The sequence below is a fragment of the Lactuca serriola genome, chromosome 1, assembly GCF_051521515.1.
Source record: "Lactuca serriola cultivar US96UC23 chromosome 1, Lser_US96UC23_V15, whole genome shotgun sequence".
NCBI classification, from domain to species: Eukaryota; Viridiplantae; Streptophyta; class Magnoliopsida; order Asterales; family Asteraceae; genus Lactuca; species Lactuca serriola.
Window position 1 is genome coordinate 25,991,943 of NC_136408.1, and position 72,089 is coordinate 26,064,031.

Below are 72,089 nucleotides of genomic sequence, written 5' to 3' on the forward strand. Positions count from 1 at the left end.
CATAAACTGTCAATTGTATGATAGTTGTACTTTGGGCTATAATCCCTTATGGATAAGGGGGGATGGTTTTGAGGCTTAGGATAGACCTTGAAATCGTCCAAGGCTTATCATTAGGGTATTGGATTGCTTAGGGCCTAAGTTATCCAATTAGGGTTTAAGGGTGAAACCCTATGAGCCTTACTAGTATAAATAGACCCTAGGGGTTAAGGGAAATCGGCACACTTGTCTCTAAAGAAACCCTGGCCGATTTCTTCCTCCTCTCTCCTTTCTCTATAATCATCTTCTTGCTAGTTGGTGTTTGTAAGCCATTAGAGGAGTGACAATTGTGACTCTAAAGCTCCAAGGACAAGAAGACTCAAGCAAGTGATTCAAGATAATCTTCTAAATCTGATTTCTTATGTTATTATACTAGAAATGTCATTAGAAGTCTTGGATTCAATGCATGTTCAATTAGAGAAACCTAGATCCAAGCATTATGGTTTGTATGTGCACATAGGAATGTTCATATGGCTAAAACCCATCAGTGGTATCAGAGCCTTGATTGGTTTCTATTGAATTGATGCATTGGTTGCTTGTTTGTTTCTTGCAAAATTCGGATTTTGACATTCTGCCTGATGAACTCGGCGAGTTCCATAGTGGACTCAGCGAGTAGGCTCAACTCGGCGAGTCCATTGTGGTACTCGGCGAGTTCGAGCGTCAGAAAGATCTAATTTCGGGATTTCTTGTTGTTTATCTTTTGGATACTTACCTTAACCTTAATGGGTCAATATAAATCCGATTTTATGATATATTTGAGTATATTCTTGACCTAATTGAAGATATTTATCAATTAATTGAATATTAATTTCCTTATGTGATAACTGATTAATTATTTTAATTAAATTGGTAAATTGTTTTGCAAGAAATAATTAAATAAATCAAATATGGATAATTATGTGATTAAATGTTAATTTGGATTATTTGTTATTTGATCCCCTATGTTTTGAAAAGTTTAAAACTTGCCCTCAAGTTTTGAAATTTATGTTTTGTGATTAAAAGTTGAATTTAGACAATTTAAATTTCAAACCCTAGAATTTTACAAGTTTAAAATTCAACCCCATACTAATATAATATTACAAGATTAATATGTATATATATGTATAATTAAAAATGCTAGTCTTACTGTTAGTAGGCCTCATTCACAAAGCCGGTCTATAAGGTGGGTATAAGGTTGCGGCCTATAAAATGGCGCTTAATGGGTGTACACTCACACCCACCGCTTTCTTGATCGGTGGAGGGTCGTTAGCCGAACGGGTAGGATAGGGCAACCTCATCTCCTCATTAAAAGTATAATATGAAATACAAAGTAAATACATGTTTTTCAAAATTCCCAATCCTAGTTACTTTAGGAAAAGTGAATTAATGCAATCCCATGAAATTACACTTTGCACCCTTGCTAAGAAGTTAGTGGAGCGTGTGTGGTTTACCGGCACACTAATTGGTTCTAAGCAAAGGTGGAAAAGGGTGATTCATTGTTTATCATAGTTCGATGGAGAGTGTGTGGTTTACCGGCACATTGAATAGGTGATTGTTACAATGAAGGCACCATGTGAATTTGCATGGTAATTCACACCCACTTTGTGATCCTCGGTATCCCAGTCACAAACGAGAGGGGCATATCGAGATTTAAACATGCCATTGAAAAGTTCAATGAATCTCATCAAAACCTAAGAATCCTCAATACATTTAGAACTTAAAGTTATGTTTTCATGGTGGAGAATTAGTGAATCGTCATTCACTTACCTTCAAATTGTTTGTATGTTAGATTACGGCATCCCTTTTCTAATATGTAAATATTGTTGTTGGATCCTAGCCCTAATTTTTCTTATTGGGTGATAATTAGGGATTCAAATTCTAATCTATCTTTGTCCTTTCTATTTGTAGATATCGAACGCGAACAACGCTGCTTCTAGCTCGTTCACATTGATGAGCCTTTGCCAAAAGGTGACTTTCGATGGGACAAACTTTAGCGAATGGATAAGATACATTCGCACAATTGCTCGCTACGAGGACAAGGAGTATGTCCTCGATGAGAAGCTCGAGAAGATCAACCCAGAAATCGCTACTCCGGCTGAAATGACTGCTTTTGAGACTCATGAACGTGATGCAACGAAGGTTCATTGCATCATGATAGCCACAATGAACGCTGAATTCCAAAAGTCCTACGAGGACATGTATCCGTACGAAATGCACCAAGACTTGTTGGAGAGATACCACCAAAACGCGAGGCAGGAACATTACGAGATCTTCACTAACATGATCTCCGCTAAAATGGGTCATGGAGAATCTCTAACCGTGCACCTGCAAAAGATGCAAAGGTATGTCGATCGTCTTCGCAAGTTGAATGTTGACTTTGGAGAGACTTGGCAATCGACATGGTACTTCACTCCTTGCCTCCGTGTTACAATCAATTTAGGATGACCTACCACATGAACAAGGAAGAGGTCACCCTAAGTAAGCTCCAAGGTCTCCTTAGGGTTGCTGAGAGCAACCTCAAGGACAAGTCTGTTGCACCCACTCCCAATCCACCCGCTGCTCCTATTTTGGCCATTGAGCAAGGAAGAGGCAAGAAGAGGAAGGCTCCGTCTAAGAGCCACCGCAAGGGAAAGTCCCGAGATGGTTCCTCTTCTAGTGGGACCAAAGTTGATCCCGCTAAGCCTAACCCTAACCCAAAGGAGGAAGAGTGCCACCACTGCCATAAAATAGGGCATTGGAAGAGAAGCTACCCAGACTACCTGCAAGCCATCAGGGAAGGAAAGATCAAGCCGTCTTTCGCAGGTACATACACAATTAAATCAAATGATTCATCTCATGCTATTTCTTGGGTACTAGATACCAAGTGTGGTTACCACATTTGTTCTGAATTGCAGGGACTAAGAAGAAATAGGGATGTGGAGCATGGAAGAATAAATCTAATCATGGGGAACAGAAGATCGTCGCCTGTGACCAAGATTGGAGTGTATTCTCTAGTGCTTAGGAATGGTTTATTTTTAGATTTGAATAATTGTTGCTATTCGTGAGAAATGGCAAGAAACATCATTTCATTTCATGGTTTGTTTAGACAAGGATTTAGATTTTCTATTAATAATGAGAATGGTTCTATTTATGCTTATCTAAATGGTGTCTTATATTTTAAAGCAATACCATGTAATTGAATATATGAAACTGTTATGATTGTAGATAACCTAGGAAATGATGTTTTATGCATGGATTCTTCCAATAGTATGGATAGAGCATCCTTGTGGCATTGTCGTCTTGGACATGTCAACAAGAAGCGCATAGCCCAACTCCAAAAGGATAGAGTGTTGGAGTCATTCGACCTTAGGGAAAATGACACATGCGAGTCTTGTTTACTTGGAAAGATAACCAAGTCACCCTTCACTAGCACATGTGAAAGGGGTGAGGATCTATTGGACCTCATACATACCGATGTATGTGGACCATTTAGATCAACCCGAGGAGGAAACTCCGGTTGAACCGATTGACGAGTCATTACCTCTTAGACGTTCCGAAAGAGTTAGAGTTCAACCCCAGTTTTATGGTTTTCATATTACTACCGAAGGGGACACGTATATTAGTGATGGTACACTAATAAATCTAGATGAACCTAATAGCTATAAGGAAGCCATGGCAGGCCCGGAGTCTGCTAACTGGAAAGAGGCAATGGACAGCGAAATCCAATCCATGTATGATAACCAAGTTTGGAATTTGGTTGATAATGTACCCGGACGTAAGACCGTTGGGTGCAAATGGATCTTCAAGAAGAAGACCGACGTGGATGGAAACGTACACACATATAAAGCGCGATTGGTTGCGAAGGGCTTTACTCAAACTCCCGGAGTTGACTATGATGAGACCTTCTCACCAGTTGCGAAGATAAAATCTATTAAAGTGATGCTAGCGATTGCCGCATTTCATGATTATGAGATTTGGCAATTGGATGTCAAGACCGCTTTCCTTAATGGGAAGTTGGCTGAGGATGTTTACATGGCTCAGCCAGAAGGTTTCGTGGATCCGAAGCATCCGAATAGAGTGTGTAAGCTTGAGAAGTCCATTTATGGACTTAAGCAAGCGTCTCGCAGATGGAATCTTTGCTTCGATGAGAAAGTCAAAGAGTTTGGATTTGTACGAAGCGAAGATGAATCATGTGTATATGTCAAAGCCAATGGGAGTATAGTAAGCTTCCTCGTTCTGTATGTCGACGACATACTGCTCATAGGAAACGACGTCCCGACACTGCAGGAGGTTAAGTCCTGGCTCGGGAAGTGCTTCGCTATGAAGGACCTCGGAGAGGCTTCCTATATTCTGGGAATAAGGATAGTGAGAGAACAAAGTAAGAGACTAATAGGACTTAGTCAGAACACTTACTTAGATAAAGTAATGAAACGTTTCAGTATGGAAAACTCGAAGAAGGGAGAATTACCGATACAAAGTAATGCCAAGTTGAGTAAGACTCAAAGCCCGAGTACGGAAGCTGAGATAGCAGAAATGAGCCGAGTTCCATACGCTTCCGCATTTGGCTCAATCATGTATGCTATGACTTGTACTCGCCCTGGTGTAGCCTTTGCTTTGAGCATGGTTAGTAGATATCAAGGGAACCTTGGCAGAGCCCATTGGATTGCGGTCAAGAATATCCTTAAGTACCTTCGGAGGACGAAGGAATGGTTTTTAGTCCTCGGAGGGAGTGATGAATTGAAGGTGCGAGGGTATTGTGACGCCAGCTTTCAGACCGACAGGGACAACTACCGTTCGCAGTCGGGCTGGGTCTTTACCCTGAATGGAGGAGCAATGACTTGGAAAAGTTCCAAGCAGGAAACCGTAGCTGATTCAACGTGCGAATCATAGTACATTGCAGCGAGCGAAGCGTCGAAGGAGGCAATATGGTTGAAGAACTTCATTGGTGATCTTGGAGTTGTGCCTGCCATAAAGGAGCCCATGGAGATTTTCTGTGATAATGAAGGAGCGGTTGCCTTGACCAAGGAACCGAGGGATCATGGTAGATCTAGACATATCGACAGAAAATATCACTTTATTAGACATCGTGTAGAAGAAGGACAACTCGTGGTTAAGAGGATATCATCAGAAGATAACCCAACAGATCTGCTTACGAAGGGACTGAGCAGGGTTAAGCACTTGCAACATGCTAGGAGTATTGGGCTGAAGGATGATATTAGTATAGATTAGATAGTATTAGACACATGTAATAGATAAATGTAATTAACGTTTGATGATTAAATAAAAGAGTATTATTTATGAGTAATGTTACTGTCTTATGTTAATTGTTTAACTATTGTTTCACTTTGCATGTTTTGACTTCCAGAATAATTAAGTTTATTAAGAATAATCGAATTATTCAAATTATCCACAATCATTCATATGTTGGAAGTATGTATGAATGAAGATTGTCATGAATTGGTGTGTAGATTGTCTAAATGGTATTAGACATAGCAAAATTTTGCTGCAACGTTCATGAGTGCTTATGAACTAGTTTTGAGCATTGGAACAAACCCGCGCTTGCTGGAATCACGTTATGGAATATGATAAAAAAAAGGGTGATCGCAAGACGATAATATCATATGGTCTTAAAACCTAGATATATGGTTTGTTATTTGTTAATTGGTTGTACATTGATAATGCGAAACCGCATCAGTAACTTGATGTTATAAAACGCATTGTTGTGTATAGTTGATTAATGAATTAGTAAATCCATATAAGTTGAAGTTTATCTGTTACTTTTATCCTGAGAGGGTAAAAGCGATATCTCGGCCGCTCAATGATTTGATTTGACTTATGTGTCGGGCCCGGTCAGAACTGAATTGATGTGTTCGATTAAGTTCTATGTCGAATAAATCTGAGATCGAGAAACCAATTGCTGGAGAAATTGGTTCCATAGAATTGTCAGCATGATATCTAAACAGAGGACTGTACGATCCCTTATCTAAAGAACAAGATTGATAAGATTAGAGTTTGACAGCGTCTTTGAGAGCTACGATTGCTAATCGGATTATACTTGTATATAGTTACTAGAATTATCCAAGTGGGAGATTGTTGGAATAGTGTCTAAGGCTGCAACTATATTAGGCAAGTATTTGACCTGGTTGTGCATGGTCCTTTTGGGTTGCCTTCACCATAGCAACTTGACAGGAAGATCTGTGATGAGAGAAGAAATATTATTAATATATTATGAGAATAATATAAGGAATAATAATATTATTATTTGATTAATATAAGTCATAAATTAATTAGGAATTAATTTGGTGACTTAAAGAGATTAATTGAATAAAGGGGCATAAACTGTCAATTGTGTGATAGTTGTACTTTGGGTTATAATCCCTTATGGATAGGGGGGGGGGGGGGGACGGTTTTGAGGCTTAGGATAGACCTTGAAATCGTCCAAGGCTTATCATTAGGGTATTGGATTGCTTAGGGCCTAAGTTATCCAATTAGGGTTTAAGGGTGAAACCCTACGAGCCTTACTAGTATAAATAGACCCTAGGGGTTAAGGGAAATCGGCACACTTGTCTCTAAAGAAACCCTGGCCGATTTCTTCCTCCTCTCTCCTCTCTCTATAATCATCTTCTTGCTAGTTGGTGTTTGTAAGCCATTAGAGGAGTGACAATTGTGACTCTAAAGCTCCAAGGACAAGAAGATTCAAGCAAGTGATTCAAGGTAATCTTCTAAATCTGATTTCTTATGTTATTATACTAGAATTGTCATTAGAAGTCTTGGATTCAATGCATGTTCAATCAGAGAACCCTAGATCCAAGCATTAGGGTTTGTATGTGCACATAGGAATGTTGATATGGCTAAAACCCATCAATTGGTGCCTTCGACCCGCTAAGCCCGATGAGGAAAATCACCTCGCACTGCCGAATCCCACAGAAAGAATCTCTGGCTATTGGCCCGCAAGAATCCTCACGCTATCAATCACAAGTTAACCATCCATCAATAATCGGATCCGAATCACACTAAGTATCCAAACTAGGGTAAAAGACGTTTTTAGCCTCTTCGTAACTTGACCCAAAACCAAGGCCCAAAATACCCCATGGTCAACCCTGGTCAAACTTCTGGTCAAAGTAAAAGTCATCAGTCTATGTTAACCAAACACACGTTGTTGACTTTCCAACACGCCATGCTTCGCCATCATCCAAATAGTTGGGAAAAATCCCAACCAACACGTCGTGTTGACTTTCAAACACACCATATTTTCCTGAATTCCAATAACTTAATACGTTAAGCTACTTTCTCCTCTCCCTTCACAAAGGCCAAAAAAGAGCACCAAGAACTTCTTACTAGCTCAAGAACACCACCATGAGACTTAGGGGTCGATTTTAGGATTTTAGTAGCAATGGAGGCTGGTAAGGAGGCCAACCATGAGGACTTAAGACCATTATATAGGGTCAACACCCAAAAGATTAGGGTTTCCTTCTTAGTCTCCAACACGTCGTGTTTAGACACCAACATGCCGTGTTGACCTCAATGAGAACCGTGTTTTTCCTTAACTAGACACGTCGTGTTCAAACCTCAAAATGGGATTTATTCCCAACAATTGATCCTCAAGATTTCGGGTGTTACAAATAAATTACTAAAGTCGCCCCTATGGGTTGTCAAAATTATGTATTTGGTCCCTGACTTTTGTTTTACACTCGGACAGTCCTTAGGTTTTGATTTTCTTGCGTTTTTCATCCCTCATAGACATAAAAAGACTATATTGCCCTTTATATTATCGTTTTCAGTTTTTTATTATTTTTTATTAGTTATAGAAAATAAATTAATTTTATAGACAAGTAGGATCTACTTTTACCCTCAATCCGACTCCCACTCCCATTGTAACGTCCTGTTTTGAATCGTTTCCCATTTTGGAGTAGTGATCAGGGATTGGGTATTAGCGGGCCTGGGACCCTTGAAGAATTGAGATTAGGACTCTTTGGCGGTGGATACTGTAATTTGGATGATTCGGACATTCAGTTTGTGTTTTGGAGTCAAAGGGTATATCGGTAATTAGTCAGCTCGGGCTTTTATAGAAATTAGAGGTTTGTTTGGGAAATGGTAAGGCATGTATGGGCTGATTAAAGTTTAGGGATTCTCGTTACCTTTTCATGGATATAAGGATCGTCGGAATCAGATTTATAACAAAGAAGTTATGGCCTTCAGAGTGCTTAAGGGTTTAAGAGGAAACCCTAGTACGCGGGGCGTACTTAGGGAGTACGCGGGGAATACTGATGCGAAGGGTATTACGTTGGGCATAATATTGTGTATTCTTAGCGTATTACAAGGGTCAAATTGGGGTTGTGGGACCTCGTACACTAGGCGTACGAGGAGTACGCGGGGTATACGAGGGGAAAGGAAAAACCCTGATATTGGAAGTTATAGCCTCTATAAACGCATTAAGTCTTTTTGGGTGGCCTCTTTACCAACCTCCAAGTCCCCAAATCCCAAGAAATCGTCTCTAATCCTCAATGGTTGTGATTTTAAGCTCATAGTGTGCATTTTTGTCTTTTTGGCTCATTTCCAAGAAAATTGAGTTTGCTGCAAGGTTATGGATCAAGGAAGAGCTTGTGGATCTTGATTATGTGCTTTATTTCCACCTTTTTTAAGGTAAAAAGCTTTGATCTTGTTCATTGTTGTCTTAGATCTATGTTGTATGAGTTTTGGTCCCTTTTTGGCCCCAAGAATGAGATCTTGTGCTTTGGTACCACTCCAGGAGCTATAAGTTGCCACTCTTGGTGTTTCTGAGGTTCTAGATGCATAAACTTGCCTTTTTAGGGTTTGGAATCCCCCATGCATGAGATGGTGTCCATTTGGTGAAATTTTAATGCTTTATCTTGAAGATTAGTTCTTTTGGGGCATGCAAAGTCACAAAGTTAGTGACTTTATGGTTTTAGACACTTATGTGGACTTAGATATGTGGTTTGGACTTCTGGACTTAAGTATTAAGAGCTTAATGTCGAAATTGGCTTAATGGAGGAGTATTTGGGCATACAAGTTTGTACGCGCAACGTACAAGCCAAATTGTTGTACGCTTAGCGTACAGCTGAGTACGCCCCACGTACTCAGTCAGGAGGGTTTTGGATTTTGGGCTTCGTGTTGGGCTTCCTTTTTGGGCTTGGGTGTTTGAGTTCTTAATGGGCCATCTGAGTACAAGTGTTTTGGACTAGGAAAAATTGGTTGGGCTTTAGGTTAAGGCCCGTGTAAGGGTTTTGGACCCAATTTGGAAAATTGGACCTTGGTTGATTATTTGGCTTTTAGGCCTTCAGAGTGTGAGTTTGGACCTTATTTTGGACCAAGCTAGGTTAGGGGTAAAATGGTCTTTTTACCCCAAGTATGGATTTATGGTTATGGTTTGGAACCCAATTGTTAATTAGGTGTTGTTTTGATGTTGACAGTTCGGGGATCTATCAGCCAACAGTTAGGGATCGTCTGTGCTATTCGGCAGTGCGAGGTGAGTCTCCTCACTGGGTTTAGCGGGTCGAAGGCACAAATGTCGGCCCATGGTTTTACGTTAGAATGCTAGATGTATGTGTAACTCTTGTGTGCGTTATGGGATGATATGCTTACCAGGCAAGGCCCGATGCCAGGCGGGGCCTGATGAGTATAGTGTATGTTGGTTATGAGTACCTGTTTTATGCTTACTGGGCGAGGCCTGATGCCGAGCGGGGCTTGATGACTGTATGGTATGTTGTAGTCTTTGTGATCATTACATGTGTTAGTAAGGTTATATGTTTATATGATTATAGAGTTATATGATTATGTGTCTATCGGGCGGAGCACAATGTTAGAAGGGGCTGGAAATTTACAAATCTGTAATCCGAGCGGGGATCGATGTCGGGCTAGACTCGAGGTCGGGCGGGGCCCAAGACAGAGTGAGAATCGAGACGGGGCGAGGCCCGATGGAGGGCGGGATCCCAGTATATGATTTATGTATGTATGATATGAGGTATGTTAGGGAACTCACTAAGCTTTATGCTTATAATTTTCAGTTTATGTTTTAGGTACTTTGGTTTTCAAATGGAAGATCCCGGGATGATTGTAGAGCACACACCACATGTTTCCGCATTCTGTGATTTACTCTGATTCGATGATGTTTTGCTAAGTCTTGATTACCTTGGTTTTATGGAAATGTTATGTATTAACGATTTATTAATCTGAAAATGAAAATTTTATGTCATTATTTTTGGGACGTTACACCCATCACTGGTCACCCCTCCAAATCTCACACCCACCACCAATTACCGGAAACCACCATCAGCCACCGTCAATCACTAGCCATCAGAAAAAAAATTAATTATGAAGCAAAATTGAAGAAAATCCAAACTAGAAACTAGAAACTACAATTCCTCCGTCAAAATCGTGATATCAGTTTTACCAAAAAAAAACACTTCATAAACTTCACACACACATACACACAGACTAAACATTTGTAAAAAACCAAACAAACTTTTAATAAAAAAAATCATTGCTCAAATTAAATGATTTAAGTCAAATCTATTTCTGAAACCGTATGCCGTTTACCAAACAAAAATAATACAAACTTGAAAAACCGATGTAAGTAAGGGCACAAATACAATCTACAGGAACGAATAACCTAGATCCATGCCTATCTTCTTTTATTTCTTGCTAGCATGCGATTTGCAGAAATCCATCCGAAATATTTAGCATACGATTTTGCATAAATAGGGAGAAAGAGAGGGAGCATATCCGTTGGGGAAGGAGAGGTGAAGAGGGGTCGCAGTTCCGGTGAGAGGGTTTCGGTTTGTTGGTTATGTTTAGGTTCTTCTTCAGGTAGACAAGAGAACGATGCAGTGATGATGTTAACAAGGGATGACATTGGATCTAAGTAGGACGTCATTGGAAAATGTTGAGTTCAAGAATGGAAGGAGGGAGAATGTGGGTTCGAGATCCATAAGTCGTCTACTCCGACGAGGTTACCGACTCCGATGGCACCTTCGATAGCAGATAACTAAGAAGATCGTGGATTTGCACAGTTGAGGGAGTGATTTCGCTGAAGACAACACCAAAAGGAAAAATGGCGATGAAGAAAGATTTGGATCTTTTTCAGAGTGACAGTTTGACGAGAAAGAGAGCAAATCTAGTGGTGGTGGCGGCTGAGGTCCATTTTAGGGTCTGGTGGTGGCTGACGTCCATCTTCTTTCTTTAATTGATATAATGATATTATCAATGATATGAGGGACAGGAAGATGTGTGTTTAGGTAGGTGTGGAAAAAAGGGTATATTCTTTATTTTAAATTAAATTATAATAAATAATAAATATATTGTAAAAAAAGATTAAGTAAGAGTAATATAGTCTTTTAATGTCTACGAGGGACCAAAAACGCAATAAAATCAAATAACAAGGACGATATTAGTGCAAAAAAAATAAAGACCAAACGTGTAATTTTAACTAACTACAAGGACGATTTCATTAATTTGTTCTTAATAAAAAATATATGTTATATATAAATTTTCAACAATAGCTTTTGAGTTCATATTATAATTTTTTTTCATATTACATAACTAGTTGTGTATGCTTCCTAAAAATAACAACTACTTGTTTGTAGTAAACTTAAAAGATAATGATTTGTAAGGATATAGTTTAGATTTTGTTCATATTTAGTCCTTTTAGTTATTTTTTGTTTTTATACTATCATTGAACTCGTTTGAACTATTTATATTACATCTTTATGATAAACCTGTTGAAAATAATCGATACCCTACCCGATCCAAACCATTTTGAATTAGGATAGATTGGATCGGGTAAATCGGGTATTGGATTTGGAAATTCGGGTAACTGGATAACCCGATATTTAAATGGGTCGGGTATTTGGTAGGTTTAAAAAAACCAGAGATACCCAAATACCCGATTTTTTTTAAAAAAAAAATTGATATACTAGCTATAATAATTATTGAAATGGTATTCATCAAGTAATTTACATAATTAGCAAATTCACGGTTAACCCATTGATATTTTTCATGAAAATTAAATAAACGTTTTATATTCTCCTACCGTTTCAATTATTTTAATAAACGTCCATAATAAAAAGCTTTTATAATAATAGTAACAATAATTTCAATTCGTATGTATTATAAAACTAGACGTAAAACTCATATATTATATGGGTTCATTTAAAAGAAAATTTAAAATATTTGAAAAGTTTGAATTTATAAGAAAAATAAGAAAAATATTAATTATAAAAATTAAAGTGTTTTTTTTTCTTCTTTCAATTTAAACAAATAATTTAGATAAATAAATAAAAGAAATTAATGAAACTTTAATTTAGTAATTTTTGAAATTAGAAGGAAAGTCCATTAATGAAATTGATATGTATTTATTATTAGATTTAAATAATATGTGGAATTTAATAAAATAGAAAAAACCATAAAATGACATGTGGAATAAAAATTAATTTAAAATAACCATAAAATTACATGTGACAAAATTAATGAGAATATGACATGTGGTAAAAAAATCTTTATTTATTAAGGTAGATTCCAGAATATATATATAATATTAAATTTTAAAAATTAGTTAAAAAGTAATTCATATTTCACCAAACCACGAAATATATTCTATACATAGATTCAAACTGATATTTGTTTAATCAAAATTAATAAAAATTTGATCTATATATTCAGTACATAACCTTACGCAAAGCAAAAGAACAGAATATTATAAGTACATGAACTTTGCCACATATTTACTTTATTAAATTTATTTTCGGGTAATATCCGAATTAATCAAACCCGACCTACTACCCGAATTACTTGAATTTAACTCGGGTCAGATAACAAATATTTTTTTACATGAAAATCCGAATTACCCGAAACCCGAAAAATTTACCTGATCAACACTCCTACTTTATGACTAGTTGGTGTAGGTTTTAGCCGGTCATAAGGATGTAATGTGAACAATCCAAATAAGTTTAATGGTAATATACAGACAAAAAAACATAAGGGATCAAAGGTGAACAAAACCTAAAGTATGTTACTCTTAAAAGTCATTAACTCTTTTATACAAAATAGTTTATTTACAACACTAGAGAAATGGTTTGGTCTTTTTGGGATCGATTTCACTGTCTAATGCGCATATGTAGTATTCGGTGGTTGGTCCGATAAATGTCGACCAAGCCAATGGTGCTTAACTGGAACTAGGGTGAGCAATCAGTTCGAACCGGACTGAACCCGATTTAGAATTGGAACCAATTTAGACCAATAGTGAAAACTGATAATCAAACTGGTTAGACTACAACAATTTTGATGTTTGTCCCAGTTTTTGGTTAAATACTCGGTTGGAATCAACATATGTTCTTATGCGTTTGGTATAACTAGTTAATGATTTGAACCAAAATGATTAGAATAATACAAAATCAACCAACAAAAGTTAATCCAATATATAAAGAAATAAAGTCTTTATATAATCTAAAAAGAAATACAAACAGTAAACTTAATGTTGAAATAACATAAATTCAGCTTTGATATCATATGTTCTGGACCTGTAACTCAATCAACATGTAATTAAATAAAATGTTAATTTTGTTTAAAATGAAGTACAAACAACAAACTACGTGTTGAAAATCACCATGACATTATGACTTCAAAAGTTAATTTTGTCTAAAAACCCTCGGTAATTAGAAATGATAGTCACCGTTCCAAATAATAATAATAATAATAATAATAGTAATAATAATAATAATAATAAAAATTAGAAATGATAGTCATCTTCTAGTGATTATAATAATTTACAGAAATAATCGATTGAACCATTCCATGTTCCATTATATGACAATATGTCAATATACAAAGTTGCTATTTAAATATATGACCGCAAGCTTTTGAAATTTTCTTGATCATTTATTAATCAATTATTTCTTTATATTTTAAAGACTGTAACAAACAGCTTATAGGGGTGTACGTAACCAAAATCAGAAACATCAATATAAATAATCTTACACCCAACTGTAATTTTGTTATTTTAATTCAAGTCGAAAGAGTACAAATCCTTCCATACCAATCATCCCAATTAGGAAATTAATAATTTATAAACTAATTTGATTTTTATTTTGGACACAGAACTTTATTTTATTGATTTATCTCAACAAGAAGGCCCCATAATTTGACATTCGCCCTATCAACATCTTTGATCATACGACTTTGATCAAAGGCTTTCTATAGGTTTTGAACACTTAAACAACTTTTTTTTTCTTATGGTTCTTCCCCAAAATAGTGTCTCCCTACATATTTTGGGTACAAAACCTTCTTCTATTACACCTTGGTCATTCATTTTTTTAAGGATAGTTAGCAACAATGTTGTGATTACAAGTTTAACCTTTTAGACAGGTGTAATGTGGTTTAATGATGACCACTTGATATTTAAATAAAAGAAAATGACAAAAATAACCATTTACACTAATTGCATTACAAAAATAGCCAAAAAAAATCAAAATTACAAAATTAGTCTACGATTTCGCAGATGGAGATGCCCCATCTACGAAATGAGCATCTCATCTGCGAAATTGAAGCCCATCTGCGAAATCCCCTTGTTTTTCACTATATAAACGTTTTTTTTCTTAGATTTTAACTCTTTTAATGTTTAAATTTTTTTTTATTTTATCATTTATTGTATTATTTAGTGTTAAAAAATGGTAATTTTGTTGTGTTTGATAGTTTTAATATTTCTTTAGTATACTTGAAGTTTAAATGCTATTTTGTTAGTGTTTGTTTGAATGTACAAGTAGAGACTGCGTAGATAATGTTTACAATTTGTTATTTTTGTTGTTTGTTTAGTTGTTGTATAACCTGAAAACTTGTATATTCTTATCGTATAATTATTTATATAAAGTGAAAAATAGTTAAATTATAGTATGTGCAAAATAGTCGTTTGTATATATATTTGTCGTATAAGTATAACATTTGTATAAGTTGAAAATTTGTCGTATATATATTGTTAGAAATTGTTTGTGTTTGTCGTATAAGTTGAAAATTTGTATAAAGTTGTCGTATAACTTGCAAAATTGTTAATTTGATTGTCGTTTTATTTTAAAAATTGTTTGTTTATATGGTTACAAAATGTTAGTTTTAATTAGAAAGATAAAAATTGTTTATATATTTGTCGTTTAAGTTGAAAATTTGTTTAAGTTGAAAATTTATTTTAAGTTGAAAATTTGTCGTTGATATATTTGTCGTTTAAGTTGAAAATTTGTTTAATAAAATGTTTATATAATTATGTATGATATTGTTTTTTTATCATAAATATATTTGTTGTATAACTTGGAAAATTGTTTATATATGTGTATGTTATTGTTTTTTATCGGAAATATATAAATTATTAATTAAGAAATTGTATTTGCATTACTAATTGTTTATGTACTTATTGCAGTTCGTAATCATATATTTTAAAAACAAAATATTTTTTAGTTCTCTAATTTGTTTTTGTGTTTTTTTGCAGCATGATTTTAGTTTTATCAATACGAAAGCCTTTGCGAACTTAAAAGGCTCGGGCGGTAACATATGGGAAGTATTTGAAGTTTTAGATGATGTCAGACGTGCCATTTTCAGAGATACCGTATTTGGTTATTTTATTGATGTCCCTCGTTTACAAGGGGACGCATTATTGTTTCATAAAATGTTCCTTCATCAGATCCGGCCGGACGCTGTTTTATCTCCAGATGGAATAAAACGATTATATTTTCGAGTAGGCAATACGAAAATGGTTTATGGGTCGGAAGAGTTTTGTTTGATTACCGGCTTCAATTTTGGGGAGTATCCAAAAAACATTGGGAGAAAAGGGTCGGAAAAATTATTAAGCAGTAAAAAAAGATGTTTATTGCGTGAACGACTATTTCCGGACCATACTAATAGTTCGGTGAAAATCGGCGACCTGAAACGTTTAATTTTAAATCGAACATTCCTAGCACTTGACGACGTTGATGCAGTTAGAGTATGTTTGATATACATTTTGTGTGAAGGTTTTTTGGGTAAAGAAGTTAATGATCGGGTGCCACAAGATTGGTTTTTTTTTGCTGAGAATTTGGATCTCTGGAACAGGTATATTTTGTTTACGTTAAAAGTTTTATTTTATTAAAGTTATAATTTATATAATAACCAATTTTGTTTTTTTGTTTTGTTAGCTTCGCTTGGGGTAGCTATCTCTGGGATTTTACTTATGTTTACCTTGAGGATAAATGGAACAAAATACATAATTATTTATCACTTTCTGAGCGTCGTCAAACTTTAAAGTACTCCGTCTCAGGATTTACGGCTCCAATAAGGGTATAAAAATTTTACGGCTCCAATAAGGGTATAAAAATTTTCTTATATTTAAATTGTTTTATTGTTATGTTTTTTATTTTAATTTTAACTTTTATTACTGTAATTGTAAAAAATTGTAGATATGGATTTATGAGATGATTCCGGCTGTTCGTGCATGTAGATTTGTATTGAGAAAAAATAAAGACTTGCCTCGGATGAAACGATGGAGTGGAACAAAAAAATTGAAATGGGTTGACGTGAACAAAATTTGGTCAAAGATACAGGTTTATAAATTTTTCGTTTATTATTAATAAACTTGATTATTATACTTTTATATGTATTTTTAATATGTTTAATTTTTTAGGAGGGGCAACCACTAAGACAAAACATGTTACCGGGTGATGGTGAGATGACATCTTGTTATTATATGTCATTTCAAGAGTATGTATATGGTAAAGGGAAAACAGTTCCATCCCCAGTACGGGACCATTTTAGGAGACAAGACGAATCTTCGTCTAGTATGTCGTCCAGTGGTCGCTCTCATGGTAGAGGTCGGGGCAGTGGGACAACCTAGACGAGGTGTTGAAACGGCTACATGCACTGGAGCAGCATGTGTTTATGAACCGACAACCTACAGAGGTTTTTGTTGAAGAAGTGAATACTGAACAATTTTGGAACGACATTACTTTTGATGATCCGATAGTGTCACAAAGAAAATATGATGAACAAGTTAGTTACACGCTACATTATTTTTTAAATTTTATTAACATATATGAATACCTGTGTTCATATTTTATATTTGAAAATATAGGTTGTGCAAGATGAAGTGATGAATAAAAACAATACAACTGAAAATGTTTTTGGTGATATTCAAGACGACAAGGTTGTTATAGATATTACCTTTACGATTTTAATAATTACTTTTTAATAATGTGTCTTTCGTTATTAAGTAAAAAGTTATATTTTTAATGTAGGTGTTGGAGGAGATGAATGACTATGCGGGGAACAAATTTGATGATGATGTGTTTGATGTAAATGATTATAGTGAAGTTAAAGAGGTTCTTATAGTTACATTAATTTATATTTTGTTTTTAGTAGATTAAATCATTTATTTAATTAGATATTATTGCTTATTAAATTACGTGTATTTCGTTATTAAGTATAAAGTTTTATTTTTAATGTAGGAGTCGGAGAAGAGGAATGACAATGCGGGGAACAAATTTGATGATGATGTGCCGAACGAAGACGAAATAATAATAACGGGAATTGTAGATTATTTTGATGAGTATGATGGCAAAGAAGTTACACCAAATAAACCGAGGACTCGAAAAGCATCACAATATTTGTGCCCTCCTTACACCGAGGTATTCGTTTTATTTATAAACTCATGATTTTATGTTTATGTGAATTATCTGAAAGATATAGATTTAAACATTTGAATATTGTTTTTAGTTGCACACGACACCGAAACAAAAAAGAAGAACAAAAAAGAAGGTTGATATCAAATCAACAAGCCCCGTTCCTCCTCCAGTTTTTGGTGTTGCTCATGACTTCTCCATGTTGCGCCTGCAACCTTACGTAGCAGGTGGTGAGGTTGTCATCCAAAATTATATATTTCATTCATATGATGTCCAGCATCGTTTGTTTAATTTCGTGTTAGATAGAGATTTTTGGAGCTCATTGTTTGGGCATACACACGACGGATGGTTGGAGTCAGCGGTAAATTAATTGTTAATTTATTATTTTAAAAGTTAATTGTTTTTTAGTCAATAACAAAACTATCATGTGTGCAGCATATAACCATTTGGTACCGACTATTGATGGAGAGACAGTTTGAGAGCGACCGAAATACAATAATGCCTCCAAATTTTTTTGTTTCTCATGCTTTGGAAGAAGGACAGGACTGGAGGGCGTTTATGGCTAGTATTGCTACGTACCCCAACTTCATGGTTGCTTGGTGGGATGTTGATACGGTAAACTTAATTGTTTATATTGAAAATAATATCGTTATTTTTGTTATGTTTTTGTATTGTGATGTAAAAAAACATAATTTTATTTTCTGATCCTTATACAGGTCCTATTGCCGATTCATTCATCCCCTAATCATTGGCTATTTGGGGAACTACGATTAGCGTCAATGGAAGTGCATATTTATGACAGTCTTGGTAGAGGGGCTTATGAAAAATTCAAATATGAAGGAATCTTTTCCAAATTTGAACGTCGGGTGGCAAATTATTTGGACAAGATTAAGTATTGGGCCCGGAGGAACATCCCAAGGATTCCATTGAATATGCAATTCATTTATGAAGAAAATGTTCCCCAACAAAGTAGTTATTTGGGAGATTGCGGTGTTTTTGTTTGTATGTTTATGGAGCAATTCGTTTCAGGTCAACCAATACGTGTTCTTATTGACCCAAAAAATGCAGCTTTAGAGTTCCGTCAACGGATGGCAAATTTTTTTTAGGGGTCTAGTCTTGGTCCTATGTAGTTGGATTATATAATTGTATATCTAAATTAATGTTGGATTTGATTATTAGTTTATTTTTATAGTTTACTCAACGGATGGCAAAAAATTTAACGTTACGACAATTACAACAAATTAATGACCTACTAATTACTTATCAATACATACAACATAAGAACGACTACAACATTTGTTTTAACGTTACAAATACAACAATTTATTGACCTAACAACTTCAAAACCATAAAAACAATATTGAAAAGCTTACAACTTGTAAACAAGAACTGCCAAGAACAACACCCAACTACAAACCAACGCTATCTTTAACTTCTTATTTTCTGATTGAAAGGGCTTACTAGAGTTAGCTACTTTAGCTATTACCATAGATGATTGGTCCTTCTCTTCATCAACCCAACAGATAAACCCGCATTTTGGTCCCTGTTAAATTTAACATTGACAGTAAGAAAATAAATTTTTGTCATGTAAACACGAGGGTTTAAATTTGAATGACGTTAACAACATGATACCAAATATGGGCAAGCGTAAAACAATCTTCCTGGGTTTTTAGCTATACCCGAAATCCTAACGATACGTTCTCCTCCGCAATTGCAGTATGCCATTAGCCTTCTTTTTCTTTTAAATCGGAGTTACTTTCTAAGTTAAATTTTTCATACTGAGTGACACCCATTTATAGAAGAAATCATATTACAGACAATTCTTTTTGACTATGAAATGAACTGGTTTGACTATGAATTCAAAAAGTTGAACTACGAAATGCAGACAAGTACATTCTTTAGTATTGTCATGTTGGTCAGTGAAATTTGACTATGAAATGAACTGGTTTGACTATGAATTCAAAAAGTTGAACTACGAAATGCAGACAAGTACATTATGTAGTATTGTCATGTCGGTCAGTGAAATTTGACTATGAAATGAACTGGTTTGGCTATGAATTCAAAAAGTTGAACTACGAAATGCAGACAAGTACATTCTATAGTATTGTCATGTTGGTCAGTGAAATTTGACTATGAAATGAACTGGCTTTAGGTTGTGTGGTATAACATACTTCTTTTATTGAGTTATATAATATTTCATGGTAATGTATCTCGTTTAGTTTTTACTTATCACTAATATGTGTTTGTTTTTATGTAGATTCGTACCTTCCTTAGGTGCATGATACTGCTGATATATGTGGGTTATTTACCCCTTCTTGGGAGCTATCTGACAACAATGTACTTCGCAGTGGCTTTAGATGGAAATCATGAACCACTACTTTTAGCAATTGGTTTGGGAACCTTAGAGTGTGAAGAATCATGGAGATGGTTCATGATGAGGTTAAAAGATTGTTTAGGTGAGGACATAGAGGTTGGTTTCATAAGCAACATGTGTGATAAAATAGACTTTGGTGTTCAGAGTGCCTACCCGGATTCCTGTCATGGATATTGTCCTAAAGATATAGCTCGAAAGATACGTGAGTCTATCGGACATAACAATACGGAATTCGAATCGTTGTTTTGGAAGTCATGCAATGCATATAGTGTTGATGATTTTTACTTGTGTTTGGAAAGGTTGCAAAGTACATGTAGGAAACCACCTTTCTGCACCTTGCTTATGAGTCTAATTTACTGGCTTGACGATATACCGATTTCAAAATGGACACGAGCATTTTTCCCAAAAATACGTTACAATGTTAAATCGATTGACGTCCCTGAAATTTTGCAAATTATATCCACACGTGAGTTTTCTATAACAACGATAATTGAGTTAATCACCACGTCGATACAATCAAAGTATGCTGAACGGGCTGAAGTGGCGGGTAAGGGAGATTGTTATATTTAGTTTTTTTTATTGTGCTACTATTTTTATTAAAATATCAAATTTTACAGGGAGGTTGTCTGGTGGGTTGACCCCTTACGTTGAGAGTAAGGTTCAAAAATGTATCAACAAGTCTTATAATTGTAATGCAAGACGTTTGTATGGGGATACATTTGAAGTCGATGACAATTTTGCCACCAACAACGTACAACTTGAACGAAGGGTATGTAGTTGTGGTAAATAGCAAAAAAGCGGTATATCATGTGGCCACGCTATAGCATGTCTAAGAACCCGTACATCTGAATCCATTCATGGAATGGTTGATTACAAGTTCACTAATTATGTGTATCGACTTGCATATGGATCTGAGTTGGTGAATACTATACCATCACATGTGCATTGGGAAATACCAAATGAAACGGTGGTCCTGTTACCTCCCTCAATGCAGTAGTTATTCATGTAGCACCTTTATGTTTTATGTAGTATTATGTATTAGTTTTTTATGTCCCCCGTTTTTATTTTAGTGTCGTGTTACGTATTAGTTATCCATGTACCCAGTTTATATTTTATGTCATATTATGTATTAATTATTTATGTACCCCATTTATATTTTATGGCGTTCTATGTATTGGTTATTTAGGAAACAACATACATTAAAAGAAATGGACGTTTATTAAATAGTAACGACTACACACATACAACAACAAGCAACTTAAATAACGAAAAACAATTAACTTAACCAACATGCATTTAAAAATAAGGGACATTCTTTAAAAGATTCCATGCATCTAAGTGGGTAAACTCGCTACCATCATATTCAAAATGGTATAGTTCCAAAGCCACCTGCCGTAGAATGTCTTCATCCGTATTTGCATGTTTGATATGTGCATAATTAGTTCACATTAAGTATACATTTTTATTCATTTATTAGCTAAATTATTGCATATTATGGACAAAAGGTACTTAAAAGTGTTAAATTATGTTTTTCAGTCCAAAGATGAAGCTCGGAAGCGAAAGGAAGCGGGAGAAACAGTTAGAAGATCAAGAATGAAATAAAGAAGAAAAACACTAAAAATGGCATCTACTCGACGAGTCAGATCGGTTACTCGGCGAGTTCAATCTAAGAATCGAGAAGATAATGACTCGGGATCCCAGAGAGTTATCACAATACGGGGAATCTGAGAGGGACTCGACGAGTCACCACTTGACTCGACGAGTCGATTCGGATATTTAAAGATAATTCCACAGATCGATAGAGGGAGTTCTGGGACGATTCAGAAGTATATTGCTACGATTGAGAAGCCAGAAAAACCCTAGAAGACGACGGAAGGAGCTAGAATTCAATTCCGAAGAGTAATTAAGGCAAAATTTCATCATTCCACTTATTCTTTTGTTTTGTCATCATGATTAAGCAACTTGACTTTGTTTGTTTGCTGTTATTTACTTTAATTATGAGCTAAAACCTTTAGACTTCTGTTTGGGGATACAAAGTTGACAATATGGTTTGATTGATTAGTAGGATTAATTCCAAGTTGGTGAATTTTTGTTATTTTAGCTTGCTAAAGAACCTTGTGTGTGAATGATAATTGATTTTTTGTTAATAGGAAGGTAATTAATTAGCATGAACATCTATTGATTATTGACCTCATATGCTATGTGATCACTATGCTATATGTCTAGGATTAATGAATATGAAACTAGAATTAATAAGAAAATTGAGTAAATTCATGTGCAAGCTTGTAAGATGACCATCAAACAAGGAGTTAATTAATAGAATAAATTAGTTAACTATTGCAAGTCTAACTTAATCTGAATAATTAATCTAGTGAATATAATTAAATTAGGCAATTAGCCACTGTTTAAGTTAGTTTATTTGCTAAGGATTAGGGTAGTGAACACGAATCTAATCACTTGAATCGGTAACCAACGAAAGAATTAATCCATTGCACAATTACCTTGAAATCAACCATAGAGTTAACCGAGTTGAACTAAACAGAAGTTCATTTCCAATTATTGAATCTAGTTAAGTCGTTATTTTCTGGTCTTAAATTAGTAATAGTTAGTAAGTTTCTAGTCTTGTAAAACTAGAGAAAACCCCTACTTCTTAATTAACTTAGATTAAATTAGTTTTTAGTTTAATTTGCCGTTCCCTGTGTTCGATACCCTGCTTATTTAGCTATACCATAATTGATAGGTTCACTGCCTTTTGTGTGTTATTTGATAATTAAAAGTAGGTTTAAAACTAAGCGAGTTTGCACACATCAAGTTTTTGGCGCCGTTGCCGGGGAACGGTTCTAAAATTTATATTAAATTCTAGTTTAATCGATCCTTTGTGTGGGATTTATCTTACACAAAGTTATTTACAAAGCAAATAAGTAAGTATATTTAGTTTTATTAAAATTCCGTTTTTAGAATAACTAGAAATTTTTTTTCAGTTTTTGCTTTGAACTCGCCGAGTGCATTCGTGACGACTCGGCGAGTACATCGCTGTTTCAGCATTATTTTTTATTCCGTTTTTATTCCTTTTACGCGTTTCGTTTGTTTTGTTTGTTTACAGTTGTTTCATGACCCGAGGATCTGATACACCTCTGGTCCCTCCTTTGGAAGACCCGGAATCCGCACTAAGAAAAAGCAAAGGAAAAACCGTTGGAGAAACCGCAACTTCAAAGAACTCACCACTCAAGAATTTAAAATCCGTTTTCAGCAAGAAGAAGAGCAGCAAATCAGGAGCATCCAGTGCCTCGTTAACAATTGAAGAACCAATTCAAGAAGATATCGAGTACGAGACCGAGGAAGAAGAAGAGCATACTTACGAGCACGAAACCGATTCCGAAGAAGAGTTAGCTATCACAATGGCTAACATTGACGAAGTCCCCATGGGGGAGTGGAAGAAAAGGATGCGTGATGACACCGGGTCGGGACTTGTGCAACCCGCAATTCCCGCGACCGCCACTTTCGAACTAAAAGGCCATATTCTCGCCCAACTCAAGGAGATTCCTTTTTACGGGAAGGATCACGAAGACGCTTACAAGCACTTGGACGAAGTGAATGATGTGGCCGACTACTTCAACGTGCCTAATGTTCCACGCGAGACCCAGCTTCTTCGCATGCTTCCTGTCACATTTAAAGGAGCTGCAAAAGATTGGTTAAAGTCACTTCCTCCCGGATCGGTCACCACATGGGCCAAGATGAAAGAAGAGTTCATAGACCATTTCTGCCCGCCCTCCAAGATAGCCAAGCTAAAGAAAGCCATTGCCAATTTCGAGCAACAACCCGGAGAATCTCTTTATGAAGCTTGGGAAAGATACAGGAGCCTACTTAGAAATTGCCCACACCATGACCTTAATAGCCAACAAGAGGTCTCCATCTTCTATGATGGAGTTAATGTCACCACAAGACAATTGCTTGATTCTCAAGGCCCGCTCACAAAGAAGGCACCCCCAGTAATTAAAGAATTAATTGAAGAATTCTCTAAACACTCTAGAGAATACCACAATCCGAGAAACGAAGTAAGTCGTGGGGTAGTGAACGCGGCAAATGATAGCATGGCGGCGATGATAGCTAAGCTTGATAGTCTAGATCGAAGAATGACAAAAATGGATCAAGCAATCCATGCTATTAGGGTAGGATGCGAAAATTGTAGAGGGCCCCATCTCATTAAATGGTGAAACAAATGACAGACACGAGATTGGTTGCGTACTCAACTTCGCTTTGACATCTCTTCTTCTTCGATATTGAGTACGGCTCATTAAATGGTGAAACAAATGACAGACATGAAACCAAAATGATCCAGCACGAACTTGTGGGGGACCCAGTGGAAAATCCTCCTCTACAGTTATAATCCAAGCTTGAACCAAAGCGACCTCCTCTGCGTTCCTCCATATATGTGGTGAGTCCATAATTTCAAGGAGGAAAGTAATACGATACAATTACAACGGATATTAAAATCTATTTATAACGACTCCTTACTTTCCTGGTGCAATGGCTTGTCAATTCAAGCAGCAATGTATTGTGTTGTCATTCGACCGGGGATGACTTGTCAACTCGAACAGTGATCTGTTGTGTTATAAGTATAGTACACTGCATTCGTCAGTTAATTCTGACTATGAATTGCAGACATATTAGAAGATTGGACTGCGATTTTCTGTAGAAACTACTATAAAATTGACCTTAAGTTACATAAATATTTTATTAAATAAACCAATACAGCTGTTCAAATATTGTTTTTTAGATTCTACTCTCTTTGTTTCGATCAAAATGAGTTCTATATCATGGAGCAATGAAGAGTTCTTGGTTCTTACACATGCTTATATTCATCTGTACGAGACAAGCAAGTTGAACGATCCAATGTTTTGGAGCCGTTTAACCAATATTTTCAATGTTGAAAACCGAATGGCTACAAGAAACGATCATGACGAACTAGACATCTTAGCAAGATGGTATGAAATGAAAACCGAAGTTCAATTATTCAACGATCTTTATACCAAAATCAACGACACCCGTTTAAGTGCTACTAAGGAGGTCATCTTGGAAGCTGCTAAGGAGGAATACAAGTCATTAAGTAACGGGTTGGAATTCCAGTTTGAAGCCCCTTGGAATATTTTGAAATATATCCCGTTTGTTTAAAATCTATTTTAGTTTATTATGTGAGTATTATGTTATTTTCATTTACTAGGTTATTTTCATGTATTTCGTATGTATTTCGTTTGTTTAAAATCTATTTTAGTTTATTATGTGAGTACTAGGTTATTTTCATGTACTAGGTTATTTTCACGTATTTCGTTTGTTTAAAATCTATTTTAGTTTATTATGTGAGCAACTCGTATGATTAATTTGAATAAATAAATGTCCATTGCATTAGTTTTCACAATACATTAGAATACATTAGTAACAAGAATTCCATGAACCATTAAAAACATTACAACAATTACATGAAAAACAACGACATAATACGAACAAAGCATTAACGTAAAACACAAGTCCATGGGTTATTCTTAACAGAAATTAGAGCGGTCTACATGAAATATTGTTTATCTTTAACAACCTTCCAAACTTCCTCATATTCGAAGTCTCTGCCGTCATGCTCACAGATGTAAAAATCTGTAACAACTTCCAAGAACTCTTCTTCGTCACGATAACGAACATTGTTACTTTTTGCATAATTACATGCTCGATTGAACCATGTCACTTCTTTCTTTACATCCATCCACTTAGTAAGAACATCTGATTTTTCTCTTTTTTGTTCGTCTCCCATCTCATGGTTAAAAAAAGATGTTATGCGAGTCCATTCATCACCAATTAGGCAATGCGGGGGAGCAAGTAACGATACACCATCCTTAACACTTAACCAGCATCGTGTTAGAACTAACACCTCATTTGTCGTCCATGGCCTTTCAGAATTGGAACCAGGTACTTCATTCGAAGAACTTGCTGCATTCGACGACATTTCTAATAATGGGAGTTCGTTTCGTTTAGGTGATTTGGGAGTTTGGTTTTTAGATCTTAAACATCTATTTATATAAATAAATAGACTATGAATTAATACTTTGACTACGAAATGGTTATATTTGGACTACGATTTTCAGCTTTATGCAGTGTTTTATCATGTCAAACTGTCATTTATCTCTTGTCACTTAAGGGTCCCACTACGATGTGCAGGTTACTATAGTGACTTGTCATTACTGTCTAGTCATTTCAAAGTTGCACTTCTCATTACTATCTAGTATGTATAAATACCACTTATAGCTCCAGTTTAATACAATATCGACTTTATTATGAGTTCCTCACACGAATTCGAAATTTGCTCATGCAACGAAGTAGATTGTTACTACTGTGATTCGGTAGACCCTTTTTTTACACCCTCTTCAATCGGGCCATATATGTCACATGAAAATTTTGAAGAATTAAAGAAGGCTGAAGCACAACAAGAAGAGGACAAAGAGTCATCCCGACTTCTCACTCAACTTGCTAATGATATTGAATCGGAATGCAAACAAGCACAAGAATGGATTGACCTCAATCAAAACAAAATCAAAGAGCATAAAGATTGGATAAAAAAGAGTAAGAAGGCAATCAAAACGACTGAAAAACAGCTTGCTGAGAAGGATGAGCAGTTGATACACATTATGGTAAAAAATGATCGTTTCGAAGACAAAATGAGAATTAGGGATGACTATATAACAATGGAGAAAGAGAAGTACCCATTGCAGTTCCCTGAGTTTAAAAATTAGTTACAAAGTTGTTGTGATATTATCATGAAACAGATTAGGTTGCAAAAGGATCGTTTGTTGTTTTTTTAAATAACATGTTGTAACTGTTAAAAAAAATCTGCAAACTATATTTTATAATATAAAGGCTTCATTCATTGTTATAATCAACAAACTTAACTAAAATATGAAAGCATAGCAATGTCTTGTAAGAGTTAATAAAAATATTACAATACATAATAAGTAAACAACTCATCATTACTCTTAATTTCAAGGTTGTTTTATATCAAAATCAGCGTTATAGGTTTGTGAGCAACCCACTGAACCACCAATATTATATGCCATTTCTGCAGTAGAAATTATGTGACCTGCTTTGCTACCGGACGCCCTTCTAGTACAATTATTTCTCGTGTGTCCTAGTTGACCACATGTAGAACACTCTTTTATAATTGGACCCTCGCCTTAGGATGGAATGCGGTCTGTGTTTCTTGGCCTGCCTGGCTGACGTTTATCCATTATAGGTGACTTAACAATCATCAAATCATCAGGGATCTCCCATTCGGATGGCTTTGGCAGAGGGTTTATTGATTCCTCATATGTTTTCCTCAGTTTTTCGGTAAGGTAAGCATTTAATGCAAACCTCGAGCAGTCTTGGTAATTGTTCACTGTTAAACATCTTATTACATGACCACAAGGTATCCCATCAAGTTGCCAATGCCTACATGTACTATGTTGAAAATCAACAATCACATTTTGTGCCCCCTTTTTGACCTCGCATTTCGTATTTGAGATCATGCGAACATCCCATTTGGTAAAAGTTTTCTTGTTTTCTTTTACAACTTCATCCGCCCAAGGGGTAAGTATTGTTGTTGCTTCCGCTAAAAAAACAGCCAAAATGAAGAAGTTAAGATCAATAACATCAAAACTAATAAAACATTAATATTACAAATTTACTTAATACCTGCAAAGTTACGTCTTTGAAACCACCATTGTTGCATTGTAGCACGAAAAAAATCGATCAACATAAGTATTGGCACCTTACGTGTGTGTCTAGATAATGCATTTATAGACTCTGCACTATTGGACGACATAAGATTGTATCGGTTCCCTTTAAAATGTGCCATTGACCAGGTTTCTGGATTTATACTTTTTAAGTACTCCCATACTGGTTCTTTTGTCTTTTTCATAACATCCATGGCAGCATCAAAAGCATCAACTGTGTACGCCCTACACGCCTTCCAAAAAATTCCTTTAACCGTCTTACTCTTGCCAAATCTAGATACTATGTTGAAATACAAATGGACACCACATATTCCATGATGAGCGTGAGGAAAAATGTTGGCAACGGATGTTGTTATAGATGGAGACCTATCAGATATAATTGTAAGCTCCTGCATATTTCCTATGCAATCATGTAGTTTTTGAAAAAACCATGTCCAATAATCGGTACACTCATTTTTGCATATACCATATGCAACCGGTAATATTTGGTTTTGTCCGTCCTTAGTAACTGCAAGTAACATGGTACCTTTGAACTCGCCCTTTAGGTGAGCTCCATCTACTACTAGGGTCGGCTTACAAAAATTGACAAAAGCGCGTACCTACAATACATTGTATATCTATTCAAATACACCAAAATAAATATTAAAAAATTAATATAATATGATAATACTAACCGAGCAACTGAGTGCGACGTACAAAAACTCAAAGCGATCATCAGCATCTGTTTTAATATGTGTGACAGTACCCGGATTATGTTTGGCCAAGTTGTGATAATACGCCGGAAGTTTGGAAAAAGAATCCTCTTTCGTACCCCTTAACGAAAACAATGCATATTGCTTCGCACGCCATGCCTGATGGTATGAGATATTGATATTCAATTGAGCATTCATATCATTAACAATTTCTTTTCCCCGATAAACTCTACTATAGTCTTCAGCCAAAACATCAGTAACATATTCACCCAAAACATATTTGTTTGTTTGTCGATGATTAGGTTGCAACAATGTTGAAGAACATGTGTGTACATCAACAAATTTATTCACTTGGAAAAGTCCATCAGAATTTTTAATTGCTTTTGCTCTTAGTAACCAAGAACAATTTTTCGAAACACACACAGCTTCATACCTTGATTTGGTGGATCTACTTGTCCTCGTCTGGAAACCTTCTCGAAGACATTTTTTACCAATACACCGCTTTAAAAGTTCTTTGTTCTTAAATATACTCTCACATTGAATCTTTTGAAGATTCATGTCTACCATCTGTGTTGGGATATCTTCATTAATATCAACTGGCCATGCTGGTACAGGGGGCATACCGTGAAAAAGGTTATCGGGAAACTTTGCTTTAACTTCATCACCCAACTCATCTCTATTGGAATTGCTTTGTAGCTCGGTTATATCTAAACATACATCACCAACATCAACATAATGCCCGTAAACATGATTTTTTTCATTTTTTGACTTGAATTTTTTTTTCTTTTTAGTTTTATCTACCACACGCCTACTTATAACTTTAACTTCTTGTTCGGCAACATCATCACAACGACCACCCACATCGTCAAGATAAGTACCAACATCATCATCACCAACATGCTTGTAATTCTCAGGATCCACATAGTGAATAGGTGAATAACTAACATTAACATTTTCAGCAACACTGTGAAACTGAGGTACACTAGGAGTATTGAAAGTACCTATCGGATCGTTGCTCCCTTTATAACTGCATAAATTACCAACAAGCTGGTTTCCAATTTCACCACCCCCATTAACCTCCTCAACTTCATCAACCACCACAAACACTGTAACGACCCGTTTCCGGTATGATAATTCCTTGGTTTTATTTTTAAGTTTATAGGAGGGACTCGGCGAGTTCATAGCCTGACTCGCCGAGTAGGGTCGGGATTTCAAGCACGTGTTAGCTGGCGACTCGGCGAGTCTGTCCGTCTGGGAGAAACCCTAAATCCCCGGGTTGCCCACTATTTAAGCCACCTTATAGCCCCCAATCTCGCCTCCTTCACCCTCAAAAGCTGTGAGAAAACCCTAATTCGTTCTTGAGTGATTCTAAGTGATTTTTGTGTGCTATTGTGAAGGCTTGAAGAGGGAGAAGAAGAAAGGAACAAGGAGAAGGATTGTAGAGCAGAGATTCAAGGGAAAACAAGAGCTCTTTGAGGTATTCTTCAGTTTTCCTTCTCTTTTATGCCTTAAAACCCTTTCTAGATATTGTTAATGCCTTTCTCAAAGCTTTGTGTTGATTTGGAAGCTCTCTTATGCCGAGATAACCTTAGATATGTTCATTTAGGAGTTGAAGAGCCCAGATCTATTGCCTTTATGGAGTTATTTTGCATATTAACCCTAGATCTACCCCTTTTAAGCATCTTTTAGCCTTTATTCCCTTGTTCATGTGTTTGTACACGTAAAGTTAGAAACTTTACGTGGTAAATCAGCTTATTGGACTCAGATCTATCATTTGTATGTTTTGGATTCGAGCAGAATCGAGTGTAGAATAGTTGCATGGCGGTGACTCGGCGAGTCGGAAGAATGACTCGGCGAGTCGAGTCGCGAGTCCCCGATTTCTTCCTTTTGAGTAGTGTCGAGTGGGACCAGTGAGTAGTGGAGTGGACTCAGCGAGTTTGAGGGTAGACTCAGTAATGGAGGGACTCGGCGAGTTGTTCATACAACTCGGCGAGTCCAAGGCAATCTTCTTACACTCAAGAACAACTCGTCGAGTTGTTCATAGGACTCGGCGAGTCGGATGAAGATTGTCTGAGTTCTTGGATCGGGAGAGTACTCGTCGAGTATGCCATACTCGACGAGTAGCAGCGAGCAGGGTCGAGGAGTGAGATTAGGGACTCGGCGAGTTGGCGGCCCAACTCGGTAAGTCAGGTCAACTGTGGGTTGACTTTGTCTGAGAGTTGACCTTGACCAACAGTTGACTTTGGCCAAGGGTAAAAGAGTCATTTTACCCAGTGCAGTGTTTAGTATTTGATTGAGTGTGTTTATGGACTTGTAGTTGGGGAGATACCGGAGCAGCAGCAGTTAGCCCTCAGAGCTATTCACTCAGTAGCCAGTTCACGAGGTGAGTTTCCCTTCAGTAGGAACAGGTCTACGGCCACAATGCCGGCCCGTTTAATTATCAGTAGTTCTGGACTTTGGTCTGATGCAGTAGCTAGAGTGCTTGATGTCTTTGTGATTCAAGCATATTTGTGTTATGTGTTCCGGACTTCGGTCCGATGCAATGTGCAGTATGTGTGATTATAATAGTTGTTATGTGGTATGCTATGTCATGATCAGTTAGTTCCGGACTTCGGTCCGATGCAGTTAGTTCCGGACTTCGGTCCGATGCAGCCAGTTCCGGATTTCGGTCCGATGCAGTTAGTTCCGGACTTCGGTCCGATGCAGTTAGTTCCGGACTCTGGTCCGATGCAGGGGACAAGGTCCCAGTCAGTTCCGGACTTCGGTCCGATGCAGCTAGTTCCAGACTTCGGTCTGATGCAGTGGGCAAGGCCCAGTATGTGCTTTATATGTATTGTATGGTATGTGGTAGTTTGGGGGAGCTCACTAAGCTTCGTGCTTACAGTTTTAGTTTTGGTTTCAGGTACTTCCGCTAGCAGAGGGAAGAGCTCGGGATGATGGCATCGCACACACCACAGCTTCAGCTTTTATCCTGGGAGTTGATTTAGTTTGTGATTTTTATATGACATGGATATGATGCAGTTTCCGCATAGTGTTGTTTTTATTATGTTTGGGATACATCACGTATGGTTTTTATGATATGACACTTAGATTATGGTTTTTGGTTATATTGAAAAATGAAATTTTTGGGTCGTATTTTTGGGTCGTTTCAAACACTTTCACAGCCCTTCCTCCACTACATTTGATTACGTTTATCAACATTCTAACATCCATGTCTTCAACTATAGCTATATAATAATTTAATTCAGGATGGTGGAAACGAAGACTAATTCTATATTTGTCTAACAAACCAATTTTACTTCTTACCAAAGATACAAAATCACTATAACTAATATACTCAGAAAATATCAAAGCAAGTTCAGAAATACCTCCCTGTGGACATATGTATTCCAGATTAGTTCCATTAACTTGTCATCTCCCACCGGTTACAAGACAAACCAAATATTCAGTCATTTTTTGAGCAAATTGTAGAGAAAGTTCCTAAACAAATAACAACCAAAATGATATTTTTCTACAAAACTTTTTATATAGCAACATGATTTCGTAGTCAAACCAATTCATTTCATAGTCAAACTAAAAATAAATAAATAAATAAATAATACAAAAAAACCACAATTTCGCAGATAGAATGAGAGTAAATCGCAGATGGACCTATTCCATCTGCGAAATTACGCCTATATATACAGAAAAAAAATTAAAAAAAAAAATTAAAAGCACCTGCGAATGTACAAGCACCTAAAGCACAGTTGTGCTTTAAGTGCTTGTACATTCGCAGATGAGATGCTGATTTCGCAGATGGGGCATCTCCATCTGCGAAATTGTGGGCTAATTTTATAATTTTGATTTTTTTTTTGTTATTTTTTTAATTCCATTAGTGTAAATGACTATTTTTGTCATTTTCCCTTTAAATAATTCAAAATGAAATGGGTCTTAGGTTTGAGACTCATAAACTTTAACCTTGACTTGACCTGATATTAGAAAAAAAAATATGGTTGTAAATGAACATCCCAAACTTTTCCTATTTGATATTTTGATTGTTGGTGTGCGCATAAAATCCTAAAAGCTGGATTACTATTACTTTACTATCATGTACTAAAAAGTAAAAAGATTCTTTTGATGCCAAAATAGAAAGGTTTGCAGGGTATTTGGCTCAAGTATATGAATGATAGTTATATGACGTGTTTGGTTTATAAGCTGAAAGAATAAAAATGAGAATGAGATTCAACCTTTTCATTTTCTTTTTGTTTCAACCCGATTTGCCGTTTCTTGATACCTCTCATCGTCTCCACACGGTGCACACAGTTTATATAATTGAGCAAACCAACGGAAAGCTTGGTGACTCACTAATCAACCAACCACATAATCGACCTAATTAATGGAGTAAACAAATTAATTCAGGTTTTATGTGGAAAAGTTTCATTATTTTAGAAAAACTTTTGATAAAGTCCTATCAGTTTTTTTTAACCGAAAAGTTTTATTATTTTGAGAAAATCAATTTGTTGTTCAAATATAAAAAATGATCTTTTCGTTAATTTGGACAAAATGTTAAATAAGCATGACTTTTTTCTATTAAAAAAAAAAACTTATAGGACTTTATTAAATTTTTTTCCAAAATAATGAGACTTTTCTGCAATAATCCCAAATTAATTCGGTCTAAAATAAGGTCCACATAATAGAATTAGTCGTATAAACAAGGAAAATCTCCATTAAAATTTTATTATTTTACCATAATCTTCAAATAAGTCTCAAACTAAAATTTATTTACAAAAAACATGAATTACCGATAAAAATGACGATTTTGTCTTTTTTTCTCGGGTTTACTGGTTTCATTGCTGACCTGGACGTATTAAAATATTATTATTTTACCTTAATTTACGAATAAATCTCAAAATAAAAATTGTTTATGAAAAAACATATATTACCATTAATATTTTTCTCCTTTTAATACACATTTTACGAGTTTCGTTGCTGATACGGATATCTAATCATTAAATGAATTGAAGAGATTAATATGACGGGTTATGTAATGTTATGTTTACCGTAAAACTTGATATTCATCTCATCAGCTCATGTAATGAGTAAGCGTCCAAGTCAGCAATGAAACCAGTAAGATATGTGTTATCGGAAAAAAAGGTGGGAAATAAGTTGATGAGATGGATATGTTAGGTTACATAAAATATAATTAGACAATTTGAATTTTTTTATAAACTTAAAAAATGATGAAGTTATTGATAGTTTATATAATTATTATAATATTCATTTGATGAATATCATATTCCAAAAAATATACAATGTAACAGGTCGGGGTGTTCGTTTGGATGGATCGGTTTGATCCGATCCAATCAAGTGAATCCAAATTGATTTCGGTTTTCAAAACATGAATCCAAATAGTCCAAACTAAATTCAAATCCGATCCGATCCAAACCAATTACAATTCGGTTGGATCGGTTTTTATAATTCGGTTTTCAAAAACCGAAACATTTTAACACGACATATAATTATCATATTACCCAACTTTACACAAGAAGCAAAAACAAATTATTTAGTTGTGATTTTAAATTTATAAACAAATAATAAGAAGATATATAATAGTTAAATATTTTATAGATAGAAAACTTTTGAGAGAAAATGCATATTAATGTTTTTTTTATCGGGTGAAATGTTTTGAACCTATTTGAAAAAATAAATTACAAAATTAATAAATAACTATAGATATATATATTATTAATAGATAAATAATAAATATTTATTCGGTTTTTTTGGACTATTCGGTTCTTATTTTATAAACCAAAACCAATCCAAAAACCAAAATAATAATTCGGTTTTGTTGAAAACCAATCCAAAAATCCGAATATCCGAACCAAATAGTCCAATCCAAATTGTCCAATTGGATAATTCGGTTTTATCCGAACAGTGAACAGCCCTAGTAACAGGATATCAAGTTTTACGGACGTAACATTATATTACCCAACATATTCATCTCATCAACTCATTTAATAACTAGACGTCCAGGTCAACAATGCAACCAATAAAATGTGTGTTATACGGAAAAAAAATGGCAACACTTTTACCAATAATTCATGTTTTTTTGTAAACAAAATTTAATTTAAGACTTATTCGTAAATTAAGGTAAAATAATAAGACTGTAAAGCGTCTGGGTTCTATAATGAAACCGGTAAATCGAGAAAAAAATTTGGTCAAATCTCATTTTTACCGATAATTCATGTTTTTTCATAAGTAAATTTTAGTTTATGATTTATTTGTAAATTAAGATAAATAAAGAGACATTAAAAGGGTGTTACATCTTGTTCTATTGTGTTGATGCTAATTAAACTTTGTGTAATGTAAAAATAAAGATATTATAAATGCGACAACCTTAAACCTGTATTATTAGTAGATATTTAAGTATTTTAAATTTAATCATTAACTATATTATACATTAGTAAAACTCATAAAAAATATAGATAATTTTAAAGAATATGCTATTTAATTATTAAAATATGTTTTTGTGTGATTTTTAGTGTATGATTGAAGCTGAAAATATATTTGGTGTTAAAAAAATCACATTTTAATGTTTTTTTTGCTGTTATGTTTGGATTTTCTTTAAATATTAATAAAATAATATTTACATGTTGTAAATTATTATAATTATATAATATACTATAATACTTAAAATAGAAGTCGGACCGGATGAGGACTCCAATTTTATTGCGACCAAGAACAAATTTGGAATTCTAATCTTAAAAACTATGGTGACTCAGATTTAAATTTAACGTGAAAATTGACATGTCTTATAAGTTTGGGGTTATTTCTCTAAAAATTAAAACTTGTGGGTGGATAAGACAAATTACAAAGGGTAATATAGTAATCTCGATGAGAATCCACCCCTATTTGCCACACGCCCACACTTGCCATCCTTCGGTTTTGTGGGGTTTTTTCCCTCGTTATGTTTTTGCCTTTTGGGCCATATTTTTCTTTCTTTGTAAAAATATTTATTTTCTTAAAATTTAATTTTTTACAAAACAAATATCATCATGAAAAATTTGAAAAATATTTTTTATTATTGTAAAAAAAATATAATAAAAGAGTCTCCAAAAAGCATAAAGATTTAAAGGATCATTCTACACTATATTAGTATGGTTGTAAAAAGATTTTTTTTTCTAAATAAGTTTTATTTCTTTTTATTTTTAAGTAGAAAACACCCATCAAATTAACCAAAAAATATTTATAATAAAAAAATATTATGAACAAAAAAATCTTTTCTAATTCAAAATTTTATAAATCAAATTTGTCATGAATCAAAATTTATTATAATCTAAAAATATTATGAACCAAATTTGTTATGAATCAAAACTTATTAAAATCCAAAAATGCTATGAATCATATGATTCAATACTTAATATGATTCAAATTTATTATAAATAAAAATCCAGAAATGTTATGAATGAAAACCTTATATAAGAAATTTTAAGATCTAAAACTTATTATGATCCAAAAATGATATTACTCAAAACATATTATAGTCTAAAATGTTATCATTATTAAGTGTAAGAAAAAAATGCAAAATTAGGGGCTGTTTGGCAGGATCTGAATTTTTAAGAGATCCGAATTTCTAAGAGGAACTGAAATTTTAAAAGCTGAATGTTTAACATGTTATTTGGTTGAGACCTCTGAATTGCTGTGCTGAATTATTAAAATGACCATTTTACCCTTCTGTTTTATTTTTTATTGAATCCAAGTGTTTGTTTAGAAAATAGCCTAATAAATTTCTTATAGAAATATAAAAATATATAAACACAATATAAAATCCAAATTTAACATAAATCAAAATTAAACACAAATCCAAATCAAACATAAATATTTTTAAATCCACAAAATCATACCAAAATCCAAATAAAATCCTACAAATTTAATTTGACCCCAATTGATTCGCAATCGGTCACGCAAATTATTCATGTATTCGTTGCCTTCTAAACTCCATTCCATATCGTGTATGTTTTGGCTATCATTCTCTCTCCCCCTTGTTCTTGACCATTGTTCTCCTCCATTGCCATAAAATCAAAGGCACATTTTTAACAAAAATTTCAACAAAACAAATGCACAATTCAGCAAAAGTAATGCATAATTTATGATAACAGCTAGAACATCAAACTCAAATCTGATTTCAGCATCAAAATTTCAGAATGACAGAATAAAAGCATGTGGGATATAAAGACTTTGAAGTTATTACTTATTAAATAAAATCATCTAAACAAACATTTATATCAGAATGACACAATTTGTGAATCTGTGATGTTATGAGAAGCATACTTGCCAAAGAGAAACAAGTTTGCGTCTTTTTGATAGTCGATTATCAGAATCTGTAATGTTAACCAATCGATTATTAGACTCTTTGTGATAAGTGGATCAAACTTGCATAGTAAATCAATACAAAAATCACCCCATATCAATCAATACAAAACTTGCATAATCAATCAATCCATTATCGGAAGTTAAAGCTCAGAATAAATTCAAAGGAATTGTTCATAAAGGAAGAGCGAAAAGCGGACCTGCAACCGGAGCTGGAGGCAGAGCTGCTGCAGGCAAAGGTAACACCGACGTGTAGTCAGAGGTTGCGTCGAGGTGTAGTCGGAGCTTACAAACGATTAGTAATATTCCCCTCTTTCTATGGATGAAGAAGAGAAAGCTGATTTCGTTTATTTCAAACCAAATTATTTATAAAAAACAGAACAAATATCCAGTTTGGGGAAAAAAAAGGAAGAAACAAACCTGTTGTCGGAGGCGGAGGACGAACTGTCGTTCCAGACGGCGACGATGGTGGCGTTTCAGGCGGCGGCGGCGGGGAGCAGCTTTGCTGGCGAATAGGGGGGGTGAAGGGAAGAAGACGCACAGAGGGAGGAGAAGAAGAAGAGGAGGCGTGTTTTGGTGCAGGTCGATGTCTAGGGTACAACAGGAACGCGTCTTTCTTTTTAAAATTCAGATGTTGTTTAATATCTGAAAAATTAAGAGGTATTTACAATTTTAAGAGGTAAAATATAAGAGGCAAACAAAAACAATCTGAATCTAAATTTTTAAGAGGTAAACAAACAGCCCCTTAGTCTTAGTGGTTTGCATAAAAACTAGAAATATGATCCAAAAAATTTTCAACTTGCATGAAGATCCAAAATTAAAAGATACTTATGGTTTTGGTCCTTAAAAAATTTAGATGACTATTTTTCCATTTTAGTTTTTTTAATAACTTTTTAATTAAAAAAAAAAAAACATGTTCCCAACCCTAACCTGGCCGTTCTCCCCCCCCCCCCCCCCTTTCTCTCTCTCTCTCTCACACACACACACAAATAATATCTGCAAGTCAAGAACAATTTAATAATTTTACACCAACACGATTAAAATCACCTATTTTCCTTCAATTTTTTATGAACCAACATGAACAACAAATCAGGTCCATTTTCTGACATAAAAAAGAAAGCCAAAAGTAATTTCACTTTACAGTCGATCTTCCATTATTCTCGTAAACATATTGTGGATCAAAATGTGAATCCTCAAAAATTTACACTAATAAAACCCAATTACCAAAATGGAATTTTTCAGATGTAAGATTTTACACAAGTAAAACCTCAATTCATAATCCTCTATTTTATCATTTATATAAGATTTATCAACATGACTAGATTTTCACAAGGAAAAGTTTGTACATTTAGAATAACAGAGGACCTAATCAGAGCATCCAATATGTAACACCGTAAATTTTCAAACAAAATTTTTAATTGATTTTAAATTACCAACATCAAATATAATAATTCTCAAAATCTCAAGTGTCGATGTCATAACATATTTCAAATTAGTTTTCAAAAGTAATTATCAAAATACAGGATCCTCATTCATGACTCTTTTCTCTTGTGTGTACAATCGAGCCACTGCCTTCCCACGATCCTGATAAGAACCTGAAACACATAACACATAACACGGTAAGCACGAAGCTTAGTGAGTTCCCCAAAATACCACATACAACAAATTCGCCACACGAGGCTATACTCTGTAAGACCCTCCGGTCATTGTGTCTTAGCGGGACCCTCCAGTCCCATAGTTCGTTGGACCCTCTGGTCCGGTCTAGCTCGTTGGACCCTCCGGTCCGGTTTGGTTGAGGACCCTCTGGCCTCATAAATCGTTGGACCCTCTGGTCCGGTCTATAAAGCTCCGCATGACATAAATCACAAAGAAATAATGCACAACATAACACATAAGGCAGGATAACATAATACTCAATGTAAGCACATAATACCTTCCGGTCACACATAACTACCACTCAAGGTAAAGTATAGTGAGAAGACTCACCTCGTATGATGAACAACCTCTAGTAATTCTGTTGCTATACACTGACCTCTAAATCTGTGCCAAAACCCACAATTATCCCAATTAGGAACTAAGTCCAACTCTCACTCTTTAGGTCTAGAGGTAGCCCACTGACCAGCCCATTAATGACCTAAAACCCATTGGGCCCACCAAGGCCCAATTCTCATTCTAAATTGTAGGCCCAACATTAGATAAACTCCCCAAGCCCACTAAAGGCCCACTTTGCTAAACTAGGCCCACTCCCTCTAATGGCCTCACCCCAAGCCCAAATATATCCTTGGACCATAACTTCAGACTATTAATGGCCCAACAGCCCAAAGCATGGCCCAAAACACAAGGTCCAACACAGACAAGTTACGCGGGGCGTACACCTATGTACGCTAAGCGTACCGACTCGATGGCAAGTACGTTGGGCGTACCTGCACATACGCTCAACATAACCTTCCTGTTAAGCCATTTTCCATTAAGTGCTTATTACTTCATTCTAGAGGCTACAAATTCAGATCCAGGTCCTTATTATCCTCTTAATCCTTAAAGTCATAATCTTGGTGACTTGAAATCCACCAAATAAGCTCAAACTCAAAAGGCAACAACATACTTCCATAACAAGGGCTAGATATCATACATGCACTCATTAGGACCATCAAGATTGAAACTTTACTGCTTATGGGACCCTTTTAGCTCTGAGGGTGGCAACCCTAAGCTCAAAAACGAGATTCCAACATAAAGGTCCAAACTTGGGACCAAAACAACTCCAAAACTTCACTACACAAGATTTATGCATTCTTAAGTAAAGTTATGAACTTTATACCTCAGAAGAGCTCCAAATGATGATGATATTCCAGATCTATAAGCTCCAAACTCCCAAGTTCTACCTTGCAAACTTCTTATTTTGAAAATCCCAAGCTTACATCACAAAAATAACCCTCTTGAAGACCAAATCACCCAAGGTTGAAGATATGAGACGTTCCATGGCTTCTTTGAGGTTGGGGAACAAACATGGAGACTAAGGTTTGAACTATAGTGTTCTATAAATAGTGGCACACCCTAAATTTAGGGTTTTTGGGCTCTAGACGTACGCTGGGTGTACGCCAAGGAGCACCCGCAACCATTTCCCTCATACGATGGGCATAACCCAGCCTTACGTTGGGCGTACCCACGCGCTTCCATTTCACATGCATGGCCTTCCATGCCAACTTTTCTCCTTAAGGGACCATTTATGCCAAAAATTTCCAAGCGTCATATCTTCCTTACCCGATGTCCATTTTCGACGAACTTTATATCCACGAGAAGGTAACGAGAAGCTCTACCCTTCTATCAAGTTTATATCCTAGAGCCCACTCGAGCTCAGACCCAAAATTCATGAAAAGCCCAAACCAACACCTTTGCCGATAATCTTGGGACCTAAAGTACAACCCGAACCCTATTCTCACACACGATCCACCTTATCCATATCCAAGAAGGCCTAAACCTTTCTCCTTCAAAATCTCATAACCTTCTCATACTCAGATTACGACCCCCGAGCATGGAATTGTAAAGCAAATCCGAAAACGGGATGTTACACAATAGATTGTACATAGAAAAAATAGACCAATTATATCAAAACAATCTTAATTAGGATTCATCTAAAATTCATTTTGGAAATCATTTAATTCCACTTTTCACCTAATAGTTAGTACACAGAAAAAACAGAGGCTTTGATGCCATTTTCGAGTTCGTGGTGATGACAGTTTAATGCTCCAAACCAATAATATGTAATTCACCATAATCAAATGGGATTATTTTTCTTGAATTCTCATAGGCAAATAGAGCATATATGTTCATTTGAAAGCTCCAGACATGTTAATCTTTGGAAAAGAGTATGTGGAAGGTGAAGCATGGAAGCTTCATATTCGTTCGTTAGTGGAGAGGAGGCGGTGGAAAGGGAACTTTGTCACTAGAAAGACCAATGAAGGTATATAGAACCTTTTCCAATGGGGTTGTAGAGGTTCGATGACACTCTGATCTGTATAACACCTTTTTCAACAAAGTTGGTCAAGTCCATTGAAGGTATAGACTACTGCGACCTTGTTTACATTAGATAAACAAAGAAATGAGAAAGAATGTCGATGATATAAAAAGGATATGTGTGTTTCTTGTGTGTGTATATGTGTGTGTGTGTGTGAATGTGGTATTATGGGTGGGGGTGGGAAGGGTAGGATGGCTTTTTATTTTTTAATTATAAAAATATTAAAATAAATATAAAATTTTGAAAAATAAAAAATTATATACGTATTGTAGTATTTTTATGTTTGACAGTGACAAAATCCACATAAAGTATTTAATTTTGAACTTTCAATATAAGTTGAAACATTTTGGATTATATCCACAATTTTTGCAAACCATAAGAACCACTTGTAGATTACTCTCAGTCTAATGATCCAAATCTTGTTGTGTACAAAACCTCGTTAGGCTCCAAGATCCAAAACTTGTTATGATTCTTAAGCCTAAGAATTCTTAATGATATATAAAAAAAAATGACAAAAACGAGTTTTAAATGAAAAATAAAATGAAGAAAAAAAACTAAAAGCCGAGTTTATTTAAAGCAAATAAAAATATAATAAAAACTCGGCTTAGTTATGTTGTATGAACATGCGTAACATGTGATTATATCATCGAATCCGCATTGCATTCTATGAACAAGCGCCACATGCGATGATGTCAGATCTAATACTTGCATTTGACGTTATTGCTCTCGACATAATGGATGAACGAGAATTGTCCAGACATCTTCACCAAAATTGAAGTGCTCATCGGAATCGAACCCAACTAAAATAAATAAAGCTAACAAATATTATAGGGTTTAGTTTGATATATATTTTTCTAGTATGGGACTTAAATGTAAATTATCTTTGGAAATTGATTGTTAACATCCGAGTCCTTTTCATTTCATTTGCAAGAACAAAGACATTCCTGCATACCAAAAGGGCTCGAGAAGCGTTTTCCGATCCTTACTCTAAACACATCAACACAGCAATGGAGAAATTGGTGATGATGAGATCTCTCTACCGTTCGATCGCACGGAGATCTGTAGTTTTAGTCGCCCCCACCCCCGTGAACAGCAACAACCAATGCCTCCGCCGTGGAATCTGCTACCTTCAGCACCCTTCATCTTCACTGCCTTACAGTAACGTTCTTTTCCTTCGTTTTATTTGTTTCTATCTATCTATTGTTCTACCTCGAGAAGAATAATTTGAATTTGTTAATTTGCTATCTCATCACGACATCTTACGATTTTAGGGCTAATAATGTCTATCAGGAATTCAGGATTTTTTAAATACTATTTCCTTGAAGTATCCTCTCTACGTTTTAGTAGTTTGATTTAGAAACAATCGCGTATGAAGCATGATTCGTTAGATGAAGAAAGAAAACCTATTCACATTATGCCAATTGTTCATATTTCACATCAGATTTTCTCTGGTTTTGTTCTTCAATCGAGTTTCTGACATGGAAAGGGAAACTGATTCTGGTATTCTCTATGTATAGAAAGTCTTTCTCCATTTGCAATGGGAATTGGAAGCACACGATGCTTGACTGATGGTGGGTTGACACACTTACCAGACATTAAAGATGGTGATATCAAGGTTGCCTTCAAGGAGCTCATGGCTGTAAACTGGGCTGAACTTCCAGACAGTGTTGTCAACAAAGCAAATCGAGCATTATCTAAGAACACTGAAGACAAGGCTAGCCAAGAGGCATTAGCCAACCTTCTACGTGCTGCAGAGGCAGTTGATGAGTTTACTGGCTTCCTTGTGACTTTGAAAATGGAAATTGATGATAGTGTTGGACTGAGTGGCGAGGTAACATTAATTTCATGGAAGCTTTATATCAGTATATGTCTTTTTTTTTTTTATGAAATTTTGTCCGATTGGTAAAATTTATGTTGCAGGATGTGAAACCTTTATCAGGTGATGTTGCTGATGCTTTAACTGTAGCCTTTGAACGCTACTATGCATACTTGAACTCTTTTGGAGCAGATGAAGGGTATTTGCGGAAAAAGGTTGAAAATGAGCTGGGAATGAAACTTATTCATCTCAAAATGAGATGCAGTGGTCTTGGTGGTGATTGGGGAAGGGTATTGCATCTCTCTCTCTTTCTCACTTTCTCTTTAACAAAACATTATTGTAGTATTTGGTATGATGGAATAAGGGAAGGAATGGAATGGTTCATTCCCATTCCATTGGAAATGGACAAATGGTTATTGAAACTATGTTATTCTGTAATTGCAGGTGACAGTTCTGGGAACATCTGGACTTTCTGGTTCATATATCGAGCACAGAGCATAAAAAATCTGGTTCATAGCTCACCTTTTTATCCTTGCTATTGTTGTTTTCACAAATGCTGTTTTCGTTGGATTTTGTTATCTGCTCATCAACTAAATAATAATGGAGGATCCATTGTGTTAGAACTAGTTTTTCCTTTTTTTTTTTGTTGAACTTGTAGGTAGTGTTTGATATAATGCAATCGTGGAAAGAATGGAATGGTTAATTCCATTAGAATGAAAATCGATTGTTTTGTATGATGAAATGGAATGGTTGAAGGAATGTGTGTCATTTATTTTGCCCTTCCGATTCCATTCCCATGCTTATGGTTATTTTTCTCATAATCTTTTTTCTCCTTAAATGTCATTTATTCATACAAATTGTTGTATAAGAAAGATGGTTGTGTTATTAAAGTTTAGCATAAACTTGTACAATACTCACAAATGTATTACAAGTTTATTTTTTTTTCATGTCGAATTAAATCATATTTTATTTAGTTTGTTCATAATTTATTTCCCAATCCATTGCGATGTCTTATACTATTGACAAGTCTGATCCAAGAGAAGTTCTTAGGGCGCATTCATTGGTGATCACCTGATATGAAACACTCCAAAATAGAGTTGACACATGATTTAATCACATAATCTTCAACCTTGGGATAACCAGCTTTTTACTTAAACAAACTGATTTAGTGATTTACCAAAACCACAAGGGACAAATTTATCTTAAAATAGTTTTCTTGCATTTTATCTATATACAATTAGAAAAAAAAGGGAAAAAAAAAAACATAATGGGAAAAACTGGAGATTGAATATATTTGAGAATTTGAGAACATAACATATATGCAACTTGAGTAAAAAATTTCACTAAAACTACAAGAAACCAAAGGAAAATCAGGCGGGAGATTTTTGAAGGCGTTGAGCTGTGAGAGAAATAAGAGACTGAAGCTTAGCAACCACTGCAGGCTTAGTGGGTGGGCAGTTTGAAAGAGCCAAGTTCAAGGACTGAAAAGCCTCCTCAAGATCACCTGCAGCCAAATATGCGAGTCCTTCTTTATAAGCTTCATCTGCTCTTCGGACATCATATACAGAAGAGGAATTAGGGTTTTCATCATCAATTCTCTTCTTATCCTTCGAAAAAGGAACTGAAGAATTCAAAAGCTTCGTAGCCTTGGCATACTCTAGAGAAGAAATACCCGAATTGATTGCTGCCATTAGAGATTCGGGCTTTGAAGGTATCATCTTCACATTATCAAAGACACTCCAATGAGGAATTCGATCACCAGAACCCATCTTCGTTGTTTTTCCTAGATTGTTCATGGAAAGTTATTTAATGCTTCACAATTCACTAATTCATGGAGGACATTTATTAAATTAAATTAGGTTGGTACAACATAACGTCTTTACAGTTCGAATTACAGAAAAATCCGAGTTTTAGAGATAAGTTTGTGATCATAAACATCTTTGTTTAGGCTAAAATTAGTCTCAACATCTGTGTTTTGATTGCTTAATTTAGTAACCATCATATGTTTTCCTTATGCTAAATCAGTCATGTTCAATGTACCCATTCACAACATCTAAAAGTAGCATCTGCAATTGAGTTTGAATTATGTAATGTGGCGATCATAAGCGGTTGAAAATGATTTAAAACAACATTCATATAACGAAAATCTTCAGTTCGATTGCATAAACTAAGAATTCATATCGTCTCCCTCCAAATTGTATCACAAACAACATGTAAACCAATACAGAGTTCTCGAAAGGAACTTACTGGGAAATCAGACGTCAATTTTGGCAAAATCAAGCTCTACCATAGCACCAACAGTTACGCGTTCGGTGGTTAAAACTAAAATCTGCAAATTGAAGAAAATTAAGCCAATTGTAGCTCATACGATCGGTATAGCATGAGTATGTGGTGCCGATGGAGCTTGAAGATATTATAAAAATGGAGGAATGAAGCGAATCGAAGGGTGGCGGAGGCGGCGTGGCGAAGGGAAGAACCGTGTGTTCTGAACCACCCACTAAAAGTAAAAGGCAAAAGCTGTTGGGTTTTGTGTGAAGTTGCTTGAAGTTCCTGGTGCGACAATAACCGAATCAACTTTAATACTTGCTCTCGATAAACGATAATTATTAAAATAATAATCAAAAAAGCAAGAAGATAAGTCAAGGAATTTAAAAAACCCTTTTAGAAAACTAAAAAAATATCTAAAATAACCTTTAATCTAATAATCACATTTATTCAAAAAATATCCCATATTTGACATATATATTTTAAATACCACTTTTTTTTTTTTCAAGAATAGTAAATCCCAAACACGAATTAACGAGTTGTACATTTTATCTATCAAACTTAACTCCACGAGCGTAAAGTTGTGACAAAACACCATTGTTTTTCCAACAGCCTCAATTGCACACTCGCGAATAATGTCCCAAAAGCCATAAATTCCTACAAATGGTTGTCAATAGAAATATGCAAGCTGTTCATTAGATTTTATATAAACATGAACTCATCCGAAGATAATGTATGACATTGTGAACAGAAAATTTGTTATTGTTCTTCTGATTTAAACTCATTTCCTAATGAGAATATTCAGCTAAAGATTGAACAAGAATCCGAAACAGAATCCAACAGCTACTTTTTACTTTGTCTCGTAAAAAAAATAGGATTATTCATACACAATTTTTTTTTTTAAAATAGCTGAGAAAAGTTCATTTTCATGACTTTCTTTGTTAAGTAGTTAAAATTCTCATATATATAGCTCACGAGCTTAAAACAACTACATATTACAAAATCTTCAAAACAACTACAAATTACACAAAGAGAAGATGGAAGGAATAACTTAAACAATTTTCGCAACCAGATCAAATCTTGAAAGAAACTTCTTATGATTACAATCAAGCATTTCACTCAAACTGCAAGAAACGTTCTTCTGTTTCAAAAGCTTCTCACGTCTCTCAAGTCTCTTCTTCAAACCATGCTGAAAAAACTCGGGATAATCCACAGCTTCTTCAATTCCCCTATCCATCACCTCCACCAAAAACCTAATCCTCGGTTCCAATGAGTTCTTAACACTCTTAATCAAAATCGGTGGATATCTCCCCACTAAACCCGCTATCTGCCGCGAATCAAACCCACGGCTTTTCAAATAATCAAGATTCGGCTTCAAAATCTTATCCACATCTCTACACATAACTTCCGGGAAATTAATCGCTACCTTTTGTAGATCCGATTTCGTTAACCCTAACGAAAGTAAAAACTCGGTTGTGGGTCGTAATCGCTTCTCAACATTGTACCCCATAATCGATGGGTTTTTAACCAAGATTTTCCCAATCATTCCGTCTTTGGTCAAACCGATGTTTACAAGAAAGTCAACTACCCCCGAAAGCTTCGAATCGATGCTGTAGCTTATGATTCTAGGGTTATGGAGGATTAATTTACCGAGTTGAGTTCCTGACACACCGAGTGACTCGAAGAAACCGAGGAGTGGGCAAAGTTTTTCTTCGATGCTGTGGGTTAAAATGTGGGGGAATTTGGTTATGGCGGAAGGGACTTCTTCGGGTTTTGTTGAGAGAGTTGTGAGGCATTGGATCATTGGGATGAGTTTTTGGTTTAGATCGAGGGTCATGATTTTGGGACATTTTGTGATGATTGATGGAAGCTTTCGTTCTTGGATTCCGATGGATTTTAAGTAATCCCAGTTTTCAGATAGGTTTTGTTTTTGGACAGATTCGAGGCGTTTGCATTTTCTCAAGATTTCGTTAATGCCTTTGTCATCGAAACCTTTGTGCTTGAAGAACCATAAGATGTGGTTGTTGTGGCTGTTGCTGATGTCCATCTCACCTGAAATATTGGGAAAACAAAACACAATCAGATATATACAACATTGCACTTGAAAATCTAAACAACAAGAACCAATAGAAATAGTATAAGCATTAAGCAACTTAATACTCTCTACTACCTTAATTTTAAGAGAATTTTATGTTTCCACCACCAAAATACTTGAAGTCATCTAGCAAATCACAAATCCCGAGGCATAATCTTCAATTATGACATCATTTAAACTACTTTAGGATATGCTGCACAAAAAGGAACAAAATTGCTCATTCAAAATGGCTAAGAATTCATATTTACTTTTAATTCTACTAAATTTACGGAATAATTGTGTGGATTAACGAAAATATACAGATGAAACACACTTACCGGAGATGAGAGAGCCGCCAAAAATGGATATCTCCGGGAGCGGCACAACGTCGTTTCTAGAGTCTCCTTATCTACTCATCTTCCGCTGCTTTTCTACTTCTTTGGCTCTGCAGTGGTAAAGTGTTCTGTTTTATATCCTTGAGTAAGTTACAACTGTGGTCCTTTGTCTTTAGGTAGTCTTTTTAAATAAGGTCCAAAAATAATGTTTTTTAAGTTTTAATCCATATGGGAAGGTTTTATAACAAAATTTTCAATTTCAATCCATATTGGAAGGTTTTATAACAATTTTGGTGCCTGCCATGTATTAAATGAGTAAATGACGACCTTCCCCTTCATCAAATTTATCATTTTACATGTTGTTTGTTTTTTAAATGTAAAATGTATGTAGTCTGTCGATCATATCTACAAACATTTATAAAATAAGATATAGACCAAATGTTTGTAGTCTACAACAAGAAGATTGTTTGTTTTCTAACATCTAAATGTTGTTAAAATAAACTATTTTTTTAAACTTAAAAGACTTTTTCAACACTATAACTTAAATAATTTAAGTTTTACAACATTAAAATATAATTTATACAACAACAACAACAACAACAACAACAATTTTCATTTTAAAATTATTCATTACTATAATTCGAAACTGTTGGACATAAGGATAAGACCAGAAATTCAAACAAAAATATTCAACACGAAAGGTAATTCTAAACACAATCTTTTATTAATATATATCACAAATCATATATCATATTTGGTTTTACATGCGCTTATATATTGGGAGTATGTGAACTATCGTGACTATTCATTCACACCGGTTCGGAAGAGGCATGTTAACTGCCATTAGCTTCCATTAATTATCACCATTTACAGACTAACATAGTCCTAATAGTAATAACAATATCTAACTCTAGTTTAATATATGTTATCCTCCCCCCCCCCCCCCCCCCCCCGGCCCCCTAAACTAGACTTGAATAATACTCTAACTTAACTTTAAATCTTGAAGCCTTCAACCATCAATCCTTCATATCCGTCTATTCTTCAAAAATTGCTATGGATAGCATTGTCCACAACCACAATCAAATATGTTGGTGATTTTGTATCATCAGTGTGTATTTAAGTGTAATGGATTGACTTGTTGACCAAAAATCAATCTTGCTGAATATTAAACAAGTAAGGTAGATGCGCAGTGCACACTTGTTTAAGTTCATTCAAGATTCTAAGTAGACTGTCATTTAAGGGTGAAGTCTCTAAACGAACGAGGGTCCAGGGGCAACGCCCTTGGGAGCGGGGTCCAAGGGGCAAAGCCCCTGGCTGGGGTCGGAAATTTTTGTATGAGTTATATTGCTATATAAAAAAGCCTTAAAAATCTGAATTTTTTGTAAATGAACCAAATTTTTTAATTAATTTTGACCCTTATTAATGATCCGGTTTTAGTGACAGTTTATGACTGTTATAATCTGGTTTTGACAGTTGTAGTAGTTTTTGGACAAGAAAACTGTCTTGACAGTTTTCAGACAAATGGAGTACTTAATCATTTTGGTCATCATTTTTCCTAATACAACAACAATCACGAAAATCATAACTTCATATTCTCTGTTCTTTAAACTCTTTCGAGTCTTATCCGATTAAAGGTGGGGAGTACCACCCAAATACTTTAATCAGAAATTGTACACACGATTCTTAGAATTGCCAAGCCTTTTATTACCTCAAGTTTCTAACAAAGATTAAAGTATTTTGTTATCATGGCAAGTGGTGATTTTGTGAAGGATATGACAAGCAAGTTTGACAAATTGAACAAGTTTGAAGGGCAAGATTTTCGTAGATGGCAGAAGAAGATGCACTTTATCCTTACCACTCCGAAAACGGTGTATGTTCTGAGTACACCCATGCCAGTCTTACAAGAATTTGTTGAAGATGAACCTTTGGAGGCAAGAAGAAGGAGATCAAAGTGGGAAAATGATGATTACATATGTCGTGGTCATGTTCTCAATGGTATATCTGACTCTCTTTTTGATATCTATCAAAATTTCGAATATGCAAAAGAACTGTGGGATTCTCTTGAATCCAAATACATGGCTGAAGATGCTTCTAGCAAGAAGTTTCTTGTTAGTAACTCTATGGATTACAAGATGATTGACTCCAAGCCTTTTATGGAACAATTTCATGAAATGTTAAGGATTCTGGGACAGTTTGCTCAACACAATCTGAAATGGATGAAGCCATTTCTGTGGTTGTGATCATTAACAAACTGCCCCTTTTTGGAAAGATTTTAAACATAATCTGAAACATAACAAAGGGGAATTAACTTTGACTCAACTTGGAAGTCATTTACGGATTGAAGAGTCCTTAAGGACTCAATAACTTGATAACAATCCTAAAGGAAAGAACCAAGTTGGTTCCTCTTCTATGAACAATCCTAAAGGAAGGAGAAAGTTTAAAGAATCTCAAGAAGTCTAATGGAAAAAGAAAGTTTAAAGGAAAGGATGACAAGTCTTCCAATAAGAAGGCTAAGTTGGTTTGTTGGAATTGTAACAAACCAGATGACTTCAAGAAAGATTTTCATCTTCGCAAAGTAAATAAGGTTGGTGTTGGACCAAGTGGATCCAAGGATCCAGAAAAGCAACAAGTTCAGATTTCTGTTTCCGCACAGAATTGTAAATATGTTCAGAATTATATTTCGGTGATTTCTGAAGCATTTTATGTGCAGGATGATGATGTTTCATGGTGTGTTGATTCGGGAGCAACAAGCCATTTATGTAAAGATATTTGTTGGTTCAAGGAATGCCAACCAATTGAAGATGGATATGTGGTGAAAATAGGAAATGTTGCAACTGAACCAATCAAGGGTTTAGGATATGTTTTACTTTACTTTACTTATGGAAAGAGTTTATGTCTTAACAATGTTTTATATGTACCGGGGATTCGAAAGAATCTTGTGTCTGAAATTGTTTTAGATAATTGTGGTTACAAACAAGTATTAGAAAGTGACAAGTATATCTTGTCAAGACATGGTTCTTTTATGTGATATTGATATGTATGCAATGAACTGATTAGACTTAATATTAATTATCCTTTTATTGATAATTCTATTTGCATGGCTTCTACTAGTACTAGCAATAATTTTAATAAATATGAATTATGACATGCTAGACTAGGACACATTCATTACAAGAGATTAGAAGACATGTCTAAAATGAGTTTAATTCCTGCTTTTGATTTGCAAAATAATGAAAAATGTAAAACATGCATGTTAACTAAAATTACAAGACAACATTTCAAAGATGTTGTTAGGGAAAGCAATGTGTTGGAACTTATACATAGTGATTTATGTGATTTCCATGCAACACCTTCCCTTGGAAACAAAAAGTATGTTGTTACTTTTATTGATGATGCATCTAGATATTGCTATGTCTATTTTCTACATTCTAAGGATGAAGCACTTGATAAATTTAAAATTTATAAACAATAAGTTGAGCTTCATAAAAATGAATTAAAAAAAGTCTTGCATACTAATAGAGGTGGTGAGTATTATGATCCAATTTGTTTTGAATCAACTGGATAATACATCAAACCACAGCTCCTTATACACCTCCATAAAATGGTGTAGCTGAAAGGAAGAATATGACTTTAAAAGAAACGGTTAATTCCATGTTGTCCTATTCTGGATTAAGTGAAGGGTTTTGGGGTGAGGCAATGTTAACTGCATGTAACATCTCGAACAAAAATCCAAATAAAAGGAGTAAGAATACTCCTTATGAACTTTGGTGTAAAAAGGTACCAAATTTGAGTTGTCTTAAAGTTTGGGGTTGTAGAGCGGTTGTAAGGCTCACTGAAACCAAAAGGAAAACATTGGGTGAAAGAGGTGTAGATTGTATCTTTATTGGATATGTTGAGCATTCCAAAGCTTATAGATTCTATGTTTTAGAATCTAATGACTATGTGTCTGTAAACACTGTTATAGAGGCAAAAGATGCTCTATTTGATGAAGAAAGATTTACATCTATACCTAGACCAAGGGACATGATTCAACAATTTTTTAGCAAGAACACAACTCAAGCCGAAGATACTTATGGTGGTACAAGTTCTATGTATGAACTTAAAAAGAGTACTAGAGCTAGAAAAGCTAAATCTTTTGGATCAGATTTTCAACTATATTTAGTTCAAGGAACAAGGGATATGATTGTGACTCAACATCAATATTGTTTTACTATTAAGGAGGATCCAAAGACTTTCAGTGAAACTATGGCTTCTAGGGATGTTCATTTTTGGAAAGAGGCAATTCAAGATGAGATTGATTCTATCATGCATAACAATACTTGGGTATTGTTTGATTTACCTCCTGGTTGCAAGGCATTAGGATGTAAATGGATCCTCAAAAGAAAAATGAAGGTGGATGGCACAATTGATAAGTATAAAGCCAGATTGGTTATCCAAGGCTTTAGACAAAAAGAAGGCATTGATTTCTTTGATATTATGCTCTTGTTGCCAGACTTTCTACTATACAACTATACATAATCTTGTGATTCCTCAAATTGATGTGAAAAGTGCATTCTTGAATGGTGACTTGGATGAGGAAATATACATGAAACAACCTGAAGGGTTTGTGATTCCTGGAAAAGAACACAAAGTGTGCAAGTTAAAGAAATCATTATATGGTTTGAAACAAGCACCAAAACAATGACATCAAAAGTTTGGTGATGTTGTCTTGTCTAATGGTTTTGCATTAAACCAAGATGACAAGTGTGTATATAGAAAATTTGATACTTCTGGTAAAGGAGTCATGATTTATTTATATGTGGATGATATGTTGATTTTTGGTACTTAGAAGAAATTTATAAAACCAAGAAATTCGTATCATCTAGTTTTGAAATGAAAGACATGGGGGAGGATGAGGTAATTCTTGGTATAAGAATTAAACAAGGAAACAATGGGATTTCAATTTCTCATTCTCATTACATTGAGATGATATTGGAAAAGTTTAATTTGAGAATTGTTCTCCTGTTAGGACTCCTATATATCCTAGCCTTAAGCTTCTACCTAATGTATGTCTAATGTATGCCATGACTAGTACTAGGCCTGATATAGCATATGTTGTGGGAAGGCTTAGTAGATATTCTCGTAATCCTAGTACACATCATTGGCAAGCTGTGAGTAGAGTATTCAAGTACTTGAAAGGACCATGAATTATGGTTTAACTTATAGTGGCTATCCTTCTGTTTTGGAAGGTTATTCAGATGCCAGCAGGATTAAAAACTTAGAGGATCACGCCACTACTAGTGGTTGGGTGTTTCTTCTTGGAGGAGGTGCCATTTCTTGGGCATCTAAGAAACATACTTGTATTACTAACTCAACCATGGAATCTGAGTTTGTTGCATTGTATTTTGCTGGTAAAGAAGTTGAGTGGATAAGGAATTTGATTTATGAAATTCCAGTATGGCCCAAACCAATATCTACCATTTATATCAGATGTGATAGTGTTGCAACCTTGGCTAAGACTTATAGTCAAGTGTACAATGGAAAGTCTAGACATTTAGGTGTTAGACATAGCATGATTCGTGAGCTCATGATGACGGGTGTGATATATGTGAGGTTTATAAGAGCTCATTTGAATTTAGCCGATCTTCTAACCAAAGGGTTAGGAAGAGATCTTGTACACAAGGAGGTTGTAGGGATGGTGTAACATCCAAAAATTTCCAACCAATTTAAACTTTTCATAAACAATCCATGTTCCATTAGTTATTACAAAAAGGTTCCCAAATATTATATTATCAGAGTATCCCAGAAACAACATCATAAAAATGAGGAGCGGTACGATCACGCCTTTGCCTTTCCACGATCTCGTGATGTACCTGAAACAATAACTGAAAACTGTAAGCCCGAAAGCTTAGTGAGTTACCCCCAAATACCCATACTATGGGTGCAGTCAACCATCGAGTTGGAATACCCCTGACCCTCAACCATCGGGTTGGAATTCCAATATACTACGAGTCCAATCATCCTCGGGATGGAATACTCTCGACCCACAACCATCGGGTTGGAATGCCCACACTCCTTCACTTACAATAACTACTATGGGTCCAATCATCCATCAGGATGGAATACCCTAGGCCCTTAACCATCGGGTTGGAATGCCCACCTACTATGAGTCCAATCATCCTACAGGGATGGAATACTCCTAGACCACAACCATCGGGTTGGAATGCCCACCTACTATGAGTCCAATCATCCTACCGGGATGGAAGACTCCTGGCCCACAACCATCGGGTTGGAAAGCCCACATACTAACAAACATGTGCACCTATCGGATAGCCATATAACAGTTTATAGAGACAACATACTAGGGCCCTATCATCCTCGGGATGGAATACCCTCCACTACCAATCAACCAAGTGCACATATAACAGGTAATCTCCTACCAACATACAGACAGTTAGACCTAACTATAGGCCACTAAGCATAACCACATCCAATCTACCAGGATACTGATCTATCATGTCACAAATGTAACTATCTCAAATACAAATCAAAGGGTCGACCTTGGTGCCTTATACCCTTGAGTATAGTGAGGATAACTCACCTTGCAAATGTTGAACTGAAGAGATGAGATCAAAACTCCCGATCACCGCCACGAACACCACCGCCTAAAACTTCATTGAAACCATAACCATCAGAGCCCAAATTACAAAAATACCCCTTTGAAGTCAAACTGGTCAACTCTTGGTGAAAGTCATAGTCCTGGTCAAAGTCAACCTTCCCGGTTGACCCTGCTCGCTGAGTCATCCTAGTGATTTGCCGAGTTTATGAACTCAGAACCCCACAATTCGCGACTGGACTCGCCGAGTCACCCCATGACTCGTCGAGTCCTTCAATCCGAGTCCTAGCCTGTCCAACTAACTGAGTCACCACTCAACTCATTGATTTGCATCATAAGCAGCTAGGTTAGGGTTTGCGACCCAACTCGTCGAGTCCAAGAACAGACTCGCCGAGTCTACTTAAGTCATCCATATTCAGACGATTTTAGACCATCTCACTGCTTCCAACTCATAGATCTGGAGTCCTAGGGCTAGTTTCACACGTAAAGTTTCCAACTTTACGTGCATGCAAGGCAATATAGGTTCAAAACAAGCTAAAAAGAAGGTTCAAGACAAGAATACTCTTATACATGCACAAAGGCTGATACTTTAGGCCTCGATGGATCAAGATAAGTCTGGATCTAAAGTTGCAACCCTAGATCTAGTCCTAAACCCGAAATGGATCTGAAACATGCTAAATAGCCCCAAATCATCATACAAGAATAGATCTAGAAGGAAAGAGCTCAAAGCAACGACTTGTTACCTACAGAATGTGCCCAAGATGAATTAGATTCTGGATCTACACGAATTCCTTGATTCTAGCCTCTTGATCTTCAAGCTTCCTTCTCTATATTCCTCCTCCAAAGCTCAAATCTCTTCAACAATGGAAGCTCACACAATTTTATGGTTTACTGAATCTCAAGGGTAACAAGGAGGCCGAGGGGAGGACATAAGGTCCTTTAAATAGGGTACAAACTCTAAGATTTAGAGTTTTCTCTTCCCAGCACTGACTCGTCGAGTCCAGCCGCCGACTCGGCGTGTCAGGTCACGTATCACGTGCCCAAAACACGTTCCGACTCGATGAGTTAAAGCTCTAACTCGCCGAGTCTACTTTTCCATTTACACTTTACACCCATGAACTCTTTCTTCTGAACTTGGGATGTTACAGATGGGGTTACAGTCCACTTAAAATCTTTTATATTGAGATACCCATTTCCCATCTAATGTAATATTAGATGCTGAATTCAATTTGGAAAGCTTGGTATTTGAATATTGGAACACATTATTATCATCATCCCAAGGTATGTGTTCAGTACTGCAAGTGAAGGAGGTCAAATTTATATTCTTAATAGTTCTTTTGAAAAATTGCATTTGCAGGTACAAGAATAAAAGGACTACCTATATAAGCATGAAGTTTAGCTGCTTCAAGAAGTTAGGACTTGGATTTGATATGCTTATTGAAGGATGGGACACAAGCTAGTAAAATATAGTGTCAAGTTAGAACTTACGAGAATATAAACTGTTGTGTGTATTATTTTCATGTATTCACTATGAATAGAAAGGGTTAAATCCTTAGTGACACCCTGATATTCGAATATTTGGATCGAATAATATACTAATGTGAAATTCAATCTTCACAGCATTTCATTTTATGCATCAGTTTGTTCTTGCTATGTTTTGTTTTAAGTTAATCAAGATTACACTTAAATGAGGGAGGTTTGTTGGTGATTTTGTATCATCAATGTGTATTTATGTGTAATGGATTGACTTGTTGACGAAAAATCAATCTTGATGAATATTAAACAAGTAAGGAAGGTGCGGAGTGCACACTTGTTTAAGTTCATTCAAGATTCTAAGTAGACTGTCATTTAGGGGCGAAGCCCCTAAACGAACGGGGGTCCGGGGGCAGCGCCCCTGGGAGCAGGGTTCAAGGGGCGGCAGCCCCTGGCTGGGGTCGAAAATTTTTTATATGAGTTATATTGCTATATAAAAAATGCCATAGAAATTTGAATTTTTTATAAATGAACCCAATTTTTTACTTAATTTTGATCCTTATTAATGATCCGGTTTTAGTGACAGTTTATGACTGTTATAAATTGGTTTTGATAGTTGGAGTAGTTTTTGGACAAACAAAACTGCCTTGACAGTTTTAGACATGTAACGACCCAATTTTCAAAAGAAAATTTTCATTTTCGACTAATCAAATTACATTCCCATAAACCACAAAATCTAGTTACGATTGTTTTTAAAACTCATATCAATTACAACTTTATTTCAAAACGTCAGAGTGTCCTATAAAATATCCGAGAGAGTACACGTCGCGCCATCAAGACTTGCCATTGCCCTTGGGCTCAAAAGTACCTGAAACAAAACCACAAACTATAAGCTAATGCTTAGTGAGTTTCCCAGAGCATACCCCACACATAATCCACATATACACATACCAGATCATCTATACAAGGTACATATACCCCATAAGCCATGCATATAACATATAGGGATGTCGTGGGCTCGTCCCCAGGGTCTTACTCCAGGATGTCATTAGCTCCCCACATGGTCTTACACCTAAGTGTCATGGGTTCTCCCATGGTCTTTAATAGGAATGTCATGGGCTCTCCGCATGGTCTTACATCATGTTGCCATGGGCTCTCCACATTAATCTTAGTCGGAATTCCATGGGCTCTCAACATGGTCTTACATCCAAGTACCATGGGCTCTCCCATGGTCTTCCATACAAGCATACAACTAGCATACAATCCTAGCATGTAACCAGCTACCATGTCTCATAATATACTTCAACTAGAGTATCACATAATATATATGGTCCGGACTTGGTGCCTTCAACCCATTGGTATGGTGAGGAGACTCACCTCTCATGAATGTTGAACTCACAAGCTAGAATCATATATATCCCACGTGTTGCTCCAACTCAACTGCCTATAAGCATCATAATATAGATTTATCATAATCCCAAAATTACCCTCAAAGTCAACCCTGATCAACCTTGGTCAAGGTCAAGGTCAACAGTTAAAGTCAACAATCCATGTTGACCTCAACTCGTCGAGTGCATCTTAATGACTCGTCGAGTTCCTACCGAGTCTCTAGCCAACTTGTCGAGTTCACTTAATATCCAGAGGGCGGGGAAACCCAACCCGACTCATCGAGTTTCTAGGGCAACTCGTCGATTCCCCCTTCCCGTTTTCTTGTTGTGGTGATACACCGAATACAGGAACTCTAGGGCTTAGATCTGAAGCCCTTAGGTGTCTAGAAGGATAAAGTTTCCAACTTTAACCTCTAAAACCATTCCAAATGATCTAAGGCCCTTATCAAAGGTTGGAAAGCTCCAAAGCTTTTCCATATGGTCTAAAACTCTAGGGATCTGAAATCCCTCCTTCCCAGGAGACTTTCAAGTCCTCAAAACGTTCCAAAGATGGAGGCTTTATGGACATGCATGTCCCTAGGTCAAAATGGTCAAAAAGAAGGAAATATGCCCTAAAACCCTTGGATGGTGTCCTTGCTCGACTAAAGGCCAGATCTAGCCCACCTTGGGACCATTTCCCCACGTAGATTCATAAAGGTGCAAACTTTATGAACCCCATGCATGCAATCAACAAGAAGGATAGGAAATGAAGAGCAAAATCAAGATCTGGCCATATTCTATGATAAAAATCGAGTCTTGAAGACTTACAACAGTCCACAAGATGGTCAAGCTCAAGGATGAGTGCTTGGTTTGCTGGATCTTCTCATTATCTCCTTCTTCTTAAGCTTCAAAAGCCACTCTAGCTCACAAAATGGAAGAGAATGGGGATTAGGGTCAGCATAGACGTTCTTAGGGTTTGGAGGATGATGAGAGTTCAACCTCAAGGCTATTAAGGAGATTATATAGGGTGCAAACCCTAAAATTAGGGTTTTATCTTTACAGCGCCTACTCGTCGAGTCGGCCTTCCAGCCCGTCGAGTAGGGTGTAGATCCCGCGTCCTTGAAATTCCTTCAACTTAACGAGTTAGACTCCCAACTCACCGAGTCCACACAACAAAACTCTAGATCTTAAGTAAATTAAGTAATACCTAGAACAGGTGTTACAAGACAAATGAAGTACTTAATCCTTTTGGTCATCATTTTTACTGGTACAACAACAATCACGAAAATCAGAACTTCATATTCTCTATTCTTAAAACTCTTCCGATTCTTATCCGATTAAAGGTTGGGAATACCACCCAAATACTTTAATCTGAAAGTGTACACACGATTCTCAAATTTTACAAGCCTTTTATTACCCCAAATTTCTAACAAAATCATCATTTGTAGTCAAAATTTTCCACATATAATCTATTATGAGCTCATAAATCTCAAAAGTCATAAACATTGTTTCAATAGCCTTAAACCCATACTTATTCATAAACTTAGCATTAATACTACCATATTCTTACATTTTCTTGCAATTCTTTAATGCATGCCCATATTTACGACAATAGTAGCATTGAATTTCAGATATGGGCCTTGCTTGTACTCTTCCTTTAGAGGAGCCAACATCATTGTCATTAGAACTTTCACTTGATTGAACCCGAGAGTGAAATGTATGTTCCATTGAATATGTATCACAAATTTCTCATTTGAAGTTCATGAGATCGGAGTGTTCCCAATAGGTTGTCTAAGGATAATTGGACAAGTTGTTAGACTCTTCTATTGTAGCAACGATATATTCAAATTTCTTTGTAAGGCTTCGATGAAGAATATTGTCAAGGTAGATAAGATATCATTTATTCATGTAGTTTATGCTTTATTGCATTATAGAAAAAGATTGGTAAGAGTTGTTTTGTTATATGATTGTAGATATAGGCAAGAAAAGGAGGCGAAAAAGTTGCATAGCGACATCAAAGAAGAGAAGGAGGCTGTTACCATATAGTCCAAGTGAGGATCCTGCAAGAAGACTAGAACAAATGGCATCACTAGCCACAACATTGACAGCTACAGAAGCTGAGTTCAGTAATGAGCTCACATATATTCATGGCATGGCTCCTAGGTCAGCTAATCGTCCTGCTTATGAGAAAGAGGGGATGCAGGTTTTATCAAGAGAAGACATTGAGGCCTTGAATGTGTGCAAGAGCATGATGAGGAGAGGGGAATGCCCTCCACTTATGGTTGCTTTTTATCCTGTAGAAGGGTAAGTGGGTTTTTGTGCCTAAACCTTTGGTATTCTTGATATTAAATTATTAACATATATATATATATATATATATATATATATATATATATATATATATATATATATATGTTATTGTTGCAGATTCACCGTAGAAGCTGATAAATGTATCAAAGACTGGACAATAATCATTGAATATGTTGGAGATTTTGATTACTTACAGAGCCGGGAAAATGATGATGGAATCACGAATTCCAATTCCGTTGGAATGGAATGACGAATTCCAATTCTGTTGGAATCACAGAAGTTGATGCTTGAAGAACGGACCACAAAATTGAAACGGACCATATTATTCTTTTAGAATGTATTAGTGGTTGTTAGATTTTGATGTATTCTTTCCGGTTTTGATTGTTTTTTAGTTTTATTCTTTAACAATAAATGTAATTATTAACAATTTTTACCCGTATTCTATAAGAAATAATATATTTTTTTGTTTTTATTCTTCTAGTGATTGTTCAAGAATTTGTTATTCTACAAAAAGTTTTTAAATTTATGATCAAGAAATAGGTTCAAGAATATTTTTATTATTTATGGTTCAAGAATATTTTTAATTTTGAATATACTCATAAACATATTCTGTCAGAATGTCCGAATTAAAATAATTATAATTCTTAAAATCAGATTTTTAAAATTAATAGAATCTATGATCCCTTAAAAAATGCAATTTTCCTTTATTAAGTCTATATTAATTGACTGAATTACCCTTATAATTAATTAAGATGATATTTTTCAATTATATTTAATTCAATAATATATATTAATCACTTTCTTAAAATATGTAAATTTGATTGGCTCACATTTATGCATACAATAACACAATAGATACTATAAACAAAATAACCTAAGCCTATATATATATATATATATATATATATATATATATATATATATATATATATATATTATAACATTATAGGATTGAAATCTCTATGTACTCACCAAGTTTTCCAACCTGATCCACTCAATTTTTTTTGTATCACATGTAGCGGTACTAAGATAATGCATAATGAGATATTTAAAGAAATGTAGATTGTTAAGGCTTGTTTATTCTTATGTTTTGTATAAATTATGACATCCCAATATTTTTATAAATTAATGAAATACATTTCTTCAGAAATACTTTGATGGGACAAATTTCGCATTTATAAATAAACTATGTTTTAAATAAGAATAAATAAAAAGTTTTAAAATAGTCGTGAAATTTAGGGATTTCACATCTTACATAGGCCAAGGAATCCCCTAGTTGTGTAGTTATATCATTGTTCAAAATGATTCATCAGGTAAAATGATTATTCTAAATGATCATGGATTAGGATTTGTGAGAATCAATTGGGCTGGATATGTAGGGGTGTAGTGTTTTATAGATATCTTCGTTGGATTATATATCTATATTGCTTCATAACAATTGGTTTTGCAAGGTTAATACATATGGTTTATTATCATTAAAATATTATGGAATTGAAAACTTTATATGTCTCACAAGGTTTTCCTAAACTTAACCGATGTAAACTATATGCATCACAAGTAACAAGACGAAAGCTACTGGAACTTGATTAGTATGTTGAATGATTAAGAGAGAACATGCAATAGTATTCGGGACTGGTAGGTCTTTACATTGTAACTTATGTTGTGTATTGATTATGACATCCTTAGGCTTTTTGTATTTTGAAACAACATCCGTACTCAAGATATTTTAATACAAATTGACAGTTTTTGCAAAATATTTTAATATACTTGGATTTCCACAAACAAAGATAGCATGCCTTAGAAAGCGTAAAGAAAAGTTTTTTTTTTCTTTTTTGTTTTGGAAAATAGGGAATGTCACACCATCTTACTATAATTTTATTATATTCTTTTTTTTTTCTTTCATATGATATTATTTTATTATAATGTTATTACAATTTTTAATGTTCAATAAATGGTATTATTTTATCCTAATCTTACTATATTTTATAAATCTGATGTAAAATATTCTTTATTTGAAAACAATTTTTTTTATCATTTTTGGATCAAAATTCTAATCTTACGGTACAACAAAACTACAATAGCAATAATAGCATATTATGTGAGACACAGAGAATACAATAAGATTGTGATATGATATTACTCCTTATATTTTTATGTTAAAGAAAATATCAGGACTTTATCGTTAATGACCTCAAAATAGAGGGACGTTTATGATTACTCGTTAAAGTCCAAAAGTATTGAATAAAGCTTTGATTTAATCGTTGATGAGCCCATAATATACATACTTTGCTGAATATTCCCCATAATTGATCAAAATCATTTGGTCCAGACTGTATCAAAACATTTCTCTCATGAAATTTCAATCCACATTTGGAGTGAAAGGGATATCATACCTAAATACACTTTCACCAAATTGAAACTCTCTTGATTCTTTCCTCCGCTATGACTTCTAGGAAAGTAGTGTAATAAACTTGGGATTTTTTTTCATTCGTACATGTAGAAGTTTCTCTAACAAAGAAGATAACAGGTGTCATCAAACTTGTATATGACAACATTCAACAACTCATAGATCCCCTAAAAGTGTGAAGAAACATAAAATATGGTTCAATCTTACCTACATAGGCATAAAATACTTTGAGTAAAGAAGACGGTAAGAAGGGTAAAGAATAAACATGTAAAGAAGATGGTGAATAAAAGAGTGAAATAAAAACGTGCGGTAAGAAAACAAAAATATAGGTGCTAAGGGTAGAACCCCAACTCCATTATCGAGGAAAGACAAAAAAAAATTGTTAGGCTAAGCACTCCTAACAATTTAAAAACAACATAGGACATTAATACAATTAACAAAAGATCATTGTTCATCGATTCATAGTTGTTGGTAAATGATATTTTGTACAAGTGGTACAACATAAAGTTCGAAACTCCTAAATAAATGAGAATTATTATTAATTTTAAGGGAAAATGATACATAAGCCGTTGTAGTTGCATGAAATTCATCCATGATAGTTTTTTTCTAGTCCATAAATCTTTTTTTTTTCATTATAATCACTTTTTTAGGTTTCTAGGTCATTAACTTGCTATCATGGATCAACTTGCTACTTGTGGATGATGAAGATTCTCACATTGATTGGCTTCTAGGTCATCAACTATTATCATGGATCACTTGCCTATTTATTGATGATGTGGATGTGGATAAACGAGCTACTTGTGGATGATGACGACTGTACGTTGGTTGGTTTATAGGTCATCAACTGTTACCATGGATCACTTTTGAACTCTAGACTTAAAGGGAAATGATCAAGGGTAAGATGCATAACCAGCACACCAAAGTGTATTTTTGGCTATATATTTAATATTCTTAACGTTTAATATGTTTGTAAAATTTATGAACATTTGATTAATTCTTTCCTCCATAATTTCCCTTTATGGTTTTAAGGAACTTGGCAGTCACCGTTGAGCGGCACAATGATTTTATATTTCACGAATCTTGTATCAAATTCATTTATTTATCTTTCTATCTCTCTCTCTCTCTCTCTCTCTCTCTCTCTCTCTCTCTCTCTCTCTCTCTCTCTCTCTCTCTCTCTCTCTCTCTCTCTCTCTCTCTCTCTCTCTCTTTATCTATCTCTCAGTGTGTTGTTTTCAAGGACTTGACTGTCATCGCTAGTGAATCTCCGACAGAGAAATGGTTGTATATTTTATGAATCTCGGATCAATTCCCTCTTCCATAACTTCCGCCTTCATAGTTTTTAGGGACTATGATTGTATATTCCGTTAATCTTGGATCAATCCCTTCCTTTGTAGCTTTACCTCCATTGTTTTTAGGGACTTAATTGTCACCTTCGGTGATCTACAACAAAATGGTTGTATAGTTCGTGATTCTTGGATTAATTTCTTCCTCCTTAAATCACCCTATATGGGTTTCAAGGACTTTACAGTTACCGCCTATGATCGGTAGCGAAATGGTTGTATATTATGTGAATATTGGATGAATTCCTTCCTTCGTAACTTGCCTTTTTTTGCTTTTGGGGACTTAACCATCATTATCGGTTATTTTTGGCAGCAAAATGGTTTGGTCTTCGATTTTAGGAAACGGGTAAAGAAGATTAGGACTAAAGATTAAAAATAACGTAGTTATACATTTCTTACAGGAAAAGAGATGTGAAAACTGAAAGTGAATGGTAGGGATTTGAGGAAGGATGGAAGGTTTTTAATACTATATCATTTATGAAGTTGGCTCAACCAATTTACTATATGTACAACAAACATTGAGTTTGCAGAGTTGAGATTTAAATCCTCTGCATGGCCAAAGTTGATTTTAGGCCACATAAGTTCTTTTAATAGTATATTTGGTTATGATGCTAAGTAGGCCTGAGCATCAAGGCCATATAACTACCTGCAGAATCGGTCAAGAATCGGCAATTTTAGGACCGATATAGGTTTACAATTTCAATATCAGTTTTCTTATCTAAGTTCGGTGGGTTTATATTGTAGGTTATGAAAGAAAGAAGAGAAGAAAAAAGAGGGAACAAGAAAGGAGTTGGAGGATGATCACAGAGGAAATGGAGAGGGAAGCCAAAGTCAATTGGGGCGGTGGTAGGGTCTATATAGTTTAATATATAAACTAGTCAAATAAATAATAAAAATTATTAGTAAGGATAAATTTGTCATTTTAATTTGATCGGGGACAAAATCCAAACAAAACCAAACCACATCGACCATCAAAGTCCAAAAAATTAGTTATGACAAAAGTTGCATATAAGGGGCAAATAATCGTGTAATATTGGTCTTGTTGCTTGGATTTATCAAGGAGATGATACATAATGAACTGAGTCGGTTTGGTGCAATCAAGTGGGAAGAATGTGAAATTAATCATTGGTGATGCGTTGCTTCTTATTGGATTTCGTTTCTAAGTAGTGAAAAATTGAATTATCATCGTTTTGTTTGGAGGTAATAATAGTTCCCTTGGAACACGAGTCTCCAAATTTTGATCAACGTGTTGGTTTTAATTAATTGAAGATGGTTTTTTGGAAGAGACCAAAGCCTCGGCAAACACGATTAATTGAAGATGTTTGGTTGTAAAGTAGATGAAAATAGATAAATTTAGCAATGCTAAACGATGCCCAAATCAGTAAGAATACTCATCCTGAAAGACGAATGGATTGCGCTTGGGAAGGAGAAGTTGAGAAACTTTTGGGAAACCATTAGTTGTACACGTGACAAGACCTTATAAAGGAAGTGATCAAAGTGCTCCATATCTGGAATGGCGTGCAGAACTCATGCCTAGACGGGACGGGGCCTACCTTGGAATGAGATTTTTGTCAAGGTAAGCACATAAAAAATAATATACTAACACATAAAAAAAACACTTCAACCCTAAACAAAAATTATGGATCTAGGAAAAAAATCAGTATATAAAAAATTATTACAACCACATAAAATAATAAACTCCCAAGCCAACCCTCCAATAACATTCACACTCCCCAAAGATTAATGACATTTTTCTACATATCAATAATAATAATAATAATAATAAAGAAAAAATCAAAAGTTTGTATATGATTATGGCACTTTGACAACATAACCCTGGACTCTTTTTATATACATCAAGCCTATTTCATATTTTTACACTATACCAATGTGGGAAAAATTCATTCTCTTTACAATAGGGAATAAATTTTTGACTATCTCCACTAGGGATGAGCATATGACCCGTTGGACCGGACCGGACCGGAAAAAAACCGGGACCGGACCCGGACCGGACCAGATATACATATTAATGGGCCGGTTTTCGGGTTTTGTTTTTACCACTAATCGGGTTTCGGGTTTGGACCGGACCGTACCCGGAATACGGGATTTAACCCGGACCGGACCGGAATTTTTTTTCTCCTTAGAATATATAGATAATGATATTGAATTATTAGTTAATGTTATATATAACATTATGTATAAAACTTGATGTTTTTATTTTAAGGTTGTTTATAAATCTTGATCAACGTATGTTCCTATCACTTTACAAGAAAGAATGTATCTAGCACGCTATTTTTTGTTCAAACATGCAAAAAAAAAAATTAAAAACATGCAAAATTTTTTTTATAAAAACATGCAGTTTTTTATAAATAATGTTGTTTTTTGTTGTTTTTTACACAAAAAAGCTGTTAAAATGCAGTTTTTTATTAGCAATGTTGTTTCTTTTTTGTTAAAACATGCATTTTTTTTATAAAAAGTGTAGTTTTTATGCTAAATAGTGTAATTTTTATTTGTTCCAAATGTTAATAAGGTTTGTATTTTTTTTGTAGACACCTCATTTGCACGTGATCTAAGTAAAGTCCCGCATTGTACCAATTTCAAAGTCTAGTTCGGTCCAAAACCCGAAACCCGGTTTAGTACCCGAGACCGGACCGGACCGAACCCAAACCCGATACATCCAAAAACGGTCCGGTTTTCGGGTAAGAAAATTCACGATTTTCGGTCTTCGGGTTTTCGGTCTTCGGACCGGTCTGATCCGGGTTTGGCCCGTTGCTCATCCCTAATCTCCACCTTCAATAAAATACAAGAAAACTATAACCACATCAAAAAGAATACTACTGAAAACGAAGAATCATACTTTTCAAGCCATAAACTATTATACTTTTATCATAAAAGAATATCACCACTTAAAATAACTTATCTTAAGAATTTATATCATTTAGCCACTTAAAGCAACTCATTTTAAGAATTTTACATCATTTAGCACGTATCAAAAATTTGCTGGAAAATATATAATACAACTTTCTCGTTCGGCGTATCCCAAACTTCATCAATCATCAACATGAAATATCATCGTTCATGCACATCAAAACCATAACTTATGATGAAATATGGTTGCTACCATCTAGTCTTTTTTCTTGTACCTTATGAAGTATAGTACTACGTTCTAGTTTTTTTTTTCTCGGACAAAAGTTTGCCAATTAATATTTTCTACCTTCTAGTCTCTTTCCCTCTCTGTGCCTTGTAAAACCCAAACTAATAAGCTCATCCCTTACTTGAATCATTCCACTAAGTTTCTATACATCAAACCTTAGGAAAATTTCTTGAACTTAGACATCGTATCCCTATCTCAAATATTCCTTACAAAACAAACAACAAAAAAATTATTCCTAATATGGATTATCATAAACAGTTGCAAACACAAAACATACTATGGTCCTCTAAAACCAAGAAACCCGATAATATAATATGACCAACATAAATTTGTTTTTGATGTTAAAGTTCATACAAAGCTATAACCACATGGCATATTATGAACCTCTAAAAATAATGCATCCCTCAAACTTGAAGCTCCACTACCAATTGTTGGGAAAATGGTCTCAAAACCTGTAAACAAAGCATTCAAAAAAATGAACACAAGAATAAACATGTACAAGTACTCTGAATCTAGCCCAAATTTAGGGGGACTAGCAAGCTGCAATTAAGCACGAGAACTCATTTCATCACACCCCACAAGGTCTACATATATTACATTCTATATTAACTTCAACACAAGTTATAACAACGATAATCTCCTTCTCGATTTCAAAAATGGTTGCTTACAATCGACTCCTATCATGCCAAAATTTGAATCAAATCATGAATCAATTACCACAAATATAAGGTCGGGTATCTTTATTGATCACTAAACGGATTTTTAAAGAACAAGAAGTGCAAGGTAGCAAGATTGATGTCACCGAAGCACCATCATGTGCTCGTAACAATATCTTCTCACCCTCTTTTATCAATATTTCAAATCCCATATCTCTCAACTCCAAAGAATCAAGCGAGAAGTAATCTCCACACCTACACTGATAAAAAAGCTCCACCAAATCACCACTAGTTTCCACCGCCAAATCCTCTAGCTCAACTTCATCTATAGTTAACTCATCATGTCTTGAAACCTGAAGCTCCTGGTCATATAATGCCCGTGATTTCACATCTCCTTAGATTTCCTAAGCTGTTTGGGTATTGAGAAATTGAGATCCCAGATCTTGGTGGTTGGAAATGGAAGTGTTTTGTAACTTATCTGGATGGTAGGTGAGAAGAGTTAATCGATAGCTTGAACGAATTTCTTTGTTGGTTGCATCTTCTTTCACATTCAGAATGTTTTAGTGAGCTTGAATGATTGGATTGTTAGCTAATTGCATGGTTGGATAATGCAAAAGTTTTTTCCTGCAAGATTACAAACAAGTATTAGTATACCACATCATATCATATACATGTTATCCAATCTCATGTTTCTTTGATATTTGCAGATATTCAGCCATGAAATTAACCTCAAGTCCTCAACATTTACACGGTCCGTGTAATTGCAAAAGTACATTGCTTAGATTGGATGGGCCTTCAAAGTGTGATGCTCAAGTATCTTTGTTTACACGTCCCGCGTAAACATAAGGTTATAATTTACACGACCGTGTAATCTCTTGTAGAGCCGAAATCCACAATTCTTCAATATCTTCATCCCTGGTGCTCTGCAAGTCCCAAAATTTTGTCCAAATCTCTTATTTACCTCCTCAAGCAAGATCCTACCTCCAAAAGTCTCTGAAATATCACAAAAGTGTGTAAATGAAATATCCTCATGATAAAATCTCGAAAAACATGCAAAATGCATGAGTTTAAGCATAGATGCAATGCAATTTTATGAAATAAAGCTACAAAATGGGTGCATGAAATGCGCCTAACATGTCTCTCTCTCTTTTTCTCTCTTTGTGTGTGTGTGTGTGTGTGTGTGTGTGTGTATATATATATATATATATATATATATATATATATATAATGTGTCTTCTATATATTTTTTGTATGATTTATCAGTGTTTAATAAGGTTTTTTTGTTACAAATGTTATGGTAGACATTGTAGTGTTTTTATGTTATTAAAAGTAGTAGTATTTATGTTTTTCATATATTTGTTATTTATTAAATACATAAATTAACATACAATTTATATACAATTTACAAACCTTAAAATGGTCAACGAAATCATCAAATATTTATTTTTTATACTATTTGTTATTTGTTATATATAGAAATCAATATATGTATTACATACATTTATTAACATTGTTTTTTTCATTTGTAAATATTAAATCATAATTTATAGAAGTAGGAGAATGATTAAATAATTGTGTGGATGTGTGTGTTTGTCGTTAAAAAAAACTTTATAAATATATTTTTGCCAACACGCGGAGATTCGTCTAGTCTCCCTAATATAATAAAAGAACATTTTCCATCAACATGAATTTCCTCAAATACCCTTGATTCATTTTAATTCGTTCGAGTTTATACCATTGTATTTTCGATTAAATCCGAAAAATCAGGAATCAATTATCACGACTTCAACTTAATCTAAGAAAATTATGTAACCATCTATGTACTCTCTTTGTTTTCTATGATATCCTCCTCGATTTCCTCTCATCTCATCTCTCTAAAAACCCTTATTTTTTGTTCTATTTTTATGGGTGTTTTGTGTATGTGAGCGATCTTGGTAAATGAGTATTGTGTCAGTTTTCTATATTCATGTTATATGTATGTGTTCCCTTCTCTCCTTTTTGTAAATCTGCCCCACAGACAAAAACACACCACCACCATCCCTCTAACTACATGTTTGTATGTGTGTGTGTGTGTGTTAGTTTCATAGATATGGATTTTGATCTAACCTATGATGAGTCATTTGATTTTAGTTTTTAGGTATTTTAAATTCACATCCTCTAATAAATACTTTTGATATTTGATTGTTTGTCAAACTTCAGTTCTTAGGTTATTGAAAAAATATTTAACTTCTCAACCTATTGATTTTAGTTCAGTATCTATGCTATATGAAATTGATTTAATGTATTCATTTTGTTTTAGATGTCTATTTTGATTCTGGTGGCGCGACACGTTTGGGGATGGTAGCATCCCATCCTTTTAATGTTATATCATCCCATATTTTGGATTTTATGGAAACAGTGTAGACAGTTATATGGATATTAATGCCCGTTATGTGTTCGATGATACGTCTCTTACAATTGCACCATGTTTTTCTTTTACTTTGTTGTTTTTTGTCTTGATCATTGTTGTTCATTATTGAATTGATTTGTTAGTACTGTACAAGAGGTCCCATATATGACAGACTATAATCCTAAATAGGTAATTATTTTTAGTTTTAAGAGTATATGTATTTTCTAATCAAGGGTAAATGGTCATTTGTTGATCATTTGTTCTTTTCTAGCTTACAGGTTATTATAAGGGTTTTGGTTGGATTGAATTTAGAAGAACAATATCCTCAATCCTAATAAAAGACTCCTAAACCTTCCACTTGTCATTTTTTAGACCTCATTGCCACGTGGCGTCTTAATATTCACCCTTTGCTTTGTTTACCCGCTCAAATTCATTATCATTATCACGTTTACATTCCTCCTCTTTACCCGTAAATATCAACATACCCATCTTCGTATACAACTTATCAACTCCTAAATCATTGCTTCAATTTGCAGAATACCTAAAAATCCACCCTAGTCATCACACAACTTAGCATATGTTGTCTCTGAACCCACCCATATCTACATTTCTCGATACCTAATTTTCATATTTGCGATGCTCCTATCTATCTCCCCTTTCATCTCAATTGGCTATCATGGAGGTCAGTTTTTCTCACTAATCGTGTTTTATGTACATGACATGTATTTAGGTATCCAGATTCCTTTTCTGTACTCAAACAATTGAGACTTCTATATGAGAATTAAAGAACATTTAGAGGCCATTGAGTCAAAGGCCTTCATGTCTTTTAGGCAACGCTAAGGGCTTTTCATTGAATTTTGAACTTATGGTTTGTACATCAAGGTGAAAAGAATTGTGCTTATGGACGGTCAAGTGTTGTTCAAATCTTAACACCAATGTTAATACTTAACTTTTTTCAACCTATAAATGTCACGATACTTCAATAATCCCTTAAAGACACTGCGAAAGCAAGTGATGATGTGTTGGATTTTTAAATTGACATTCTTTATGTTTTATAGTTGGTAGGATAGAGATTAAACCTTGCAAAATCTGCCTTGCAAAGTCTGTCCACCTGGTGTTCGAAGAAATGCCACTCTTAAGAATAAATCTATGATTTTTCTTTCTAACCTCAAGGCTGATGATAATGGTTAAGGAGACACATTTTCTTTGTATTCATTACTTTGTAGACATGATATATCATATGTCTTCTCAATGCACTCCTTTTTTGGAAACTAAAAAAGAACACATGTATGTATATTTATTTGGAGGCCCTATTTTGTTCGGTGGTTGTATGATGTATGATAGGCAGACATTAGAAGGAAAGTAAATTGTGGTCATGGATTTTACTGGAGCTCTATCATAATAACATGTGATTTCATATTCAAAATATGGCTATAAAACTTGATAGAAAAATGACTAAAGTTTAGTTTCTCATATTTCTTAAGTAACACTTCAAATGCTACTTAATGGTTCTAATCTATCTATCTATTAAATGCTACTAGGAAATTATTGATAAGTATAAAGTGAAAATATCTTAAATCGCTTGATTAAATGAGATTTTTCCCTTTTTCTTTGTCCATGATCCATAATTTTAGTTTCAATTGTTGCAATAGTTACAAGATTTGATGTATTTCTTTGTTCATGTTAACTTCTTAGTTATCAAAATTGGTTATGTCAAGGTCAATTGTTCATAATTTCATTACAAATAGTTTGAATGTTAGATGTTTTTAAGAATCTTTAAGTTCATATGGTGGCAGGTTAGACCTCAACATTAATTCTTTAGTGTTTTATGTGATATCTTGTAACACCTTGTTCCAAATCGCTTTCCTAATTCGGGATTGTGGCATGAGGATAGGTTATCATAAGGCTTAGGGCCTTTGGAAAAGAGAGATCTAGAACCATTTAGGTATTGATTATGTAATTGAGGTATCCTGGAGATGGGTCGTGTGTTGGAGCCAAAGGGTATATCAGAAAAGTGGCAGTTCGTGCTCTTTATGAATTTTGGGTTTTATTTGGAAGGCTTTAAGGCTTGGGTGCATTGTTAGGATCGTAGGTCTTCTCGTCACCTTTTCGTGGATATAAGGTTCGTCGGGAATGGACCTCGGATGAGGAAGATATGACACTTTGAAGTTATTGGCAATATCGGTCCCTAATGGAGAAAAGTGGCAAGAAGATACCATACATGCAAGGTGGCCAGTGCGGAAGTACGCCCAACGTAAGTTGGGGATACACCCAACATAGAAGGAGTAAATAGACGCGGGTGTGGGAGGCATATGCCCGGCGTACATTCAGAGGCCCTAAACCCTCATTTTTAGGGTTAAGCACTATATAAAGAACATTATGACGCAAACCCTAGCCTCCTAACCAGCCTCTCAACCTCAGAAACCCTAGATAGCCTCTCATTCCTCATCTTTGTGTGTTTTTGGCCTTGTGAAGTTCATTGTAGTGGTTAGAAGCTTGAATGGAGAGGGAATAAGTTGAAGAAGAAGAACTTGAGTAGCTTGAGCTCAAGGATCCGAGATAACATCACCTTTTGGCACTCATTTGAGGTAAAAAGCTTTCAACTTGCCTCATGAATGCTTAGATTTATGTTAATGAAGTTTTGGACCTTTTTAGGTCCCAAGAATGTATTTTTATGAGTCCAATCTGTTTCTAGGCTTAAGGTTGCCACCCTTAGTGCTAAATGTGTCCCAATAACATTAAAGATTCGATCTTTAAGGTCCTTTTGTGGTCATGCATGAGTTCTAGCCATTTCCATGGAAGTTAGTTGTCATATTTCAAGTTTGGGCCTATTTGGTGGGTTGCAAGCCACACTTTATGGATTAAGACGTTGAAGAGGACTTGGATATGTGATTATAGCCTTTGGAAAAGAGTATTAAGTGCTTAATGGGAAAAGTGGCTTAACAGATTCGTACGCTGGGCGTAAATACATGTATGTGTAGCGTACAAGGATACAAGCCATACAGCCTGTACGCTTAGCATACAGAGGATTACGCCTCGCATACTCATCAGATTTGGGCTTGGCGTTGTTTGGGCCTCGGGTTGG

The 72,089-nt window shown here is 35.1% G+C and overlaps 2 protein-coding genes, 1 long non-coding RNA gene and 1 pseudogene across 3 annotated transcripts; 1 reads left to right on the forward strand and 3 right to left on the reverse strand.

Moving 5' to 3' along the window:
• The first annotated feature begins 41,602 nt into the window (after positions 1–41,602).
• Positions 41,603–43,422, forward strand: LOC145077824 (succinate dehydrogenase subunit 5, mitochondrial-like). The gene is made up of 4 exons (XM_079023042.1): positions 41,603–41,981; positions 42,341–42,654; positions 42,744–42,929; positions 43,084–43,422. The coding sequence occupies exons 1-4, from the start codon at positions 41,831–41,833 to the stop codon at positions 43,138–43,140; spliced, it is 708 nt and encodes a 235-aa protein (XP_078879168.1). The 5' UTR covers positions 41,603–41,830; the 3' UTR covers positions 43,141–43,422.
• Positions 43,423–43,907: 485 nt separating this feature from the next.
• On the reverse strand, positions 43,908–45,232 carry LOC145077990 (uncharacterized). Its single transcript, XR_013693644.1, has 2 exons — positions 44,887–45,232; positions 43,908–44,422 (listed from the first exon to the last, which is right to left on the reverse strand). It is a non-coding gene; the product is annotated as an uncharacterized LOC145077990 (long non-coding RNA).
• A 605-nt stretch (positions 45,233–45,837) lies between these two features.
• On the reverse strand, positions 45,838–47,458 carry LOC145078101 (transcription termination factor MTERF6, chloroplastic/mitochondrial-like). The gene is made up of 3 exons (XM_079023043.1): positions 47,317–47,458; positions 47,075–47,192; positions 45,838–46,956 (listed from the first exon to the last, which is right to left on the reverse strand). The coding sequence occupies exon 3, from the start codon at positions 46,949–46,951 to the stop codon at positions 45,956–45,958; it is 996 nt and encodes a 331-aa protein (XP_078879169.1). The 5' UTR covers positions 46,952–46,956; positions 47,075–47,192; positions 47,317–47,458; the 3' UTR covers positions 45,838–45,955.
• Positions 47,459–66,307: 18,849 nt separating this feature from the next.
• LOC145052704 (diphthamide biosynthesis protein 4-like) lies at positions 66,308–67,214 on the reverse strand (annotated as a pseudogene).
• Between the last annotated feature and the right edge of the window lie 4,875 nt (positions 67,215–72,089).

Bases quoted from the DNA above. Each gene is read 5' to 3' on its own strand.
- LOC145077824 (XM_079023042.1), top strand. From the start codon at position 41,831: ATGGAGAAATTGGTGATGATGAGATCTCTCTACCGTTCGATCGCACGG. The intron at 42,655-42,743 runs GTAACATTAATT...TTTATGTTGCAG, and splicing joins GTGTTGGACTGAGTGGCGAG to GATGTGAAACCTTTATCAGG. The intron at 42,930-43,083 runs GTATTGCATCTC...CTGTAATTGCAG, and splicing joins TTGGTGGTGATTGGGGAAGG to GTGACAGTTCTGGGAACATC.
- LOC145078101 (XM_079023043.1), bottom strand. From the start codon at position 46,951: ATGGACATCAGCAACAGCCACAACAACCACATCTTATGGTTCTTCAAG.